This window comes from Lepus europaeus, unplaced genomic scaffold (genome assembly GCF_033115175.1).
Source record: "Lepus europaeus isolate LE1 unplaced genomic scaffold, mLepTim1.pri SCAFFOLD_578, whole genome shotgun sequence".
Taxonomy (NCBI): Eukaryota; Metazoa; Chordata; class Mammalia; order Lagomorpha; family Leporidae; genus Lepus; species Lepus europaeus.
In genome coordinates this window covers 1-50,945 of record NW_026909458.1, presented here as the reverse complement: position 1 = coordinate 50,945, position 50,945 = coordinate 1, and the positions used below count along the sequence as shown (strand labels likewise).

At 68.4% G+C, this 50,945-nt stretch overlaps 1 protein-coding gene across 1 annotated transcript; it reads right to left on the bottom strand.

Annotated features, from left to right (window-relative positions):
• Nucleotides 1-19,241: 19,241 nt before the first annotated feature.
• On the bottom strand, nt 19,242-47,189 carry LOC133755585 (two pore channel protein 2-like). The gene is given in 28 exon segments (XM_062185669.1): nt 19,242-20,457; nt 21,209-21,303; nt 21,442-21,523; nt 21,846-21,928; nt 22,017-22,098; nt 22,213-22,289; nt 23,206-23,277; nt 26,929-27,028; nt 28,047-28,096; nt 28,474-28,602; nt 30,187-30,246; nt 30,331-30,450; nt 33,626-33,712; nt 33,809-33,890; nt 34,162-34,262; nt 34,633-34,697; nt 34,999-35,064; nt 35,667-35,766; nt 38,263-38,335; nt 38,837-38,909; nt 38,912-38,942; nt 40,642-40,664; nt 40,667-40,757; nt 41,486-41,663; nt 41,894-41,942; nt 41,945-41,969; nt 43,218-43,282; nt 47,117-47,189. Coding segments are annotated over 28 exon segments (2,202 nt in total). The 5' UTR covers nt 47,181-47,189; the 3' UTR covers nt 19,242-20,378.
• Nucleotides 47,190-50,945: the final 3,756 nt, after the last annotated feature.

Genomic DNA, 50,945 nt, shown 5'->3' with positions numbered 1-50,945 from the left:
CCTTCCCTAGCCCCCACTCGCAAATAAAAAACAAATTTTAAAATTTGAAAAGTGACTGCCGTCAATTCTGGTGACAATCACGGTGACACCCTCCAAGCGTTGTAACGCTCCACGTGACCCACACGCACACACGTGAGCACGTGTGCACACCTCACAGCGCCCACGCTCACACCTGCCCTGAACCGGGGCGTCCCCTGCTAACTCCGAGGACGCCGGGCTGCTGAGGGGGCGGGGTTCCGCCCACCGCCGCCGGCGAGGCCCAGTGCCCGCGGAGATGGCCCCAAAGCGGAGTCTGCGGCGGCAACAGGAGCAAAGGGCCACGGCACGCCGCGGCCCAACGCCAGGGACGGCTGCGCCCGCGGCTTCTCCCCAGGGGCCTGGAATGCGCTCTGAGCTGTGTGTGCTGCGGTCCCAGCCCCGGCACCCCAGCTGCCACGGGATCCACACACCGGCCTTTCAGGGGTGATGAGGGTGGAGTGAGCTCACCGGGCCCTCCCCCCAGTGGCCTGGCCTGGAGGAGCAGGGGGGGGGGCACCTGGAGGAGACACAGAGGCCTCCGAGCAGCCGGGGCCGCACACCTGGGTCTGGTGGACAGAATGGATGGACAGGTGGTAGATGGGTGGGTGGGTGGGTGGGTGGGTGGAGGGATGTGTGGGTGCATGGGTGGTGGGGGTTAGGTGGGTGGACGGATGTGTGGGTGCACGGGTGGTGGGGGGTTAGGTGGGTGGAGGGATGTGTGGGTGCACGGGTGGTGGGGGGTTAGGTGGGTGGAGGGATGTGTGGGTGCACGGGTGGTGGGGGGTTAGGTGGATGGACGGATGTGTGGGTGCATGGGTGGTGGGTTAGGTGGGTGGATGGATGTGTGGGTGCACGGGTGGTGGGGGGTTAGGTGGATGGACGGATGTGTGGGTGCACGGGTGGTGGGGGGTTAGGTGGATGGAGGGATGTGTGGGTGCACGGGTGGTGGGGGGTTAGGTGGATGGAGGGATGTGTGGGTGCACGGGTGGTGGGGGGTTAGGTGGGTGGAGGGATGTGTGGGTGCACGGGTGGTGGGGGGTTAGGTGGGTGGACGGATGTGTGGGTGCATGGGTGGATGGGGGTTAGGTGGGTGGAGGGATGTGTGGGTGCACGGGTGGTGGGGGGTTAGGTGGGTGGATGGATGTGTAGGTGCACGGGTGGTGGGGGTTAGGTGGGTGGAGGGATGTGTGGGTGCACGGGTGGTGGGTTAGGTGGGTGCATGGATGTGTGGGTGCACGGGTGGTGGGTTAGGTGGGTGGACGGATGTGTGGGTGCACGGGTGGGTGAGTGGGTGCATGGGTGTGCAGGTGGGTGGGTGGGTTCAGTGGCCCTAGACCAGGTGCCTAAACCTGCATGCAGGCTGAGGGCTCTTTGCCAGCTCCCTGAGGTCCTGCTCTGTGGGTTTGAGTCCCAGTCCTCCTGCTGGCCGCACGACCTTGTACAAGTGGCCCCTGGCTCCCTGAAATACCAGCAGGGCGGCTGCGGCGGCGGCTGTGGTGGGGCCCGAGCGGGGACGCCAGTCTGGGCAGCACAGGGCTGGTGGCCATGCTTCCCCCCAGGCCCCAGGCCCCAATGCCAGGCTCCCCAAATCTCCCTTGTGCCCTGGTCCCCGAGGTGCCCCCTGAGCGCCCTCCCTGAGGCTCAGGGCCAGTTCTTCTGGCCCGGCTACAGGATGTGGGAGCTGCTGGCCGGCTCCCCGGGGATGGCTGGGCCCTCTGGGCTTTCCCGGGGGAGAAACGGAAATGCGAACATCTTTGAGAAACCCGGGCAGGGCGGTGGCCAGGCCTGACCCGGAAGCTGTGAGGGACTGGAAGGCAGGTCCCCACAGACGTGACCGAGGAGCATCCTGGAGGACCTGCCTGGACAAACGGGGAAAGGGGACACGCACAGGGCCGGCACCGTGGCATCGTGGGTAGAGCCACCACCTGCAGTGTCAGCATCCCATGTGAGCACCGGTTCGAGCCCCAGCTGCTCCACTTCTGATCCAGCTCTCTGCTGTGGCCTGGGAAAGCAGTAGAAGATGGCCCAAGTGCTTGGGCCCCTGCACCTGTGTGGGAGACCCAGAGGAAGCTCCTGGCTCCTGGCTTCAGATCGGCACAGCTCTATTTGGCGAGTGAACCAGTGGATAGAAGACCTCTCTCTCTCTCTCTCTCTCTCTCTCTCTCTCTCTCTCTCTGCCTCTCTGTAACTCTGCCTTTCAAATAAATAAGTAAATCTTTAAGAGAGAGAGAGACGCACAAGGGGGGCGGCCACAAGAAGACAGAGGCAGAGATGTCGGCTCTGTGGCCACGGCCGTGGAACCTGGAGCCACAGAAGCCAGAAGGGGCAGGAGGTGCCCCCAACCTCGGAGACGGCGCGGCCCCGCCCCACACCTGGGTCAGGGGTTTCTCTGCTCCCCGGAGCTGTGAGCGAGTGCACCCCTGCTGCTGAGACCACCAGGTGAGGGACCCTGTGTTACGGCAGCCCCGGGGGCCCACACACTGCCGGGGACGTCACAGCCTCGGTCCCCAGGACACCACCCAGACCTCACACCCGCCTGGATGGCGTCACACCCACCTGGATGACGTCGTCACACCCCACCTGGTGGCGTCATACCTCGCACCCACCTGGACGACGTCACAAAGCTCCACCCACCTGGGTGACATCACACCCCACCTGGATGACATCACACCCCACCTGGATGACATCATACCCCACCTGATGATGTCACAGACCTCGCGCCTACCTGGATAGCGTCACACCCACCTGGATGACATCACACCCGCCTGGATGACGTCACACCCCACCTGGATGACATCACACCCCACCTGGATGACATCACACCCCGCCTGGATGGCGTCACGCCCCGCCTGGATGGTGTCACACCCCACCTGGATGACGTCACACCCCACCTGGATGGCGTCACACCCCACCTGGATGACATCACACCCCACCTGGATGACATCACACCCCGCCTGGATGACATCACACCCCGCCTGGATGGCGTCACACCCCACCTGGATGACATCACACCCACCTGGATGACGTCACACCCCACCTGGATAACGTCACACCCCACCTGGTGGCGTCAGACCTCGCACCCACCTGGATGACATCACACCCACCTGGATGGTGTCACACCCCACCTGGATGACATCACAAAGCTCACACCCACCTGGATGACGTCACAAAGCTCACACCCCACCTGGATGACATCACACCCCACCTGGATGACGTCGCACCCCGCCTGGTGGCGTCAGACCTCGCACCCACCTGGATGACATCACACCCCGCCTGGATGGCGTCACACCCACCTGGATGACGTCATACCCCACCTGGATGACGTCACGAAACTCACGCCCACCTGGATGACATCACGAAGCTCACGCCCACCTGGATGACATCACGAAGCTCACACCCACCTGGGTGACATCACACCCCACCTGGATGACGTCGCACCCTGCCTGGATGACGTCACAGGCTTCACACTGCCCTGTGATGTCACAAAAATCCAGAGTGTTCATGGGAAATGGAATGAAAAGACAAGTTTATTGGCGGGAGTAAAGAACTCGAAGTGCATGGCGTCTCTCCACGAACCGCTGCAGGGCCCTCGGCTCCGCCGGCCCATTTCATCACGCTCAGGAGGGACCCACACCGGCGGCAGCGCCTGGCCCTGTGCATGGGCACTGGGGGAAGACGCCCTGGAGAGGCCCAGCCGGGCGCCCCAGGCTGCGGTGCAGGGGAGAGGTGGTGCCTCCTCCGGGGCTCTGCGGGGACCAGGGCTGCGCGGGGTAGGGTGGGGGCTGTCCAGAGCCATACATGCTCCCCCTCTCCTGCACCGAGGGGCTCAAGGGCTCCACGCTGGGCCGCCCAGGAGGCCGCAGGTGCATGGGCACGGAGGCCCGGGCGAGGGGCAGGGCCCAAAGGTGCCCCTCGGGCCGCACCACCTGCTCTCCTGGTGAAAGGCCGCCCTCCCTCCCCTGGCACAGCCATCTGCTGCAAACGCCCGGCTGGAGTGGGTGCCAGCGCTCTCGGGGCCGTCACGTGCCCGGCCGTGGGCAGCCGGAGGGCCAAGGGCTGCCCTCCCCACCCGACACACCCCTGGTTCCTAGGAATGCGTGCGTGTGCTTCCGAGCCCTTGAAGGGGAAAAAGCTCAAATCGGCAGAATTCTTCCCGGGACCCGGCTGCTGGCCCCGACCAGGGCCTAGGAAGGCCGGCTTCTGCAGGGACCCCCTGCCCCGCCCCAAGCCCCCGCCTCCGCCCGGCGCCTCCAGGCCTGCCCTCGCCGGGGGAAGATTCCACCCCCCACCCCCGGGAAGCCCGCTCCATCTCCTAACCGTGGCCCGCCAGCCTCTGTTGTCTGATCAGAGAATGGGGGCAGCCCACAGGCAGCGGGTACACGGGGCGGGGGGGGGAGCAGCCGGGGTCTTCTCAGAGCGCCCCGTTCCAGGGGGTCGGTCATGCTGACGCCAGGGTCATGCGTGGGCGGGTGCTGATTAAATACGCTGGTGCACAGCGCGCGATGACAAACACGAGGCCGGACACGCCCGCTCCCCGGCCGAGCCCTGCTCCTGTCGCCGGCCGCTCCGAGCTTCAGTCTCTGCCAGCCGGAGCCGGCCCCACTGTCTCCCAATGTCACCTGGAGGGGACCTCGGTGACGGCGCAGACGGGGTACTGAGAATCAGCCCTGCTCCGGGCCCCGGCACAGAGCGGCCCTGCAGGCTAAGCCTCCGCTACTGGCGCGTTCTGTCCTCACCAAATTCCAGTGCCCACAGGGCCGTCTCGCACCGGGACCCCTGGCTGGAGACCACAATTCCGGTTAGGGAGGCTTCCGCGGAGAGGCTGTGGCTGCCCCAGGAGCTGGCGGCCGGTGTAACGGCACAGAGTGGCCCTGGCGCAGGGCTCCCCGTGACCACCCGGACTGGCCCAGGAAGGCCCCAAGAGCGTGGAGGCAGCCCCAGGGGTCCAGCCTGTCCCAGGTTCCCCGGCAAGAGCGTGCCCAAGGTGGTCTTGAAGCTGGGCATGGCCCGGATCCTACTGCGAGGTCCCACAGAGGCCTGGGCTCTTCGCTGGAGACAGATGGGGACATCCAAGCTCCTTCCCGGACCCCTGGGTCCCTGTCTCCAGGGCCATCCTCAAACAGAGCAGGGAGGGGGACCCCACTCCCCATGCCCCCCGCAGCAGCCACGGCCATTCCCTGAGCCCAGAGGTGCGGGCCGGGGGAGGCGGGCGAGCCGCTGGAGGCCACCCAGAGGCCTGGGCCGGGCTGACTGGCTCCCTCGCCCTGCCCTCTGCCGAGCCGCGCCGAAGAGAGGGGGCCTGGGAGGAGCTGTGGATGCCGGAGAGGGCAGCGTGGTGAGCACGGGCGGGCACGTGGGTGCCGGGATCGGGCCGGGGAGGGCACCCAGCACAGGTTTCCTGGAGAGGAAGCTTCGGGCCGGGCACGCCGACTCCCCCGGCCCACAGGACGAGGGCACAGCAGAGGGAGCGCACAGCGTCCGGGGCGGGGGCCGGAGACGTGCCGGATGTCCCCGAGCCGGCTGGGCACAGGTGCTCACACTGGGAGCTGCGACTTTTGCCTGCGACACCATCCAGGGGGCCATGGGAGCTCCCAGCCGGGGACCGGCAGTGAGAGCAGAGTTCAGGGAGGAGGGGCGGGGTGGGGGGAGACCACGGCTCCGTTCCTCACAGGGCAGGGGCTGAGGGCGGGACAGGGAGCACGCGCGGCACAGGAGCCACCGTTGCCTTTGGATCCGGCACCAACAGGATGCTTCTAGAAGCATGGTGGGACGCTACAGAGGCCCCAGACCGTAGCCGGGAGCGCGCCGGCTTCCCCAACTCCCGGGCAGCCCACCTGCCAGGCCTGCGTGTGCCAGGCGGATTGGCACCGTCTCCAACCCGCTGCAGACGGAGGACCTGGAGACCATGGAGCCCAGTGACGGAGCAGGGACGCCCAAGCCCCTGTTGCCCGGGCTCCTGCCAAGGGTGGGTGCCCGAGGGCGTGGGAAGACCACTGGGGTGGGGAGGGGCCACACAGGAGACTCAGCACCTGTGCCGGAGCCTGGGGAGCCGGGGGGCGGGGACGGCACAGGGGAATTCGGCCCGCCGGCCATGGCCCAGTGGCTGGGCAGAGTCGGCAGGCTGCACGGCTCTCTGCGGCCAGAATTCGCAATGCAGCTGCCAGCCAGCAGTTAATGATCGACCGTGCCCCTCTCCAGCAGCCGAGAGCTAACAGGACTCGGAAATGAGTCCGCTCCCCGCCCCCGCCCACGGCCGCCCTGCGCCCGCCGTCCCAGGCGCTCCTGCGGCCCTGCCCCGTCGGACGCACACGCCCGCCCGCAGCGCACACCTGGGGAGGAATCCTGGGGTTTCCCACGCAGAGCGGGTCTCACCCCTCGAAGGCAGAGGGTGGCCAGGCCCCCCCCCAGGGCCCGCCCCATTCCTGTGCTAATTCCACACCAGCCCTGGCACACAGCTCAGGAATGTCCCACAGGTCTGGACACACTGTACCGGCAGGGGCCGGCCGCACGGGACCGCCGCAGGGGCACGGGGCGTGTGAGCCGGCCCCCTGCTCGCCCTCGCCGGCGCTGGCCCCTGGGCTCTGAGGCCTGTCCGACTTTTCAGGACCTAGAGGGTTACCCCCCCCATGCTGAGCCACCGCCAGGGGGCGTCTGGCAGCTGCCCCCCCACTCAGTGCCTGGGCCCCAGCGCCCCCTTACCCCCACGCGGTGTCCCTTCTCCGTTGCTGCCTCACTCTGTTGCCCAGCGGGCTCGCTCGTCCGGGCACCCGGGCCCCAGCCAGCGCCACTCCTCCTCCCCGTCCTCCCCGGCCATCGCCGCTCAGACGACGTGTGCATGTCGCACAGCACCCAGGATGAATCTCCCAGGAGCAGGGAGACGGTCCATCCCGGGCCCAGCACCCGGAAGAACGCCCGCCATAGACTACAGCGAGGGAGGGGCTTGGATGGACAGATGGACAGATCCACAGATGGACAGACGGACGGACGGATGGATGGACAGACATGGATAGATGACAGGTGGATAGATCAACACAGAAGGATAGATGAATGGCTGGACGGATGGATGGACGGGTGGACAGACAGGTCATGGATGGATGGACAGAGGGATGGATGGACAGGTGGGCAGGCGGGTGGATGGAGACTCTGAGAGGAGCCACTGCTCTACAGAGGAGCCAGGTCCGAGACACTACAGGGCCCGGCAGATCCGGAGTCCTGTGGGCGGGGCTGCCCTGCCCGTCTCCATCGGCACACCTCAGCCTGCCCTGGACGGCAGCAGGGCGAGAGCTCGGGCACCCTCACCAGGCCGCCACCTCCATGGCCGGCACCCGACCAAGGGGCTGCCCTGTGGACTCAGAGCATCCTGGCACAGCCCAGGGGCTCCTCACCCCTGGACGGCCCAGCTCGCAGGCCACAGGCGTCCGGCATCAGAGCGGCCCATCCCGCCTCGCTCTGCTCAGACCACCTGAGCTCCCCACCCCTGCCAGGCCCAGCAAGACCACGGGGCCGGTGTCTGTCACCAGCCCAGCCCAAAGCCCCACGGTGCCCCCCACTGATGGGTCAGGTGCCTCCCTGGGCCTCTCCCCCCACAAAGCCGCAGACCCCAGCCGTGGGCTCTGAGGCCCATCTCCCTTGCAGCCAAGGCCCAGCCCCTGCACCCAGGGGCACGCAGTGAGTGCGTGCGTACGTGAGTGAGAAGACGCGGGGTCGCTCCGCCAACAGCAGCAGCAAGGCTGAACATCCTAGCAGAGCCGGCCGGTGCCGGCTGTGCTCCAGCCTGGGACACACCGTGAGGCAGACGCCGCCCCGGCCTCGAGAAGCGACTGCACAGGACAGTAAGTGCTCAATGCACGCATCACCGGGGTCGGGGGACGCTGGGGGTCTCCCCGGGGCGGGAGCGGGGGTGGGGGCGGAGGTGGCCCAGGAGGCTCCCTTGTTCGGGGGCTGCGGTACCAGTGGAAGCTGGCAGCTTCAGACAACAGGAACTTGGGGCCGGCGCTGTGGCGTGGTGGGTAAAGCCGCCCCCTGCAGTGCCGGCATCTCATATGGGCGTCAGTTTGAGTCCTGGCTGCTCCATTTCCGACTCAACGCTCTGCTATGGCCTGGGAAAGCAGCAGAAGATGGCCCATGTGCTTGGGCCCCTGCACCTGCGTGGGAGACCCAGAAGAAGCTCCTGGCTCCTGGCTTCGAATCAGCGCAGCTCTGGCCGTTGCAGCCATTTGGGGAGGAACCATCGGATGGAAGACCTCTCTCTCTCTCTCTCTCTCTCTGCCTCTCCTTCTCTCTCTGTGTAACTGTGACTTTCAAATAAATAAACAAATCTTTAAAAAAGAAAAAAAACAGGAACTCATGCTCTGTCCCCCCTCCCCCCTCCTCTGCCCAGGCCTCAAGTCCAAAATCAGGGTGGGCGTGGAGCCAGGCTCCCCAAAGGCACAGGGGAACCTGCCCGCCCCTGGCCAGCCCCCTCTGCCTGTCCAGGACCTGTCCTGGTCTGGTTCCCCCAGGACACTTGTCGGCGGTTGGGGTCCACACGGGCGCAGTCAGCCTGAGACCTCCGACCACCGCCACTCTCACCACCCACAGCTTCAGGGAGTCAGGACAAGCGCCCCGGGCCCCGGAGCTGAGCCGCACCAGGATCTGAGGCCCGGGGCATCGGGGCTGTGGGCAGGGGCTCAGCCACGGGGCCTTGGGGCCTGAGAGGCGGGGTAGTGGACAGCCAGGGTGGGGTTTCCCTGGCCGGGAGCTGATGGGCGGGCGGCACAGGGGGCGGCCACAGTCCCAGGGGTATTTCAGAGCCCTCCCCCAGCCCCGGAGGGGCAGAGCCAAAGCATTCTCGGAGGCTGGAATGGACACTATTTGCTGAGGGCCACAGGCCGGGGCCACCAACGCTGTGCCTGCCGTCCGGCACCAGCAGGCAGGTAGGCAGCGGTGCCTTCTGCCGAGGCCTGGAGGGCGAGGTGACCGAGGAGCGGGCGCCCCAGCTCACGATGCAGCGTCGGGGCAGGGCCATGCCAGCCACACCTGCTGCGCGCCCTGGAGCTGGCCCGGTGCTCAGCGTGGCTGTGCTGACGCCGAGCGCTGGGCCCCGCAGGGCATGCCGGGAGGGACCTGGCAGGTGCTGCCTCCCTGCCCCGCCGAGCCTTGGCCCCCATGCGCCCTTCCTGCTCCAGAGCACCCCAATTCCCGAACTCTCTGAAAAGCTGTTCCCCGGACAGCCTCGGCCGCCCGCGGGCCGCTTCCTGGGACACCCACGGCCCGCGGACAGGGGCAGGTCTGTCTCCGCCTGGACAGCAGTCCATCTTCCCCACCCCACCCCCTTCTCCATCATTCTCTCTTGGGACCCTCCACGCCCCCAGCTGTGGCCAGGGGCCGCCCGCGTGCCAGACGCCTCCACCGTCCCCGACCCTGACCTCTCGGCAGGCAAGGGCTGGGCCTTGGAGCCTGGGACGCTGGCCTGTCCCCCGCTGGGGCCAGCGCGGAGGCCAGGGGATGCTGAAGCTCCCTCGCCAGCCCCCACCGTGGCCCGCAGGCACAGACGCCCCGCCCCACAGCGCTTCCGGGGACGACACCCTGGCGCTGGCTGCCCCGTGGGTCTGGACAAACTGGAAACGCAAAGGAACCCCGGGCGGCTGGAGCTGGGCAAACTGGTCGTGCTCCGGAGAGCCGGGAGCGGGCGGGGCGGCCGGTTCACACGGCCACAGCCAAGGGCGGCCCCAGCCCTGCAGCCGCCCGCCCGCAAAACCCTGGGCCTCCTTCCATCCCCGGGGACATTAATCAAAGGCGGCCCGGTGCCGATGGGCCTGGCCGGCCTCCAGCTCACCTTCCCCCGCCAGCAGCCAGAGGACAGCAGCTGCGGTCCCTGGCCAGGGATGGCACCTCGTCCACTGGCTGCGTAGGCCTCCCCCCAGCACGGCCGCGGGCAGGTGCCCACCACCGACCAGGGCTGAAATGGGGGACGCCCCCGTGGGACCCTCAGAGTCCTTCCCGGCTTGAGGAAGTCCCAGGTTGGCAGGGACTGGGGCCCCTCCCTCCCACCACAGCAGGGCTGTGAGCGCCGTGGGGGGGCCTCCCGGGGCGGCCACGCAGGAATGTCAGGGCCCGGCTCGACTTCTCCACCTGCCATATGGCCTGGGGGCCGGGCCAGCACGCCGCCTCCAGGCCGGCTGCGAGGAGCCATTTGTCAAGGGTGTTTCCCAACAGCCTCTCTGGAAGGCACCGCCCTGAGCGGAGCCGCCTTGGGCCGGAGCCAGGCGAGATGTCGGGGGTACTTGGCAGAAGCGCCAGCCCCCGCAGATCAAAAGCCTCCCCCCGACCCCCCCAGCTCGGCCACTCGCTGCCTCTGTGCCCAGTGAATGGGCAGAGAGATGGGCAGGGGGCCGGCCACAGGTGCACCCCCGGCCGTGGAAGCCCACTCAGCACCAAGGACACGTGGAGCCAGAGGGCTTTCCGGGCCCTGCCAGCTGGCACAGCCCAGCCGGCGCGGGCACCAGGACTCCAGGAGCCCTGCTCGGCGCCTCCTGTGGGGCACAGCGGGTCCGGGTGCCAGGGAGGGCACGCTGCCGACCGGCGGGCTGGGCCTCCACAGCCTGGCTGCCGCGCCTGTCCACACGGCTTCTCACTGCTCAGGTGTGGCCAGGCAGGTGCCGGGGCGGTGTGGCAGCAGTGTGGGGCTCACAGCCAGCTCCGCACTAATGGCCCCGTGAGGACCCACGCCGACACCCGGGGGGAAAGAGCGAGACCCCAAGTTCTGAGTACCCCCAAACCGCCAAGCCCCCGGGGCCCCCACGGGCAGCACCTGCCAGCCCCGGGTGGACCTCCCGTTTGTCTCCTACCTGTCCTCACGAGCCGACCACGGGAGACTGTCCTGACCCCCTCTACAGAAGAGGCCACCAAGGAGCTGGCACAGTGGGCGCCAGGCAGTGCCAGGACGGAGCCTCGGCTGCTTCCACACAAACCACCTCCGTGGCCTCTACTTGGAGGGAAATAGCAGACCCATTTCACAGACAGCGAGACTGAGGCCCCACAGGTTCAACATCTCACTCAAAAGCCAAACAGCCAGAGTGGCCAGGACATCAGTAGCGGGGGATCCCTGGAGATGGGAACAGACAGGCAGGGGAGCGCGCCAGGGACGACACCCACAGCCACAGACTAAGCGGCTCGAGCCCAGGAGCGTGGGAGCAGTGGCAGAAGGTGGCCGTCCTCGGGCCCGCGCACCTGCTGGGGACACCCCCTGCACCCTGCATTTCGGGAGAGGGGGCCCTGGGGCCCAGCGCCCGCCGGCCGTGGGGACTCCTTGCTCCTGCCACGTTATCATCAGTGGGTTGAACTCCGCTCTGGAAAGAGGCACAATCGAGGCCACCACTCCCCTCGAGGCGCAGCCTGTCCCCAGGGCTCCCAGGACGCCTCCCGCCCGCAGCCCCCCGAGCGCGGCTCCCCTCTCCCCTCGCTGGCCTCTCCCAGGGAGGAGCTCTCAGCAGGGCGCCTGCCCAGGGTCCCGCGGGGTCCCTGCCTTGTGGGCACGCAGCGCACCGGCCTGGCAGGTGGGAGGCGAGGGCGCCCGGTCCCCAGAGCCCCCGGACACATTCTTGGCATTGCAGACGCATGCCGGAGGCTTCTGGCCAGGCTCAGTCTGCGCCCGGGCACTAGGCCGGGCCTGGGAGCGCTCGTCCAGCTGCCAGGAGCCCAGGGCTCGTCCACAGGGACCTGGGGGCAACACCCACTTCCGGCGTGAGCCGCGCGGGCCCCCTCTCCAGCCGGGACCTGTCTCTCAGCCGCTGCCCTCCCTGCCGGCCTGTGAGGGCCTCCCCACCGGCACGCCCACCCCTCCTGCTTCAAGCCAGGCCGAGCACCCGGGCTGCTTCCTTGCCCCTCCCCGGCCTGTCCCGTCCCCGCAGCCACAGGGCCACCGCTGCCTGCAGACACCCTGGCGGTGCCCCCCCCCCCCGGCTGACCCCTAACCTTGGACAGTCCCTGACATAACCTTTAGTCCATGACAAAGCAGCCAGCCCAGGCGTCAGGGGGCGGAGCTTCCGGAATGTTCCGAGCCTCTGCCTCCACCGTAAGAGAGGAGAGCTTGCAGGGCGCACCACGGCAGCCACTGCCCCAGGTCCAGGGTCCTCCGGGCCGGCCTGGATGCTGGCGCCGTGCCCAGACCGTTCCCTGGCCGTTGTCCCGGGGCGGAGGGTGGACGCCTATTTTGTGCCCTTCTCCGCGGCGTCCCCAGGGCTGGGGTGCGGGGAGGGAAGGGCTCCCGGGCCGCACTGGCTGCCAGATGCGCCGGGTGCTGGGGTGGGCACAGGCGGGGGTGCAGGAGCTCACCCGGCCGCCTGCCGGCTCCCTGAGCACCTACTACGTGCCGGGGCCCGGGGACTCGGTCCAGTCCCTGCGAGAGGGGTCCAGTGACAGACACCCCTGACGCACACCCCCCACCCAGGCGAGGGGGTGGGACCTGGGGGTCGCACACCAACCTCAGCCGCTGCCCTGTGTGTCTGGGCCTGTCTCACCCCGGTTCCAGGAAGACGAGGGCACGGGGCTGTCCAGCATGGCCCTGCCCCCAGATGTCCTCCCCCCGTCCCGGGACCGCGGTCCTGTTGGCAAAGTGCGGTCCCCTCACAGGCCCTGGCCGCCTGCTGAGCCCCAGGTGCGCGACCCCCTCCCGGAGCACGCACCTGCCGCTGGGTACCTGTGCAGCCCACCTGAGACCCAGGCTTCGAGGACCCGAGAGTCCACACCAGGACTGGCCCCTCAGGTCACGGCAGGCCCAGGAGCCCCCAGGACCCCTGCTCGGACGAGGCAGAGTGAGCACCATACCCACCCCGGGTCCCACCCGGGGAGGGGGCCAGGCCCCCAGTTCCAGGAGGCTACAGGAATTCAGCCCATCAGTGGTGGCCCACAGCCAGCCCTGGGGACACTTCCCTGCCACCCCAGCTGTCCCCAGGGTCTCCTGGGCTAGGAGACACAGTAGCTAGGGCGCCCCTGGCTGGGTCACGGAAGGCTGCCTGGGGGAGGCGTCTCAGTGGAGCAGAGAGGGAAGGGAGTTCCACAAGGGGCTGCTGCCTCTCGGGGCCCCTGGAACAGCGGAGGCCGCGGGGAGGGTCCCGGGGGGGCCCCCTGTGCTGGAGCTCTGCTGCCCTCCGCTGGCCTCTCCAAGTACTGCGTGTGCCCCGCTCAGCGTCTCTCCAGGTGCCTCAGCCGACCTGGCCCTGCCCAGGTGCTGGGCCTCAGGCCCTCACCTGTATGCAAATCACTTCTGCGCCCAGCCCACTGCCAGCGGGAAGAGCCACACTGGTCACCGAGCTGGCTCCGCGGGCATCTCGGGGTCCCCAGGTCCACCCTAGGCCACAGGCTCTGCCCCACCGGCGCTGCCTCCCAGGGACACGCCTGTCCCGGGTATGGAGGTCTGTCTCGGGGCTCCCCCAAAAGCTGGCGCGCTGGACAGGCGTGTGGCTCAGCAGACCACCTGGGAGGCAAGGCTGACTGCTCGGGGCGGCAGGGCTGCGCCCCCCTTGGGGCCTCCGGGGGGCCCTCCCCGCTCTGGGGGGCCCCAGGGGAGCACCGCAGACCTCCCCCTCTCCCTCCTGCCAGCCGCCCTGAGTCAGCCAGGTCCTGGGGTTGTCTTTCTGGGGGGGAGGGGGTTGCTCACTGTCCAGACCACTCCAGGGGGCTGGGCCTGGGGCAGGCGAGCCCTCCAGGCCAGCAGTGACAGCCCCTGGGCATGGGAGGCCCCGGCCCCAGCGCACAGGCGGGCTCTCGGGCGTCCCAGGAACTCGGGCCTTGGCAGGCCCGTGGAAAGCTGTTCCGTGGGCAGTGATGGGAGTGGCAGGGGACAGGGGACGCGTAGGGAGGGCAGCAGGGGGGAGGGGGTGGCTGTGCTGGGGACAGCCGGGAAGTCCCCCTCTGGTCACAGCCAAGGGACTGTCCACGGCACCGGGGGCGGGCAAGAGGCCAGCTGGGAAACCAGGGAGGTCCACGGCGGGTTGGGCAGCCACGCCACGGCAGGTGGGGGACCCGGGCACCACGCGGGGTGGGGGGGCTGGCACGGCCACGGCCCCACATGCTGGCCCTTGGCAGGTGGCATTGCACGCTGGGGTCTGAGCCACCATTGTGTCCCCCACAGCGCTGGGAACCTGACCATCCTGAGGGGTCACACGGACAGCAGAGACCACCCCGGCGCTGTCCCCCCCCCGCCTGTCCCCCTCCCCATCTCTGCTCCCCTCTTGGGGCGGCTCCCTGCCTTGGGCCAGGAGGCAGAGCGGCAGTGAGCGGGCGTCACCAGGAACAGGGGCTCTGCTGTCCCCACACCCACCGCCCTCCCCTCCCCCTCACGTGCGTGGCGGACACGTTATAAACGCCCCCAGAAGCCCACGGAAGGCCGTGTACCTGGGTGGGCCCGGGGCTGGGGTAGAGAGGAGCCCTCGCCCCTCGCACAGATGAGCCCAGAGCCGTCCCATCAGGGCCACACAGCAGCGACGCGGCGGCCTCCCCACCTGCACACAGGGGTGCCGGGCCGGCCCACCGCCGAGACGCCCCACACCCACGCCCCTCGGAGACCCCACGGCCACAGCCGCTTTCTCCAGAGACACCCTGAAGTCCTCCGGCAAAGCCCAGACCGTGGGTGGACGGGGCTCTGCAGATGTGCCCAGACACCAGCGACAGGGGAGCAGTGAGGGCGAGGGACCCCAACGGAGGGCACAGCGGCCTCGTCAGCGCCCCGCCCGCCCCAGTGCGTGCTCCCCCGCGGCCACCTGAGCGCCAAGCACACGCGTGCAGGGAAAGCCGTGCTCTCGCGGCCACTGTGGCTGAGCCGTGGCCCGGAGGCCCATGGTGCCGGGTGGGGCACGGGCTCCCCCGCCACAGGCCGCCCTGGGTCTCCTTTTCCTGGAAGACGGGGACCGCACCCCCGAGGACCGAGCCTCACGTCTGAAGCACACATCTGGCACGGGGGGTGGCCTCGCCCGGCTCCCACCCCTCGGCCACCCGCTGTCCACGAGGACGGGCACCAGAAAGTTCGCCGCGTGGCCAAGGCCCAGGTCTCGGACTCGGGGCAGTGGCTGCAGTGTGTGTGGGGGGGGGGTCGCAGCAGCCCAGCCCGCCCTCTGCGGCGACACTCGGAGCCCGCGGGGACGGCTGACAACGCTGTGGCTAGCCAGGCACGTGGGCTCCGGTCTCGGGCCCGTGAGCCAGCAAGGATGCACACAGAGCAAGCCGGGGCCGGGCCGGCGGGGCACGGCCACACCGCCCGCCTTGGTCTCACAGCCAGCGACTTCGGCCCCGTTACAGGAGCCTGACACAGGCAGTGGGCGCTCCGCCACGCAGCCACGTCCACGCCGCCTTCCGGGCGCTGCTTCTCCGCCCCCCAGCCCACTCCTCCCACCTCGAGACAAAGCAAAAGGAGGCTCCGTGTGTGTCCCCTCGCTGCCTGCCTGTGGTCAGGGGCTGGGGCTGGGGCTCCCAAACCCAGCCCGGACGCTCCTGGCCGGCCTGGGGTACGGTGGGACTTCAGCTTCCAGGCTGTGGGGCCTCGGGGTGAGGATGGAGCCCCAGGCCCCGCTGGCAGCCCCCGACAGACATCTGGGGAGCGAAGGCTCCGGCATCGGGCCTGAGGTCCCTGCGTCCCGGGCGACCACCGGGCACCAGCAGCACGCAAAACACTTGGGGCAGGGCAGGTGAGAGACGGAGCCCCCAGGAGCTGGGGCCCCACCTCCGCCGAGGCTGCATCCCAAGAGGGCAACACCTTGCCCCCACCGCTCCGCCGAGGGGACCACCAGGGAGGGGGCTTTCTGGGACTGCCCCTCCCACCGAGCTGCTCTGAAGAGGGGGCAGGGGGCTGCCGCGGGGGTCTCCTGCTAGAATGCAGGTTCTCAGGCCGCGCCCCAGGCCATACATCGGGACCTGGGGGCCGGGCCCCAGGAAGCGCTGGTCAGACGCCCGCCGAGACCCCCGCCCTGCCAGGGGCGGGCAGGCAGGTGTAGCCACCTGACGACAGGTGTGGCTCCCAGCGCCCGTGTCCAGTTACCCAGGAGAATGGCCCGGAGCCCCCAAAGGTGCCCAGGGGGCGGGGCGCTGCTGCCCACGGTGCCCCTTGAACAGAAGGGGCTGTTCCGAGCTTTTCACGGGAAACCGGATCCAGCCGCTCTGGGGACACAGGAGGCTCCTCCCGCTGTGGGGTGCAGGGACCACATGAAAGGCCCCAGGCCGCCTGCAGAGACCCCACTCGGGGGCCCAGGGACCAACTGTGCGCCGGTCCTGGAACCCGTCCAGCCTCAGGGACTGTGGCCAGGGGCACGACCCCGCCACGGCCCCCGCCTGACCCCACCCTCGCCCACAGGGCCCGGCAACGCGCCCCTCACAGCCAAGCCCCCACCTCCAGCTCCTGCCCCGGGGAGCTGCCCACTGCACCATCCTCCCTGACAAGCCCCACCAGTGAACAACCACGGCGAAACCCCCGACCTCCGACCCCCGAGAGCCTGCAGCCACTTCCCCCCCTCCGTCTTCCCTGTTGGATGTTGCCAGAGCACACACACGTGTCACACACAGAACACACGCACGTCACACATGGAGCACACGCACACAGGCTGGGGTGCTGGCCCCGTCTCTGCGGCCAGAGACCAGCGACAGCACCCCGCGAATGCCGGAATCGCGGCCTCACAGAGCTGGGGGCAGGACCCGGCTCCCAGCCCTGGCAGCTGCGGGCCATCGGGGAGGAGCCAGCAGGCGGGAGCTCACCGTGTGCCCAGCCCTCACACGCCTACATGAGTGAGCGGGCAGGCACGGGGCAGTGCTGCAGGCCTGTCTGGCCAGGCACTGATGGGCACCGAGCTACTGCCGGGGGCGGGGGGTGGGCACTGGGGCGCAGGCTGGGCCCCGGACAGGGACGCCCACATCCCACGTGGGCGCCAGGTCCACTCCCGGCTGCTGCACCTCGGATCCAGCGCCCTGCTCGCGGCCTGGGAAGAAGCAGTGGGAGGCCCAGGTGGAGCTCCGGGCTCCCGGCCTCAGCCTGGCCCAGCCTGGCCGTGCGGCCACAGGGAGCGAACCAGCAGAAGGAAGCCCCCGCCCCGCGCCTCCCTCCCTCCCTCGCTCTGCCTTTCAGACAGACAAACAAATCAATCTTTTAGAAAAAAGGAAGTTTACTTTGTGCACGAAACATTTTTGAAATCCACAGAGAAGGAGTCTTCACAGGTTCACGGGAAACACACAGCGCGAGGAGCCGCGCGTGGGTCCTACGGGAAACACACAGCGCGAGGAGCCGCGCGTGGGTCCTACAGAAAACACAGCGCGAGGAGCCGCGCGTGGGTCCTACAGGAAACGCACAGCGCGAGGAGCCGCGCGTGGGTCCTACGGGAAACACAGCGCGAGGAGCCGCGCGTGGGTCCTACGGGAAAACACAGCGCGAGGAGCCGCGTGTGGGTCCTACGGAAAACACAGCGCGAGGAGCCGCGCGTGGGTCCTACGGAAAACACAGCGCCAGGAGCCGCGCGTGGGTCCTACGGAAAACACAGCGCCAGGAGCCGCGCGTGGGTCCTACGGAAAACACAGCGCCAGGAGCCGCGCGTGGGTCCTACGGAAAACACAGCGCGAGGAGCCGCGCGTGGGTCCTAAGGAAAACACAGTGCGAGGAGCCGCGCGTGGGTCCTACGAGCCTCTGCACCAGGTCCACACCCTGACTTCTGTTCCAGGAGCTGCCGGCAGGGCCCCAACCCAGGGCGCGCACGGCCCAGCACAGCCTCGACACAGCGAGGAGACAGGAGCAGCCGGCGGGGCAGGGAGGCCGGAGCCTGAGCCAGGGGCCGCCCACGGAATCACGGCCGGGCCTCACCAGGGAGGCCGACAGGCGCCCACGGCGCTGAACCCACAGCTGCCACCACGGCCCGGGGCCTGGGCCTCCTACAGCCGCTCCAGCTGGTCCCGGCCCGGGGGCGGGGAGGGTCCTGGGCAGGGGTGCTGGACAGGGGTCCCTGCCTGCTGGGAACCAGACCAGCCCAGGCCCTGAGGGTGGAGGGGGCAGGGCGTCCAGGAGAGGCCATTTTCACTGCCCTGGGCATTCCCCAAGGGGCGATCCCAGACAGCGGCCGCCATCCCAGACCCGCGCTCTCCCCTGTCCCGGGTGACTCCTTGGGGTCCCTCCCCCTAACCAGGCAGGAGCCATGGGGGGGGGCACCGGCACCTCCATGGGAGGAGGGGACACAGAACCCCCACCTCCAGGGAGGCCGCCCGGCCGGCACTGGTGAGAATGGCACAGGCCAGGCCCTGGGCTGAGAGAGGCGGCAGCAGGGAGGGGCCATGACCCAGGCGACCTGGGAGACCCTCCCCCCCGGGGCCGAGAAGGCCTCCCAGGCAGCTGGGGGCGCTGGTGCCCACCTGGGTACCCCTGCTGGCCACTTGAACACACACCCCCACCTCCAGGCCCAGCAGCGGACCAGGCTCCGATCCTCTGGTTTGTGGAGCTCTGAGCTCCAGGCCCAGGCCCTGAGCCCCACCCCACCCATGGGCCCTGAGCGGGACCAACACAGCTGCCCTTTTCCCCCACCTCTGGGCCCGCCCCCCACACCACTCAACCGGAGGCCCCACCCACACACCCCAGACACCAGGCCTGGCTTCCCTGCCCATGGACACCCAGGGTCCCTCCTGGGACCGGGACCACCTGCACCACCACCCCCTCCTCCACCAGGGCCAAGGCCAGGGCCACCCCACACTGGGTGACACAGGGGCCGCCCAGGGGCACCCCCCACACCCCCTCAGGGCCAGGTCCGCCCCGCGCTGGGTGACGCAGGGGCCGGCCAGGGGCACCCCCCACACCCCCTCAGGGCCAGGTCCGCCCCGCGCTGGGTGACGCAGGGGCCGGCCAGGGGCACCCCCCACAACCCCCCAAGGGCCAGGTCCACCCAGCACTGGGTGATGCAGGGGCCGGCCAGGGGCACCCCCCACACCCCCCTCCCAGGGCCAGGTCCACCCCGCGCTGGGTGACGCAGGGGCCGCCCAGGGGCACCCCCCACACCCCCTCAGGACCAGGTCCACCCCGCGCTGGGTGACGCAGGGGCCGGCCAGGGGGAGCCTGGCAGAGCAGGGGAGGGACCAGCACGGCCATCGCCAGCGCTGGAGCCAAGGGCTCAGGTGGAAGCAGCAGGCACGCGCTAGCCACCAGCACTGCACCAGGACGGCCTGAGGAGAGCACCCCCACCCCCCAACCCCCACCCAGCCGTCTGGGGCTGAGGGAAGGGACGCGGGCCTGGGCACCAGCACAGCCCTCCACACGCACCCCCAGGAGGCTCCCAGGGCACAGCCACACATCCAGCTCCCTAGCACAGAGGCAGGGCCGACGGCACAGCCAGACGCAGCCCCGGCATCAGGCCAGGCTCCAGGCTCGGCCTCGGCCTTGGGCGCTGTGGACAGAGGAAGTGGCCCGGGCTGCCTCTGGGGTCCTCAGGAGAAAAGGTCCATGGACCCCAACCCGCCACTAGGTGGCGCCCAAGCCCTAGCAGGAAGGGGTGCACAGGGCAGCGGGCGCTCTCGGGGAAGGGGGCTGGCGCAGGGGCCCATCCAGGTGTCCTGGCGAACCGCCCTGCGCTGGCCACACATGACCCAGAGCGGGAGACTTCCTTCTCCAGTTAACTTTCCTGCAACAAAGCTGGGGAGGACCGGGAGGTCACCCCCACACCAGGCTCAGCACCCCTCAGTGCCCACAGCAGACATTGCTAACCGAGCCCAGCACCGTCTTCCACGAGGATTCCCATCCTCATCGCAGAGCTTGGGAACTGGACAGGCCCTGCAGTGAGAAACCCAGATGCCACCCCGAGCCGGGCTGGCCCTCTGACAGTACAACGCCCGCCCCGGCCCTCGGCCACACCCCCAGGACACACACTGGCTTCCCTCCACCCCGGCAGCCGGCCCAGGCCGACACAGCCTTGCAGCTGAGTGACCTCGGGCACTGCACAACCCACGCACCCGCACCCGCACCTAGCAGCCCTATCCCAGAGGGGCAGGGCCACGGTCACGTCGACGGCAAAGCGACAGGCCATTCTCTGTAAGACTCAGCGGTGCAAAGTATTGGCCTTCCGACCCACCCACACGAGCCGCACGGCAAACAGCAGCACCGTCTCCGGTGAAAACACCGGGGCTCCGCGGGTCCCCCTGAGCAGGCCCTGCCCCGCCTCCGTCCCCAAGGCCACCGGCAGCAAAGGCACCACAGGAGGGCCCCGTGAGGTCCCGTCCCCTGGTTCAGGGTGGCAAGAGCTTCCCGAGGGAGCCACGGGTCTCCAGCCGAGTGGTCGGTCAAAGGCACGGGCTCTCCTGCCTGGCCGCGCCGGCGTCCGTCCCGGCCAGCGTCGCCTTCCTGGCGCCTCCACCAGGAAGGCCTCCTGCCGTCACCTGCACAGTGGCAGGTGCGGGTGGTGGCGCAGCCACTCCAGCAGTTCCTCCTCCTTCGGCTCCTCCAACACGTCCCTGTGGCATAGGGGTACAGGGGTCAGGGGTCACAAGGCCCTGCGGCACGGGGGGGGGGGGGTCAGGAGACACAGGGCCCTGCAGATCGGGGGAGGGTGGATGGGGGGTCGGGGTCACCAGGGCCCTGCAGCACTGGGGGGATCAGGGGTCACAGAAAACACAGCGTGACCTGTGGCATCAGGGGTCAGGGGTCACAGGGCCCTGTGGCATTGGGGGGACAGGGGTCAGAGGGCCCTGCGACATCAGGGGACAAGGAATAGAGGTCACAGGGCCCTGTGGCATTGGGGGGACAGGGGCCACCAGGGCCCTGCAGATCGGGGGAGGGTGGACGGGGGGCAGGGGTCACCAGGGCCCTGCAGATCAGGGGAGGGTGGATGGGGGGCAGGGGTCACCAGGGCCCTGCAGATCGGGGGAGGGTGGACGGGGGTCACAGGGGCCACCAGGGCCCTGCAGATCGGGGGAGGGTGGACGGGGGTCACAGGGCCGAGCGTGGACACAGGGTGCAGACACAGGGACCCAGGTCCAGCGTAAAGCCACACGGGGGCAAGTAAGCCAGGCAGCCGGTCCATGGGGAACCGGGCACAGCCGTCTCAGGGCGACAACGCTTCCTGTCCCGGCACAGGGACAGCCCCAGAGGTGCCCTGGGGACCCCGGCTAACATCCCACAGGACGGCCTGGAGGCCCAGGGGAGCCCAGCCGGGACGGACGGGGCGGGGCCGTCAGGGCGAGCTCAGCCTCCCCGGCCACGCACCTGAACATGAGCTCCACGGATGCCAGGCAGGCGGCCTCCTGGGTCCCAGCCAAGGGCTGCTGGTGGCTGCGGGGGTCCCAGCGGTGAAGGAAGTTCTGGCGGGGGCGGGGGAGGGGGAGTGAGTGCAGACCCCAGCCCACCGCGCCCGAGGGGTCCAGGCAGCCTGCCCCCGCCCGTCGAGCACCCAGACGCGGCCAAGTTCGGAGCCACCCCCCTCATGGGGCTCCCAATACCTCCAGCAGCAGGGCCAGGAACAGGTTGACCCAGATGACCGAGGACACCAGCCACCAGGACACAAAGTAGACCTCCGACCACCTGCCACACACACGGAGCCCTGAGCTCGGCGGGCCGGCGCCCCAGCCACACTCAGGGTCTGGGACAGCTGCAGGGGAGACAAGGCTCCGCCCAGCAGGGCCTGCGTCCACCGAGCTGCCCCAGGGAGCTTGGCCAGCAAGGTGAGGCCGGGCTGACGCCTTCAAGCTCTGACCGTGGACCCCTCCCCCAGCGCCCCCACCCCCACCCCGGGGCTCCCCAGCAGCACAGGCCAAGACCCAGAGTCAGGGCCACTGCCCAGGCCTTCCTGGGAGCTGGGCGCACGGTGCCAGCAAGGATGGGCCCGGCCCGGCTGGGGACTCACGGGCCCGCGTGGCGCCGGAACGCGTCCAGGAACACCTGCCAGTTGTTGACCACCATCAGGTCCCACAGCGTGATCAGCGCGGCCTGCGGAACACGGCCGGTTACCCAGGGTCGCCCCGGGAAGGGGGCGTGGGGGAGGGGCTCATGGGCGGGGCCTGGGCCCAGAACTCACGGCAAAGTCGTCGAAGTTGTTGGCCCAGTACTCCAGCTGCTCGAAGCTGCCACAAGGGGCTGAGCCATTGCCAGGCGCCAGGCTGGGGGACATGGCACGTGTGGGCCCCACGGCCCGGGGCCTGGCAGACCGCACCCAGCCTGGACCCGAGAGGGACCTCCCCTGCACAGTGGCCGCCGGCCGCAGAGCCCCTCACCTGCTGTTTCCAGAAGGGGCCACGATGACGCCGCGGAACAAGCTGATCCCGACAATGGCGAACACGTAGTACGCCACCTGGGGAGGCAGGGCCGGGCTGGGCCACCCCTCCTCCACCCTCGGGCCCAACCCGCAAGGGCGCCCGGGAGGCCGGACCCCTGTGCCCGGGGCAGGGGTGCTCAGCCGGCTGCTGCCCGCAGAGGGTGCTGCGGCTCCACCAGGACCGCCTGGCTCACAAGGCAGGAAGGGAGAGACAGGCTGGGAGGTGTAGGAGGGAGGAGTGGTGAGGGAGCCGGGCAGTCACCCAGGATGGGCAACTGGCCAGGAGGGACCTGGCCACATCACCCAGGGAGCCCCTGGGGCAGGCACAGGGTAGCGGGGTGGCCAGAGGGTGAGCTGCCCCAGGGGGTGGCAGCGGGCAGCGGGCAGTGCCCACAATGGCACAGGCCAGGGCATGCAGTGGGGTCCCAATCCCAGGATGAAAGTGCCAGAGACGGCCCTGGTGCTGCACCTGGCCAAAGGCCCCCTGCTCTGCCGGAGCCCGGCCACCAGGCAGAGCCGGAGAGCCCCAGTGGGGGGGGGGGGCTGTCCTCGGAAACGCGGCTGTGGGTCCCTGGAACCCCTCTAGGCAGAAGCACCACCTTCGCCCTCACCCTAGGGTGACACGGGCCGGGGGTCCCGGGAGGCAAGATCCTGGGCCTCTTACACGGCCTCCACCATCTCCCGGGGGTCTGTGGCCCAGAGCCCAGCAAACCTGAGGGGCTTACGAGTCACCAGAGGACGCCTGGCACGGAGGGGGCCACCGGGCAGGGCCCCACAGACCCCAGGGTCCTCCTGCTGGCCTCCGGCCCCGCCCTGGGCTCCCCTGGCCTCAGCAACCTGCAGCCGCCCTGGCCAGGCCTCTCCCCAACAGCAGCCGCTGGCCCCGCCCCCACCGGCCCCGCCCCCCCACCCAGGGGCTCTCCCCGCACAGTGCTCTCCCGCCCCCCCTCACCAGCAGGATCCCGCCAAAGGCCCGCAGGTTCTGGATCAGGCCCAGGATGGTGCTGGCCACCACGGCCATCGGCTAGGGACGGGAAGGAAACAGCCCCTTACTCCTCCTGCCCCCGGAGGACACCAGCCAGGTGAGTCGCCAGCCCCCCACACCTGCGCACAGCCTGCACACGCCCAGCACCTCCCCTCCCCGGCTGGAGCCGGGTCTCTACCACATCTCCCTCCTGAGCCACCGCGGCCGCGCCGGCTCCTGGGTCTGAGAGGAACGCAGGCCCGGGGGGCGGCTCTGCCCGGGCTGGGGGCAGCCTGAGGAAGGGGCCTCAGACCCCAGCCAGGACCCAGCACACGGGCTGCTCTGCCCACGTCACGGAGGGAGAGAGGCTCTCCAGGGCCCACGGGACCCAAGTGCAGGGAGACAGGGCTGTCACTGCAATGCCACAGGGGACACAGGGGAGTGACAGGTGGGCAGGGGGAGTGACAGGTGGGCAGGGGGAGTGACAGGTGAGCAGAGGGAGTGACAGGTGGGCAGGGGAGTGACAGCGGGGGAGGGACAGGTAGGCAGGGGGAGTGACAGGTAAGAGGGGGAGTGACAGGTGAGCAGAGGGAGTGACAGGTGAGCAGGGAGTGACAGGTGGGCAGGGGGGGTGACAGCGGGGGAGGGACAGGTGGGCAGGGGGAGTGACAGGTGGGCAGGGGGAGGGACAGCGGGGGGAGTGACAGGTGAGCAGGGAGTGACAGGTAAGAGGGGGAGTGACAGCGGGGGAGGGACAGGTGAGCAGGGGGAGTGACAGCGGGGGAGGGACAGGTGAACAGGGAGTGACAGGTAAGAGGGGGAGTGACAGGTGGGCAGGGGGAGGGACAGGTGGGCAGGGGGAGTGACAGGTGGGCAGGGGGAGTGACAGGTGGGCAGGGGGAGTGACAGGTGAGCAGAGGGAGTGACAGGTGGGCAGGGGAGTGACAGCGGGGGAGGGACAGGTAGGCAGGGGGAGTGACAGGTAAGAGGGGGAGTGACAGGTGAGCAGAGGGAGTGACAGGTGAGCAGGGAGTGACAGGTGGGCAGGGGGGGTGACAGCGGGGGAGGGACAGGTGGGCAGGGGGAGTGACAGGTGGGCAGGGGGAGGGACAGCGGGGGAGTGACAGGTGAGCAGGGAGTGACAGGTAAGAGGGGGAGTGACAGCGGGGGAGGGACAGGTGAGCAGGGGGAGTGACAGCGGGGGAGGGACAGGTGAACAGGGAGTGACAGGTAAGAGGGGGAGTGACAGGTGGGCAGGGGGAGGGACAGGTGGGCAGGGGGAGTGACAGCGGGGGAGGGACAGGTGGGCAGGGGGAGTGACAGGTAAGAGGGGGAGTGACAGGTGAGCAGGGGGAGGGACAGGTGAGCAGAGGGAGTGACAGGTGGGCAGGGGGAGGGACAGGTGGGCAGGGGGAGTGACAGGTAAGAGGGGGAGGGACAGGTGGGCAGGGGGAGTGACAGGTGAGCTGGGGGAGTGACAGGTGGGCAGGGGGAGTGACAGGTGAGCAGGGGGAGTGACAGCGGGGGAGGGACAGGTGAGCAGGGGGAGTGACAGCGGGGGAGGGACAGGTGAACAGGGAGTGACAGGTAAGAGGGGGAGTGACAGGTGGGCAGGGGGAGTGACAGGTGGGCAGGGGGAGGGACAGGTGGGCAGGGGGAGTGACAGGTGAGCAGGGGAGTGACAGGTGGGTAGGGGGAGGGACAGGTGAGCAGGGGGAGTGACAGGTGGGCAGGGGGAGGGACAGGTGGGCAGGGGGAGTGACAGGTAAGAGGGGGAGGGACAGGTGAGCAGGGAATGACAGGTGGGCAGGAGGAGTGACAGGTGAGCTGGGGGAGTGACAGCTGATCAGGGGGAGTGACAGGTGAGCTGGGAGTGACAGGTGGGCAGGGGGAGTGACAGGTGAGCAGGGGGGAGTGACAGGTGGTCAGGGGAAGTGACAGGTGGGCAGGGGAGTGACAGGTGAGCTGGGGGAGTGACAGGTAAGAGGGGGAGTGACAGGTGAGCAGAGGGAGTGACAGGTGAGCAGGGAGTGACAGGTGGGCAGGGGGGGTGACAGCGGGGGAGGGACAGGTGGGCAGGGGGAGTGACAGGTGGGCAGGGGGAGGGACAGCGGGGGAGTGACAGGTGAGCAGGGAGTGACAGGTAAGAGGGGGAGTGACAGGTGGGCAGGGGGAGTGACAGGTGAGCAGGGGGAGTGACAGCGGGGGAGGGACAGGTGAGCAGGGGGAGTGACAGCAGGGGAGGGACAGGTGAACAGGAGTGACAGGTAAGAGGGGGAGTGACAGGCGGGCAGGGGGAAGGACAGGTGAGCAGGGAGTGACAGGTGAGCAAGGAGTGACAGGTGGGCAGGGGGAGTGACATGTGATCAGAGGGAGGGACAGGTGGGCAGGGGGAGTGACAGCGGGGGAGGGACAGGTGGGCAGGGGGAGTGACAGGTAAGAGGGGGAGTGACAGGTGAGCAGGGGGAGTGACAGGTGGGCAGGGGAAGTGACAGGTGGGCAAGGAGTGACAGGTGGCAGGGGGAGTGACATGTGATCAGAGGGAGGGACAGGTGGGCAGGGGGAGTGACAGCGGGGGAGGGACAGGTGGGCAGGGGGTAGTGACAGGTAAGAGGGGGAGTGACAGGTGAGCAGGGGAGTGACAGGTGGGCAGGGAAGTGACAGGTGGGCAGGGGGGAAGTGACAGGTGAGCTGGGGAGTGACAGGTGGGCAGGGGGAGTGACAGGTGGGCAGGGGGAGTGACAGCTGATCAGGGGAGTGACAGGTGGGCAGGGGAGTGACATGTGGGCAGGGGGAAGTGACAGGTAAGAGGGGGAGAGACAGGTGGCACTGGCAGGTTAGGGTTAGGGACGCATTAAGTGCTGTGGGCGTGTCCTGCGATCCTGTGCTCTCTGGGTACACACGCATGTGTCTGCACACGGGAACGCGTGATGAAGTCTTGCATGAGTGCCTGTGTGTGATGATTTGTTCATACGTACACATGCGTGTGAGGGCACGCAAGTGCTGTGTACGGATGGTGACATGCATGTGTGACAATGTGTGCATCACGTGACGTGCCTGTGTGAGCACGCTGTGTATGCACATGTGTGCAACTGTGTCACGTAAGCTGGGTGCCACAGGTGTCTGCGTTGAGGCCACGTAGGACCGTGTGCAGGAGAACCATGTGTGGGGCACGTGTGTCTGACATGGTGCCCCCTGGCCGCCCTCACACGGGAAGTGGCCCGGGGCTGACAGCGACCCACGCCCCAGTGCACCGGGGAAGCCCTGGGCTCAGCGGCCGCCCCGATGACCTCGCTTCTCCTCTCCCACATGGAGCCCAGGAAAACGGAGACGGGCCGGGGCCCCACGGGCCAGGCAGGGCTGCGCCCACGCCTGACCACGCTCCGTGTGTCACTCCTCAGAAGCGAGGCTGACAGTCCTGAGCCAGCCCCACACCGCAGCAGGGGGTCCCGGGAACGAGTCCCAGCGAGCACCTCTGCCCCCGCCCCGGCAGCCCGGGCCACAGCCCTCTCCAGAGGACTCCAGACCTGGGACTTCCTGCCCGCGGCGGCGCCGGGCCAGCGAGCACACAGCCGCCCCGTGCGGGGCCTCGGGGCCTGCACCTGCTACGCCCCGGCCGCCCGCTCCCTCGCGCCTCCCTGGCTGCACAGGCCCCGGCACAGGCGCGAGGGGCGCGTGCTGGCACCAGTCTGGCCACGGCGATGGGCACACCTTCGTGCTGGGGATGATGCGAAGAAAGCGGAAGACGATGAGCACGTTCACCAGCCGGGCCATGTCCCACAGCGACAGCAGCCCCCGCCTCTCCGGCTTCCTGGCGGGACAACAGCACACGGTGGGCAGGGGCCGGGAAGAGGCCAGCGCGAGCGACAGGAGGGGACCCCGTGGCCATGGCAGGAGCACAGCCTCACCGTGGAGAGGGGCTGGGAGACCCTCCAGGCACAAAGGGGCTGCTGGGGCTCCGGATGCTGGGATGTCCCCTGCCCAGGACCTGGCCCTGGACCCTGACCCCAGCCCTGGCCGCATCCCCTGCCTGACTTCTGACCCCAGCACCAGCCCGGGATGCTGACCCCACCCCATGCCCTGAGACCCAGTTCGTCCTCTGACCTGGCCCCGCCCCCAGGCGTGCCCGTCCAGCACCTGGCACAATCGCAGCCGTGCTGTGTACCCCCTTCTGTCTAACCTTTCACCATTGCCCCCCAGAACAGCACCACCCCACTCCCCAAGGCTGTCGCCAGACAAAGCTGCCACGGTGCAGGCCCCACCGACGCCGGGCTGTCACTGCTCAGAGGCACGCGTGCACCCTGGGCCTGGCTCAGCCACCAAGGGCCGCCTGCCCCCTGCCTGGTGCACCAGCCCTGCCCGAGCCCCCAAACCCTGGGGCTTCCCAGGAGGCGACTCTGCAGCCCACCTCCACATCTCAGGGCTCCACCAGGAAAGGCAAGAGCAACACAGGCTCACTGGGGCACCAGGCACACTGGGTACCAGGCACACCAGGCTCACTGGGGCAACAGGCACACCAGCACACCGGGGCACCAGGCACACCAGGCTCACTGGGGCACCAGGCACACTGGGCACCAGGCACACCAGGCTCACCAGGGCACCAGGCACACTGGGCACCAGGCACACCAGGCTCACTGGGGGCAACAGGCACACCAGGCACACCGGGGCACCAGGCACACCAGGCTCACCGGGGCACCAGGCACACTGGGCACCAGGCACGCCAGGCTCACGTGAGCCCTTCTCCCGGGACAGCACCTGCCACCCAGAGGAGACCCAGCCGAGTAGGGAGGCCCGGCTGGCTGCGGCGCCCGCCTCCCCCAGTCACGCACCAGCCTGGATGTGGGAATCCGTATGCAGCCACGGTCAAGATCTCCAACACCTGGGTCACAGAAGGGGCGGAGGCAGTGAGGCCACGCGGCCACGCCCCCAGAGCCCAGGGCCCGCCCTGCCTTCCCTGGGGAGGCCTGAAGGCCTCAGGCGGCCACGGGGGGGGGGGGGGGGGCAGACAGGCCTTCTCGCTCCCCATCGCACTCCCAGGGCCCAGTGGTCCTAATGCCCTGCCCCTGCGGCGTCTGGGGAAGCAAGTGCAGCAGCGTTCCCCAGAACAGCCCGGCCCCCCACTCTGCCCACATCAAGTGGCACTGACCCCGAGGGCTGCGGGCCGTGGTCCTCACCCACGCCCGGCCTCCTGCAGCCCCCCGCCCAGGGACAAGCAAGGGCAGCACCGCGGGGCTCCCAGCACCTCTCGGGGTTTACCAGCAGGACCCCGGTGAGCACGCCGTCACACACGTTGCTGGCGTAGGACAGGTACCCGCGCGGGCCCAGGGCGAACACCTTGAGCAGGGTCTCCAGGACGTAGTAGAGGATGAAGACACAGTTGAGGACCTGAGAGGGGCGGGGCGGCGTCAGGTGCTGGCCACACCCAGGCCGGGTCTCAGCAGCTGCCGGGGCCCTCCTCCCCCTGCCCGTCCCCTCCTCTCCTCCTCTCCCTTCCTGCCCCTCCCCACCCACCCTCCCCTCTCTCTTCCTGGACCCCTGTCCCTCAAACCACTCCCTCCCCTCTTCCCCCTCTCCCCCCCTCCCCCCCTCCTCCCCTCCTGCCCCTCCCTTCCTTCCCCCCCTCTCCCCCCCCCTCGCCCCTCCCCTCCTTCCCTGTCCCCTCCCTCTCCTCCTCCTCATCGTCCCCTCTCTTCCCGGACCCCTGTCCCTCAAACCGCCCCCTCCCGCTTCTTGCCACACACTCCCCCCTCCCCAGGAAGCCCACTATTTTAAGCATAAAAATGGAAGAAAATGTAAAAAAAAATGTCAAACATCAGGCCACAAAAGCTATTTCTGCATTTTTGATGTTATGATAAATTCCAGGGGCCAGCGCTGTGGCGCAGCGGGTTAACGCCCTGGCCTGTAGTGCTGGCATCCCATATGGGTGCCGGTTCTAGTCCCGGCTGCTCCTCTTCCAATCCAGCTCTCTGCTATGGCCTTGGGAAGCAGTAGAAGATGGCCCAAGTCCCTGGGCCCCTGCACCCACGTGGGAGACCCGGAAGAAGCTCCTGGCTCCTGGCTTCGGATTGGCACAGCTCCGGCCATTGCGGCCAACTGGGGAGTGAACCAGCAGATGGAAGACCTCTCTCTCTCTCTCTGCCTCTCCTCTCCCTAACTCTTTGAAATAAATAAATCTTTTTAAAAAACGATAAATTCCACTCGGTATCTGATACTCACGATGTTCCGTGCTGTTTTCTAACTTGGTAAATCAGGATTTTCTCACGTGATTATGGAAAACTTCACTTCCATGAACTCGGCATCACCTACCCCGTGTCCCACTAAAATCGACTCTCAGACATCGCGGAGCTGGCGCTGGGCGCCGCGGCTTAAAGCCCTGTGACGCCAGCCCTGCTCGGGCTCCGGCTGGGAGTGCCGGCTGCTCCACTTCCCATGCAGCTCCTGCTAACACACCTGGGAAAGCAGTGAGAATGGCCCAGATGCTTGGGCCCTACACCCACGTGGGAGACCCGGATGGAGCTCCGGGCTCCTGACTGCAGCCTGGCCTAGCCCCAGCTGCTGGGGCCACTGGGGAGTGAACCGCAGATGGAGGCTCGCGCACTTGCGCTCTCTCTCTGTCTCTGTCTCTGTCTCTCTGTCTCTCTCTGTCTCTCTCCCACTCGCTCACTCTGCAATCCAAATAAACCAATCTTAAAGAAACACCTCCTTTGCTGGCATGGACCAACATGGGGCGTCTGCTCAGCCTACAACCTGCAGCACAGTCTAGAATGCTGGGAGCCTGGCCTTCCGACAGAAGGGCAGGAAGCCACACATTTGGGAAGGCTGGGAAACGGCCAGGGAGCCCTGTGGCCACCCCGCTGTCTGCCAGGGTCCCCTCCCCAGGACTGGCTGCCTGCCCCCAGCAGGCCCGGGCCTGTGCCAGCCTCTCCCAGCACCGCCCGGACCCCTTGTCCCTGCGACCCAGAACCACACCCCCAGGACGAAGTCGTCGCGGTTCCGAGGCAGCACGTCGGCGTCCAGCACCAGGAACACCTGCGAGGCCAGAGCGGGCGGCTCAGCCGGGGCGGGCGGGGGCGGAGGAGCAGGCCCGGTGGGCTGGGGCGCAGCCGCACTCACGCAGATGGACGCGAGGTTCCCCAGGACGACGAGGTTCCCCAGGACGTCGAAGCAGCGGTGGCAGCAGGCCAGCTGGGCGCGCTGCAGGACCGGAGACCGGTAGCGGGGCCGCGGCGGGTGCTGGCCAGGGAACACACGCTCAGAGCCGCGCCCCGCACGCCGGGGCCCGCTCTTCCTAACTCACCCCATCCAACACAGAAACAGTCTGGCACACGAAGGCGTTCGTCCCAGTGGTGGAAATAACCCAGACGTCACTGAGCCCGTATGTGTCCATGTCGCGACAAGACGTCGGCCAGCACCAGAGCTGTGTGCACAGACAAGCGGCACGCGGGTGGCTCGGAAAGTCGGCACACAGCAGAACCAATCCACAGCGTGAACCAACACCCCACCTGCTGACACTCCCGAAACCAGAGAGCTGCACAGGGACAGCCACACAGAAACAGCCACAGGGGGACAGCCATGGAATGGGGACAGCCCCATGGAGACAGCCCCTTGTAGACAACTCCATGGAGAGAGCCCCATGGGGACAGCCCCCACGGAGACAGCCGCACGGGGACAGCCACACAGGGGCAGCCGCACAGAGACAGCCACACAGGGACAGCCCCACAGGGACAGCCCCATGGAGACAGCCACACAGACAGCCGCACAGGGACAGCCCCATGGAGACAGCCACACAGACAGCCGCACAGGGACAGCCCCATGGAGACAGCCACACAGACAGCCGCACAGGGACAGCCCCATGGAGACAGCCACACAGACAGCCGCACAGGGACAGCCCCATGGAGACAGCCGCACAGGGATAGCTGCACAGGGCAGCCCCATGGAGACAGCCACACAGAGACGGCCGCACAGGGACAGCCGCACAGGGACAGCCGCACAGGGACAGCCCCATGGAGACAGCCGCACAGGGATAGCTGCACAGGGGCAGCCCCATGGAGACAGCCACACAGAGACGGCCGCACAGGGACAGCCCCATGGAGACAGCCGCACAGGGATAGCTGCACAGGGGCAGCCCCATGGAGACAGCCACACAGAGACGGCCGCACAGGGACAGCCCCATGGAGACAGCCGCACAGGGACAGCCGCACAGGGGCAGCCCCACAGGGACAGGCGTGGATCGGGGACTGCAGCGGCAAGGGGGCCAGCACACAGCGGGAAACCCCCCAACACGAGCGGACAGCAGGGTTCCATGCAGGAGCCCCTGGCCGTCTAAGTCACATTTCAATGTAACGGAGCGAAGCGCTCAGCTCACAGGGACCACGGCACCCACGTGGCTCAGACAGCCGCCAGCGAAGACCGGGGCCACGCCGGCGCCACCCGACCACAGGCGCTCCGCAATGCCGGGGACAAAGAGGGGCGCGGGGCGGGGCGCGCGCCGGGAAAGCACAACCCAGACCGGCGCCCCTGGAAGTGCCCATGGCTGCAGCCTGGAGACGCGGGAACGCCGGGGCGGGGGGGGGGGGGGCTCCTCACAGAGGACCCAGCACGCTGCTTTCCCGGAGCCCCGACGGCAGGCAGCCCCTGCCAGCTCTCAGTCCCCAGTGAGTACGGGGGTGCTCTGTGGGGGCCCGGGTGTGGCCTGAGGAGGAATGGTAGCGCAGCTCAGCCACAGGCTGACCCAGGGTTCCCCCAGCCCTGCCGCCACGAGCTGACCCGCCCACATGGAGACCGGTGCCCAAGGCCACCTGCCCACCCCGGACCCAGATCCTCTGTGTGCCCGGGCCCTGGCTGCTGATGGGCCTGCTGCCTCCCGCCCACCGCTCGCCGCAGACTCACGGGCTACAGCCCACAGTTATCAGCCAGGCTCCAGCTCCCAGGACACCCCGCCCGCCCCAGCACCCTCTGGAGGAGGTCTCAAAACCAGGGAGCAGCACGGAGGGTGCCGCCCCCATCCCCGCCCCCAGCCAGCACGGGAGGGGACGGGGTGTCACGGAACCAGGTTCCCAAAGCCTCTGGAACCAACTCCCTCTCCACCCCCAGCTCTGGACTTTACACCGCAGGGCGAGACAGGCCCACCAGGTGAAGGCGGGGCTGGGAGGCGTGGCCAGAGCAGGGGCGTGGCTTACACACGGGCCTTTGCCAGCCTTTGCGCCAGTGGGATCCACACAACCCCTCTTCCTCACAGCACACAGGAGGCCACGCCTCCCGTGGACATCACGAGAGGGCAGAGTCGGCTCCCCAGGCGTCAGCAGCAACTGTCCGGGAAGAGCCCCGGCAGCCACCGAGCCAAACCCTCGACACCGACGGACTTGGGCCCTGCTCTGCCTGCACGTGGCAAACGGCTGAGCCACAGCGACCGAGCCCAGCACGGCTCTGAGAGCTGCCACCCAGGCCACCGTGGCCTGACCCCAGGCCCAGTGTCGTCACCCTGGACAGCGCACGCTACTCCCTGCAACGCCTGCACCTGACACCTGTCACTCATCTCCCAGACAGCTCAGCTGACTCCTGAGAGCCACGCCTCCCCGTGGTGGGGAGGGCCACGTCCCAAATGCCAAGGCAGAGGCGGGCCTGGCTCCAGAAGGCGGAGAAAGACCTGAAGAAACAGCTGTTTACGGACACGCGCCACGGGGCCGAGGCTGTCACGGCCACAGTCCCCGCAGCGCTCCCAGACCCGGGATGAGGCCACCAGGGCGGGCCCTGGCCCCATCAGACTGCGTCCTTGTAAGAGCAGCCATCGGACTGCGTCCTGGTGAGAGCAGCCGCCATCGGACTAGGTCCTCGTGAGAGCAGCCACCATCAGACTGTGTCCTCATGAGAACAGCCGGGACACACGTGCAGAGGGCCGACCGCAGGAGCCCGCAGCGGGGAGATGCCGTGTGCAAGCCTGGAGCGAGGCCTCGGGAGCAGCCCCCAGGACCAGGTGATGCATCTGTTGCCTCTCTGCCCCTAGCAGGGCTCCATCCTCTCCACACAGGGGTGGGGAGGCAGCCCCCGAGCTGCCCCCACTGCCTGGGAGTCGCCTCTCTGCCCACCTGACGGAAACCCTCGAGGTTCAACGCGGGCAGCCAGGGCCCTCGGGCCGAGCTGAGCTGGAGGACAAGGCCCACGCGGCGACTGTGCCGACCAGCGTCACGGGCACAAGACGAAGGCCTTGGAGAGGCCGGGATCCGGATGTCCCAGGAGGAACAGGCAGCAGGAGGAGATTCAACAAGGGAACAGAGGAACCACCCACAGGCCCTGCGTCCGAGAGAGCAGACCGGCACCCCCAGGCCCAGAGGCCCTGCGCAGGCGAGCCCCAGGCGACCCAGGACTGCTGACCTGGGAGGCCGGGCAGGGGCGTAGGCGGCCCCCTTACCTCTTTTACCACGCTCCTGTCAACCTCATCGAAGACTTTCTGAAACTCCTCGGCCGACAGCAGGGCACCCTCATAGGCGCACACCCTCTGCAGAGGGAAGAGGCACACGTGAGGGCCCCGGAACAGCCCGAGCCCGGCCTCCCCACCCCGTCCCGGAAGCGCGCGGGCCGGGGCGGCGCCTACCTCCTCGATGGCCTGTCTGTGCGAGGCGTCCAGCTGGGCCTTGCGAAGCGCCTGCAGGAAGTCCTGGGGCTTCACCCCCCGTCTGCGGGGAGAACCGTGGCCCAGTGAGCAGTGGCCAGCCCCCGGGCGCCTGCCGGTCCCCGGCCCTGCTTCCAGCCCGGTCATCTCGTCCAAGGCCCTGGGAGACCCCACTGCCCCCCGTGAACAGCGGCGACAGCCTCCATGGCTGGCATCCCACCTGCTGTGCAAAACCGGCCTCGGAGTGGCCACCTGCCCCGGCACGGGCCACACTCGGGGACCCGGCCAGCGCGGCAGCAGCCCCCTCCCCAGGGAGAAGCGGGCCCGGCACGCACGCCTGAACAGAGGTCTCCCCGGCTCCCAGCATGGAGGCCAGCACCTCGAAGGCGGCCCGCGTCCCCAGCCGTCTTCGGAACAGCGAGGTCTGGAGGGACTTCTGCAAGGAACACACAGGCGGTGGCTCGGCCAGCCGCTCCCGCCCTCCACCACTGGAAAGAGGCAGGCGTCAGGGAAACAGGAGGCCGGGTCCCTGCTGGGCTGAGCCACGGCGGCCGGCTGTGTGGGTTAGAGGCAGGCGCGGCCTCCCTGCGCTGGGGGTCCCTGGCCCCCCACACCAGGCTCCGGGGACGGCTGCCCTCGAGGGTGGGGGTGGGGAGGGAAGCTCCAGGTGGCCATGTCCACCTCACCGACACACAGCCACGCACAGGTGCCCCCGGAGGTGACCCCACCCCTCAGCTCAGGTCAGGCCCCAGGGAGCTCTGGGGGACAGCTCCGGGCACAGCCAGGAGGGGCGGCCGCGGCCTTACCATGAGGTAGCCCCGGAACTGATTGTACACGATGGCCGTCAGCAGGTTCATGAGAAACAGGCTTCCTGGGGGGGGGGGGGGCACCTCGGTCACAGGGACACCACAGGTGGACAGAGGGCGGAGCCCCGACTCCAAACCAGCCCCACGGCCCCCAGTGCTGGGGCAGCGGGAGGGCACAGGGCCTGGGGACACCCTCAACCTCCCCGTCACCTCCCCGTCAGCGGGACGATGTGGGGACATCAGTGGCTGCAGACCACAAACCGTGGGTGACGTTATGGGTGGGGGTCGCACTGGGGCAAGGAACAGGGTGGGGGAGGGGCGCACTGGGGCCCTGGGGGGGGGGGGCGGCACGAGCACCGCACTCACCGATGAGGGTGAACAGGATGAAGAAGAGGGCGTAGGCCCGGTTCCTGGAATACGCGGGGATCATCACTGGGAGAGGGAATCCGAGAACCTGAGAATGGGCCCCCAGCCCCGGCCCCGCGTCCCGGGCCACCTCACGCTGCCCACACTCCCCAGCCCCGGCCCCGCGTCCAGGGCCACCTCACGCCGCCCACACTCCCCAGTGTCCTCAGCCCCCGCGTCCCAGGGCCACCTCACGCCGCCCACACTCCCCAGTGTCCACACTCCCCAGAGTCCTTGGTCCCCGCGTCCCGGGCCACCTCACGCCGCCCACACTCCCCAGCGTCCTCTGGCGGGGGGGGGGGGGCTCCCAGCTGCCCTCCTGGGGAGGTGTCTGTGGCCACAGCTGCTCTGAGCCCAAGACAGAAAGCCCCGGCACTGCGGCCTCCCATGCCGGCCTCGCCCTGGCTCATGGCGCCCGCACAGGGGCAACATATCGCTCACCCACAGCCTCCCGGGCCCTCAGAGGAAGGAGGTGCAGGGACCCGGGTGAGAGGGGGAGGGAGAGGCGGAGGAGCAGTAGAGGAAGGGGGAAGTGGGGCAGAGAGGGGAGAGGAACAGAACGGGACGAGGGCCAGCACCCCCGGCTCCGCCTCCCCACTGCTGAGGCCCCACCCTCGCTGCCCACGCACCGTCGGGGTTGTTGGCTGTGGTCAGCAGCACCAGGAGGGAAGTCAGAGCCTCGGGGAGGTTCCGGAAGTAGGTCAGCCGTTCTCTGGCCTGCCCTTCGTCCTGCTCAGGGCAGAGGGGGCAGCTCCAGGCCCACAGCCCCCAGCCTGCAGCTCCCCAGGATTGCCCAGCAGGGCCCTGGCCTGAGGCCCCTGCATGGCCACCACCCTGCGAGCCACAGAGAAAGCCCAGCCTAACAGTGTGTCCTGGCATGGCCACCAACAGGCCCCCCGCGGGGCTCCCACCGGTGGGCCCGGCCCCAGCTTGCTGCCAGATAAGGGAGGGGCTGAGAGTCGGGCAGGACCCCAAGGCCCTCAGAGGTGGTCCCCTCCCGGCTGGGGTCCCTCACAGCAGTCAGGGAGCCCACCCGTGCCCGGGCTCCCCCTCCCTCCCAGGCGGAGTGAAGGCCGCGGGCTGGGGTCTCCCGGGCACCCTCCACCAACCCTGCAGCCCCAGCCAGGCGCGGCAGGGCGTGGCACTCGGACATCACAGCCCTGGCACTAGGGAGCTGCCACCAAGCCGGGTGCCAGCCCAAAGCAGCCCCTGCAGGGAGCCACCTCTGTGGCCTCACCCCTGCACAGCCGCAGCTGCACTACTCATGGCCATCGTCTACTCCCCCAGTTCATCTGCTCGATGCCACGGGACCCGGCTGCCGAGTGTGGGGCCCCAAGCAGACACGCTCCCCACCAGGGGTCACTAAGGAAGTTACAGGGCCAGGGACGGCCAGGCAGAGCCACGTGTGGGGCAGGCTGCGGCTGGACTAGTCCTCGAGCAGGGGGCTGGGAGAGGGTGGACGGACGCCAAGCGCCTGCAGAGCGGCTCTGGGGGACCCGGAGGGTGGGCTTTCCCCATAGATACAGCCGGGGTGGCAGGACCACGAGGCTGAGCTGGCCCCAGCCATCCCACCGCCCCCCGAGCCATGTCAGGGCCAGCCTCGTGCCCACCGAGGACGGTCCCAGCGGCTGTGTCAGTCCACAAACAAGGTCACTGAGGGCCACAGAGGGCAGGCGCCCACCCAGCCCTCCCCCAACCCACCCCGGGGCCTCCAAAGGGCTTCTCGCTGCTCCGCTGAAAACCAGCTGTTCCCCCAGTGCCAGCAGGCAGGCCTGACCTCCTGGGAGGGGAGGCAGAGGGCCCTGGGCTCAGGGGACCGGGCCCCACAAGCCAGCCACGCAAGAGACCGTCTGCTAGAGGGGCTGACGCCGCTGCTGCTGCTGGGGCCGCACCCCAGACGGCAGCCCTGGGTCTCGGGCGCCTCCCAGAGAACAGGACGGCGGGGGCTGGGCAGCACACAGCAAACATGATGAAGCGAGGCTGGGCACGGGAGCCAGGCCACGCAAGGCAAGGCCACGCAGGCACACGCCAGCTCCCACGCAGGCACACGCCCTCCCTGCCTCGCTGGAGGCAGCGCCTGGCCGAGACGGAGGAACCCAGGCCAGGCCAGCCATTGACGGGCAGCCGTCTTCCCCAGTGTGGACACGGTGGCCACCCGGCCACTTCCCCCCCAGGAGGACACCTGGGCCTGGAGAGGGAGCCACTCCTTCCGGGCACCTCGGGGCACTCAGCACTTGCCGGGCAAACGGCCACACCCTCGTCTCGGGGCTGCGGCTGCTGCCACCCCCAGCCCACACGCCAGTGCTGCACCCACGCTGGACGCCGGGAGCGGCCGTGAGCAGCTCTCACCGATCAATCGCACAGGGGCCTTGGGGTCCCACCAGCTGGCCCAGGCCGCAGCTCCACAGCCGCCCACACACGTGGGAACAGACACACGCACAGAAACACAAGCAGGACACACACACACACACACACACGTGGGAACAGACACATGCACAGACACACACACACACGTGGGAACAGACACACGCACAGACACACAAGCAGGACACACACACACACACACACATGGAAACAGAGATAGCACACACACACAGCACACAGACACACACACTCGTGGAAACAGACAACACACATACACACACAGACAGCACAGACACACACACTCGTGGAAAAAGAGACCGCACACACACACAGACAGCACACAGACACACATGTGGAAACAGACACACACACACACCGGGGTCTCAGGCTGACTCCTCCCACCGGGGTTGGAAGGCACAGCCTCAGCCACCCCTCCTGCGCACAAGCTCACCCCCAAAGGCAGCCACGAGCGCCGAGCCATCCCCAGCCAAGCGCCAGCCACGACCCGGGGGAGCAGAGTGGCAGGACGGCCTAGCCTGAGGATGACGGCGACCTGGCCAGGAGCTGGGGACAGGTGCACGGCATCGCAGGCGGCAGCAGGGCTGGGGGAACGGCAGATGGGGCCGTGGTAGCAGAGGCCGGGCCAGCACGAGGGGCCTCAGGACAGGAGGGGCCCGGAGAAAGCCACGTGTCAGGAGCAGGGCTGGGGGCGCGGGTCGGGGGGCAACAGGCCCCGGGAGCTTGGGGCCGAGGCAGGAAGCAGGCTACGTAGCCAAGGCCCAGGAGACGGGGGACAGACGGGCGGGGGCAGCTGCTGCGCGCCTGGGGCGGGGCCGAGCTGAGCCAAGGGCAGCCCCTTACCGTCTCGCCAGCAAACAGCAACATGCCGAACACAGTGAAGAGGCACAGGTGGATGGCCAGCAGCAGCCCGACGCTGCGTTAAAGCAGGCGCTTAGCACCAGGGGCGCGGCGTCCCCAGGCCCAGGGACGCCGACCTGCCCGCCGGGCTGGGGTACAGGGGCCCCCAAGGGCCCGGGCACCGCCCACCCCTTCCGCCCCCTGCCACGAGCTCCACCTTGGGGCCTGCAGGACAGGCCCTCACTTGGGCAGGAAAAGCTACCTACCACAGAGGCACGGGGGGCACACACCGGGGGTGCTGCCAGGGAGGGGCCTCGGGGCACAGGGAGAGGCAGCTGGGCAGAGGGGGTCCTGCAGAGCCCTGTGGCCACCAGGGCTTCCCTGCCTTTACCAGGCCCAAGCTAGCGGCACAAAAGCGTGGAGCCAGGTGGGGGGGAGGGGTGAGAGGCCACAGCAGCACGGAGGTGGACAAGCAAAGACCCCAAGCCAGCACCAGCCATGCCCCAAGCAGGGAGGTCCCAGAGCTGGGCGTGTCGAGCGGGCCCCACGGACCCCACCCTGGGCGCAGGGGCCTCACCTGGCCATATCCGGCAGCGACCACCGGAGGCACTTCAGGGTCTTCTTCATCATGGACGAGTTCTGCAGCAGGAGAAGGGGCGCAGGAGCCGGCGGATCCGCAGGGGCTGGGGGGGGACCGAGCACCAAGGCCTGGCTGAGCCACGCAGGGGATGGGGGGACCGGGCACCAAGGCCTGGCTGAGCCACGCAGGGGCTGGGCGGACCGGGCACCAAGGCCTGGCTGAGCCACGCAGGGGCTGGGCGGACCGGGCACCAAGGCCTGGCTGAGCCACGCAGGGGCTGGGCGGACCGGGCACCAAGGCCTGGCTGAGCCACGCAGGGGCTGGGCGGACCGGGCACCAAGGCCTGGCTGAGCCACGCAGGGGCTGGGCGGACCCGGACCACCAAGGCCTGAGCCACGCAGGGGCAGCCCAGTCCCATACAGCCCCTGGGGTCAGTTGACTGCCTGGGCCCTCCCCACGCCAGACACTGATCTGTCGCTGGACCTGCCCGCCCCACCCACCACACCTCCCCCAGCCCCACCCTCCGAGGCCTTGGGGCGTGGCCTGGAGAGGCAGCATGGCCCCCACTCCACAGTGGCCTGCAGGAGGGTCCTAGGGAGGCAGTGGGCTGGGGCTAGGTCTCCCCAGCCAGCAGTTCCTGGGGCCCCCGCATTCCTGCTCCCACCCCTACCACACTGGGTCTCCCTGCTCTGCAAGAAGGGTGTCCCCCCAGGGCCTCCACGGTCCCACCGGGTTGGGCACCAGGTATTCACGGCAGGAGCTGGCCCTGCGGCCAAGACCAGGCTGGGGCCTCTCCACCCAGTGCACAGTGAGGTCTGCGTCTCCTGGAGCCCAGCCCCGCCCCCGGCCAGCAGCGAAAGCATTGGGAAACTCCAGCGGTCAAACACAGCAGGCCCCCGAGGTCCAGGCCGCACAGCAGGCGACGAACCCAGACCCCTGGGTGGTGGCTGCGGTCGGCCAGGCCGGACCCATCGGCACCCACACCTAGCTCCTCGCCCGCTCGGCCAACACACATGTTTGTTGGCAGATCCTTTCCCGTGTTTCCCAGGAGGACCCGCGGGCTGCAGAACGGTGGCCCCCGAGACGGCCCCACGGCCGCCCTTCAGACGTGGCCCTGCCTCTCTGGGAACAAATCCTTCCTTTTGGTGGAGGAGGGCATGTCTGATCAGGGGTGGGAGCTGCACGCTGTTACCAGGGGAAGCCACGGATGGATGCCGGGGCGCTGGGCGTGGGCTACTCCATCCACCCCCACTGCTCCCCAGCAGGCCAGCCAGCAAGACAGGGCCCTGGAGGGCTGTGGGCAGGAGGTGGGCGATGGGCCGCGCTGCCTGCCCTGCATCGGCTGTGCCCAGGCAGCGCTGGGGCTTCTGGCATGAGTTGGGGGGCTCCCTGCTCTGTGGGCCCTGACCCAGCTCTCTCGACTCTCACTACTGAACAACCCCAAGCCAGCCTGGCCGGCACTGCCCACCCAGAGAGCAGGGGTGCTTCTGGGTGCGGGGGAGACAAAGACACCGCAGAGAGGGTGCGGGCAGGCAGCCGGCCGGGCCTACGGAGCCCTGACCCGGGACTGCCGGCAGCAACAGGCCCTGAGGTGGCTCTGGCAGGAGGGACTGGGCTGCTGGGTGGTCACACGTCCTCCACCCACCAGAGAAGGACCCAAGGGAGACCTTGGGACCCTGCCAGGCCTCCACTTCCCCATCTGCGGGGCAGGGACAAGGCTCCGGGCAGCAGGAAGGGGGCAGCCCGGTTGTGGGCCTCGGGACCCTGCCCCCCACCCCCCAGGCAGCCGCCGGGTCACCTACCTCCTGACACACGAGGCTCAGGACACCGCCCAGTCCACCAGAGACACGAGCAGCACCACGAGGTAGGCCAGCAGCCAGAGGCTGTTCCGGAACTCGGCCCACCCGACCAGGTAACCCTGCAAGAGAGAAACGGTGAGCCAGGAGCCACACAGAAAGAGCTGAGGGCCTCGGTGCCGGGGAGCAGGGAGCCAGCGGCTGGGGCAGAAACAGCTCCGTCCAGCAAGCTCGCCCCAGCCACGTGGAGGCGGCCACAGAGGTCAGGCTGCAGGACAAACACCGCTCTCCACTTCCTGCGACTCCAGGTGCACGGGGCTGTTCTGGTCAAAACCCGCCAGCCCGCTGACCGCACCATGGGCTCCACAGCACAGCCTAGCGCCACAGCCCGCTCAGCCCTCCCTCGCCCGCAAGGAACCCCTCCCCACCGGGCCACGGGCAGGCACTGGGCAAGCCACCAGGGGACAGGGGCCGCGGCACGGCATGGCCGAGCCTGCACAAGGTGCAGCCTGGGTGCCTCCTAACGCAGTGTGCAAGGACGTGGGGGCTGCGGCACGGGGGGAGCCGGAACTGCTACTGGACAGAAGCCAGGGACACGGGGCCCAGGGGGGGTCCCGCCCTTCGGGCTCCGTCCGCAGAGAAAACGCGGTCAGCCCTGTGGCCGCCTCTTTCGGTGCCCACCCCCTCCCCTCCTCTTCTACGGGGCATGCGGGTGAGGACAGACCCAGGGCCATGCCCCCGGGGCCGCACAGCCTGCCCCTGTCCCAGGAGCCTGGGCCTCGCTCAGCAGCGCCCTAAGGCACCGGGCTCCCCAGGAGGGCCGCGGTGGGGGCCGTTGGCGCCTGCTCACCTTCACACAGACGTCAGCCACGAAGACGAACAGGCAGAGCGCCTCGAGGCTCTCGGTCAGGCCGCAGGGCGGCTCCCAGGGCGGGAGGCGGAAGCGCACGTCGGCCGTCCTGGTGAGGGAGGAAGGGGTCTCCACAAAGGCCAGAGCCAGGGTCAGGAAGATGGTGAAGCCCAGAGCCCTGGGGAGGGGCAAAGCCCGGTTAGGATTCGAGAAGCAGCCGCCCTCCGGGGCCAAGAGGCCGACGGGCAGCAGGACGCCGGGGGCCGAGGGCCGTGGCCACTCACGCCTGGCCAGGCCGCAGTGACCTGGCCAAGACCGCTGCCCTGGTCCCCCCCAACGCCCTCCTGCCAGGCCGAGCTTCTCTCCGGGAGCGGCCCCTGCAGCGAGCCCAGGCCCCCACGTTCTCACCGTTGGCACGTGTTCGAGTAATACCGTCGGTAAAGCCACATTGAGCTGCATCCATGCGGTGGTTGATGGAGCGGTACTAGAAGCAAAAGGCCCCGCGGAGCAGGGTGAGCAGGGTGCCCTGGGTGCCGCACGCCTGTGCGCCCTGACCCATGCCCCAGAGCACTCACAGCCACACACCATGCACCCGTCTCACCCCGAGACGGGCCCAAGTGGGAGGACAGCCATGGGCGGCAGGGTGTGCGTCAGCATGGGGACAAGGAGCCCCCAAAAGGCTCAGACCTTCCCCGGCTGCCAGGTGTGCCCAGCAGAACAAGGGCTCCCTGAGGGCCAGACAGCAGGGCTGGCAGGTGCACGGGGCAGGCAGGTGTGTGAGGCAGACACCAGGTACACGGAGCAGGCACCCAGGGCTGGCAAGTGTGTGAGGCTGACACCCAGGGCTGGCAGGTGTGTGAGGCTGACACCCAGGGCTGGCAGGTGCACGGGGGCAGGCAGGTGTGTGAGGCAGACACCAGGTACATGGAGCAGGCACCCAGGGCTGGCAGGTGCACGGGGCAGGCGCCCAGGGCTGGCAGGTGTGTGAGGCAGACACCAGGTACATGGAGCAGGCACCCAGGGCTGGCAGGTGCACGGGGCAGGCGCCCAGGGCTGGCAGGTGTGTGAGGCAGACACCAGGTACATGGAGCAGACACCCAGGGCTGGCAGGTGCACGGGGCAGGCGCCCAGGACTGGCAGGTGCATGGGGCAGGCGCCCAGGGCTTGCAGGTGCACGGGGCAGGCGCCCAGGGCTGGCAGGTGTGTGAGGCAGACACCAGGTACATGGAGCAGGCACCCAGGGCTGGCAAGTGCACGGGGCAGGCACCCAGGGCTGGCAGGTGCACGGGGCAGGCGCCCAGGGCTGGCAGGTGTGTGAGGCTGACACCCAGGGCTTGCAGGTGCACGGGGCAGGCACCTAGAGCTACCAGATGTGTGAGGCTGACACCAGGTACACGGAGCAGACACTCCAGGTAGAGGTGTACCCTCTACCTGCCTGTGAGGCTCCCTCTCCAACGGAGTTCAAGGCCCATGCCAGCCGCAGGGTGCCCTCCTCCCCACCACCCAGCGCCCAGAACAGCTGGCCCACACCAGGCCCTGGTGACACAAAGGGTCCTGGGCTGGGAGATGGCCTGGTTCAGCCGCCCCGGGCACAGCACTGCTCACACACACACAGCGGCGGCGGCCTCCGAGGACAGCAAGGAGTGAAGGGGCAAGGGGACGCTCTCGGCCCCAGGGCAGCCAAACCCCGCCCCGCAGAGCCGCAGGCAGGCCAGGCCCAGCCATCACCCACCTGGATGGCGTCTTCGATGAAGACCACGGCCTGGTCGATGCGGAGGTCCTGCCTGGCTGAGGCACCTGCAAACGGGACACACGGGTGACCAGGGGGCCACCTGGCCGCATCCTACAGGGCCACCTCCCCAGGGAAAGGCACTCTTCCCGAGACCCCGACGGCAGGGAGAAGCCTCCGGCCAGCAGCCTGGCAGCCCAGCACCGGCCCAGGCAGGACCCGACCGGTTAAGGAGCCGCTGCATTCCGCGCCCAGGGCACCAAGCCCAGAGCACCACAGCACCCAGGCAGAGCACGGTCAGATCCCCCTCCTGCTGGCGCACTCTGTGGTGCCTCCTCCCGTGTCAAACCGTGGTATTGAGAAAGGCGCCGCAGGGTGCCAGCCAGGCCCGGAGCAGGTGTGTGCTCAGGAAAGCGGCTGCCATCACGGCCCTGCTGCCGGCCTGGCCCCACCACAGGCCTCCCAGGCAAGGGCAGCCATCGCCCCCCAACCTGGCGATCTGGTTCTCACGGCACAGCGGGCAGGGAGCCGGCAAGGGTGGAGGTTGGGTCCTGGCTGGGAGGGAGGGGCCTGCAGGGGAAGCTAAGTCAGCATGCAGCTGACCCCCCCCCCCCCCGCAGCAGGTGCAGGAGCCACCCAGGGGCACGGCTGCAGGACCAGCCGCCCAGTAGGCCAGGCCCAGGGCAACCAGGAACTGGGAGGCCCAAGCCCCTGCGGCTGGGTGAGCGCAAGTGGCCAAACCCAGACTTGTACAAACCAGCAACCAGACAGCCAGGCCACGAGGACCAGGGGCGCCCGGCACCCAGCCTGTGAGCTCAGCCCGGCTCAGAAGACAGGGCACATGCTGGCGCCGTGGCTTAACAAGCTAACCCTCCGCCTAGCGGCACCGGCACACCAGGTTCTAGTCCAGTCAAGGTGCCAGATTCTGTCCCGGTTGCCCCTCTTCCAGGCCAGCTCTCTGCTGTGGCCAGGGAGTGCAGTGGAGGATGGCCCAAGTGCTTGGGCCCTGCACCCCATGGGAGACCAGGAGAAGCACCTGGCTCCTGCCTTCAGATCAGCGCGGTGCACCAGCCGCAGCGTACCAACCGCGGCAGCCATTGGAGGGTGAACCAACGGCAAAGGAAGACCTTTCTCTCTGTCTCTCTCTCACTGTCCACTCTGCCTGTCAAATTTTTAAAAATAAATAAAAAATTTAAAAATTAAAAAAAAAGAAGACAGGGCACAGGCCAGGTAGATCACAGACCAGAGCCGGGCGCAGGCAGCGGGCAGTGGGCCCGTCCCCTCATCGGTTCACAGTTCTGCTGTCCCAGGGCACAGCTCCAAAGCAGAACTGACAGCCGAGAGGCAGGGAGGGGCGGCCTGGGCCCCTGTGCAGAGCTCAGGCCGCTGCCCACCAGGGTGCCCACCGATCAGAGACACGAGGGCCCATCCTGGCGCTGCTGCAGCCTTGAAAGATGACCGGAGCGAGTGTCCTCCTGGTCGGGGCCTCAGTGTCCCCACAGGTACCACCACAGGCTCACCCAGAGGGCCCTAACCCTTGCCCAGGGAGTCTCTGACGGCGGTAGCTGTTTCTTGCACACACACAGCACCAAAGCAGATTCATCTGGCGAATGTGTGCAAAGCCCCAAGGGGTCCGGGAGAGAGGGCAGGAGCTCTGCAGCCCCCATGTGACCAACTTCCCCAGCAAGACCCGAATCTCGACCTGGAGAGGACCACACGATACAGCCGTGCAGACCACAGACGAGGGGTCGAGGCCCCGGCACCAGCTCCAGCCCTGGGACGTGGGAGGGGCTGCATCCCCCCAGACAAGCAGAACTGACCCCACGGGCCCAGGGGGTCCGCCACGGAGGCGTCCGGGGCTCGGCTGGTTGGCTGCAGGCTTGTGGATTTACAGCTCAGGCCGGCAAACCTCAGGAAGGCCATCCCAGGGCGTGGCGGCCCCAGGGACCTTGTCACAGCCCTCAAAGTGCACCACAGCTTCCACAGGTCCCACAGGTCCCCTGGGGTAGACCTGCTCCACCCCAGCCCGGCACCCTGGAGACCCCTGGCCACACCTCCCGTCTCCTGCTGCTTCTCACCCCGCCCCAGCCACGGCCACGCCCTCACTCTGACTCAGGCATGCTCTCCAAAGCCTCCAAGCCTTCGCCCAGGCTGCCCCCGGACAGCAGTGGCCTGGGCTGCCAGGCACACGGGTCAGGACGTCACCACACAGCACCCACTCATCAGCCCTGGCCCCCTCACCCCCCCCCCCCCCGCTCTCCCGTGTGTTAGGATCCACCCTGTGAGCCTGGGCAAGCCTCAGTGCCTCCCGGTCCCCGCTCACCGGGACGCAGGCTGCCGGGATGGGTGGCTGGGGCGGGCGAGTGCCTCACCCACAGCCACCCAGCGGGTGACTTTCTCACCCAGGAACAAGAGATATCGGCTGTCCTCGGGCGGGGCTGAGTTGGAACTGGGGCGCAGGGGTCCGCTGGGGGGTCCTGCGGCAGCCCCGCCCCACGGCCGAGTCCAGCTGCAGGACACGCGAACCAGAGCCACAGGGGCCACCGCAGTGCCCGGCAAGGCCGCCAGATCCGAGACCGAACGAGCCAACCTCAGCGTCGCCGGCCCCTGCTCAGCAAACCTCACCACCGCCCGGCTGCGATCTGGACCTGGAGCTCCGGCCTGGTTCTCACGCCCTGCCACGGGCCGCGATGGAGGGACAAGCAGCCCCCTCGCCAGCCACGCTGCCTAGCTCTGGCCCCTGCCTCAACCGGCAGGTGTGGGGACAGCAGGCCACATCCCATGTGGGCGCCGGCTCGAGTCCCGGCTGCTCCACTTCCCATCCAGCTCTCTGCTATGGCCTGGGGAAGCAGTGGAGGATGGCCCAAGTCCTTGGGCCCCTGCACCACGTGGGAGACCTGGAAGAAGCTCCTGGCTCCCAGCTTCAGATCGGCACAGCTCCGGCCGCTCTGCAGCCATTTGGGGAGTGAACCCGCGGATGGAAGACCTCTCTCTCTCTCTCTCTCTCTCTGCCTCTGCCTCTCAAATAAATAAATATTTCAAACAACAACAACAGAGCAGGTGTCAGCACCCAGGTGTCTACTCAGCCAGGGCCAGGACACACAGCAATCACGACCCTCAGACCCGGACGGCCATCAGCCCGACGCCGCCCCCTGGAGTCTGGACACCAGACACCCCTCTGGGCACCCTACTAGTGCGCCCCTCACTGACCCTCCCCGGAAAGTTAAGCAACGTGCCAAGGTCACACAGCGGGGAAGAGGCAGCCCCGGAGAGGCCCCCAGGCCCCCAAACACAGCCCTGTGTCCCCGGGCCCCCTCCTAGCTCCCTCACCCAGAGAGCTGCAGGGCCTGGGCCAGGCTAGAATGACCCGGGCTCCCAGGAAGCAGCTGGGTGCCTTCTCCGGTGGCGGCCTCGTCTCCGGGGAGCCACCCCCTGCGCCCCTCCAGCCCACAGACCGGCGCTAGAGGCCAGCGGGGGCGGGGAGCGCTGGTCCCAGCCCGGCCCCAGGGGACAGAGGAAGTCCTGCGGCCACTGAGGGCAGTGGTCAGCAGGGCACACACGCCCCCGCTTCCTCATCGGCGACCCAGCACCGAATTCCCCTGGTGCCGGCCACTCCACCCGCCGTCCCCGGGGTCACCGCCGAGGTCAGCAGGAAGGGCCGGCGGGAGCCGGACAGGCGCGCGCGGGGCTGACAGCTGCGGAGTCCAGGCGAGGAAGCGGCCCCAGGCCGCGCGGCAAGGGCCGGGCTGGGCCCCCCTCGGGCCCCAGCGCTGGGCAGCGGCCCGGGACCCGCGGACCCCACGCGCGACCCCCGCCCCCGCCCGGGCCCCTTCTCCAGGCTCTGTCGGCTCCCAGCGCTGACGTGGACCTGCGGCACCTGGGCCGCCCCGCGGGGCACTCACGGTCGCCGCCGCCGCCGCGGGCCCGACCCAGAAGGGGCTCCGACTCCGCCTGGGGCTCCGCCATCCCGGTCCGGCTCCGGAGGACCTCCGCGCGCCCGCGCGCCCCGCCACTGCGCATGCGCGGGGCCCGGGAGGCGGTGCGCCCGCGCCGAGTCGCCGGGGATGCCCTTCCCCGCAGCCAATGAGAACGGAGAGCTCTGCGCGGGGCGGGGCCTCCTGGATCCCGCCCCCCGGGGGGTGGAGCCCGGTTTCTGGCCGCTCCGGCGCCCCGAGCAGGTTCCTGTCTTGGCACTGGGAGCTCACATGTGGCTGCTTAGGGACGCAGGCCCTCGGGGTGCCCCCAGGAACGCAACCCCTGGAGCCTCCGAGACCTCCTGTTACTCTGGGGGCGGGGCCCGGGCGCACAGGGCGGGGCCCAAATGGAGCTTGAGCCTACCCCTCTGATAAGGAAGGCAGAGAACCGCCTATAACCAAGGGGAAAGTCTGCAACGCCCAGGACATCGGGCGGGCTCCCAGCGGGAACAGGTGAGGGGTCTTCCAGCAGCCCGGAACGCTGACACGGTGCCAGACGGGCTGACAGCTCAAGGTAGGGCACGCTGTGAAGACGTGCACGCTCTGTACACTGTCTACACCGGGATCAAAGGGATTCGTGTCTTTATTTGAAAGCAGAGTTACAGAGAGAGAGAGAGGTCTTCCATCCACTAGTTCACTCCAAACGGCCACAACGGCCAGGGCTGGGCCAGCAGAAGCCAGGAGCCAGGAGCTTCTTCCGGGTCTCCCACGCGGGTGCAGGGGCCCAAGCACTTGGTCCATCTTCCGCTGCTTTCCCAGCCACAGCAGAGAGCTGGATCGGAAGAGGAGCAGCCGGGACTAGAAAGGGAAGCCGGCATCGCAGGCGGAGGCTTTACCCGCTGCACCACAGCGCTGGCCCCAAACCTCGTTTTTAATTAGAGTTTTGCAGAGCTGTTTGAAGCCCCCGCGTGCCTACAGTGCCTGCATCTGTGTTCCCCTGCTGCAGGTCAGGATGACCGAAACTCCCACACACTCCCTGCCTCGCCCCTGGAGGTCAGAAGTCCAGCGGCTCCCCTGGGCTGCAGTCCAGGGGCCTAAGTCTAAAGTGCCGGCTGCTCTGAGCTCCTGGACGGGGACGGCAAATCTGCTGTGAGACTCCTTCGGGATGCTTGGGCGAGGGCAGAGGTCCAGGGGCTGTGGAGGCGTCCTCGGCGCCCAGAGACCCCGCACTCCTCCCCTGGGCCCCTCACCAGCGCCAGCGAACGGGTGGACTCCCGCCAGCGCCTCGCAGGGGAAGCCTACGCTGCCTGTCTCTCGGGCCCCTCCTGCCACGTCGCTGCGTTGTCTCCCTGTGGCGGGGGGAGCCCAGGGCGGCACAGCACTGACCGTCCTCACCGTCTTTCTTCATTTTCATTTGTATTCAAAGGGCAGAGATGCTGCACCGGCTGCTTCACCCCCAGATGTCTGCAGCAACTGAGCCGGGAGCCAGGCGCTCCGGCCCAGTCTCCCGTGGGCGGCAGGGGCCCAGCCACTTGAGCCGGCGCCTGCAGCTCGCAGGTGTGCGCGAGCAGGAAGCTGGACTGGGACCGTGGACAGCTGGACCAGACGTGCTTGTCTTCCTCTAAGAGAAGAACTTCCGACGTGAGACAGACAGGGGTGTGAGCGAGCCAGGTGGGCCGACGGACGGGCCGATGGATGGGCTGACAGATGGGCTGACGGACGGGCCGACAGGCGTCAGAGAGCCTGAGCACAGACTGGACGTGTAATCGTGTGGGCGCACGGCTTCGGCCCCCCTCCCCTAATGGGGCTGTTGCTGGGCGAGGGTCTTCTGGGCTTGGGTGTGTGTGAGATCCTCCGGGGCTTCACCCAAGCGGCACACTGGACCCAACAGCCCCTGGGTACCGGGCTGGGAGGATTCTCCCAGAATGCCCCGGGGCTGGACTCACCCAGGAGGCTATCAGGCCAGGGCAAGACTTCGGATGCCAAGGCCAGCTTCGAGGCCTCGTCCCCCGCTCAGCGTCAGCCCGGCTCACGCACACAGGCTAACGCCACCCTGCCACCTAACACAGCCGGGTGCAGACTCAGGCCCCTGTGCCGGGTGCACCAAACGGCACCCCAACACCATTGTTCAGGAGTGAATTCTGCACCGGGTCCCCGCTAGGCCACACTGAAAATCAAAGCGGAGTCCCAGGAACAACATTGGCCTTGCAGGTAGGACACTCGCGCCCGGATCCGAGGGCTGGAGTCGTACCCGGCCCTGCTCCTGGCTCCTGGCTCTGGCCTGGCCCCGCCGCAGCTACTGCAGGCATTTGGGGAATGAAGTCTGCCTCTCCAAGGAAAACTAAGTAAGTGGAATCACTCATACTCAAGTCCGTTCACCTGAAACTTATGGGGCCTTTGGAAATCAGGAGAGGGAGAGGGAGGAGGGAGAGGGGGAGGGGAGGGGGGAGGGGGGAGGAGAGGGGGAGGGAGGGAGGGAGAGAGAGAGAGGGAGAGGGGGGGGAGAAGGAGGGAGAGAGGGGGAGGGAGTGAGAGGAGGGAGAGAGAGAGAGAGGGAGGGAAGGAGAGGGAGGAGGGAGGGAGAGGGAGAGGGAGGGAGGGAGGGGAGAGGGAGGGAGGGAGAAAGAGAGAGGAGGGAGGGAGGGAGAGAGAGGGAGGGAGAGAGAGGGAGGAGGGAGAGAGAGGGAGGGAGGGAGGGAGAGAGAGGGAGGAGGGGAGAGAGAGGGAGGGAGGGAGGGAGGGAGAGGGGGGAACAAGCGAGCAGCCGGAGCTCCCAGGCGGGAAGTCCCCCTCTTTAATCCTTGCAAAAGGAAGCGGATGTCCTCCAAGCCGCCGCCTGTCTGTCCTGTCTCCCGTCCCCAACCTGCATGACCTCTGGCGCTGCCTGTGCTGCTCTCTCCAGGCCTCCCTCAGCTCCCCGGGACCTGCCGTTGTTGGGGTGAGCACACCCAGCTCCGGAACAGGAAGGAAACCAGCCCAGACCTTGAACCAGACTCGGTGTGAACCTGTGCTCTGGCGGGGAGAGGGGACACCCGCCCCGCCCCGGCTCCGCCCCCGGCCCCACGCCAGCCCCGCCCCCGGCCCAGCACTGCCCTCGGTAAGCCAGTCCTCTGGCCTTCGTCCGTCTGTGTCCGGATCATTGCGCTCAGCTCAATGTCCTCCTGCTCCATCCGCGTCTCGGCAGGCGTCAGAATCTCCTGCCTGCGGCCAGCCCTGAGGCGTGGTGGGTAGAGCTGCTGCCTGCAGTGCCGGCATCCCACATGGGCGCTGGTTCGAGTCCCGGCTGCTCCACTTCCCATCCAGCTCTCTGCTGTGGCCTGGGACAGCAGCAGAGAATGACCCAAGTCCTTGGGCCCCTGCACCCACGTGGGAGACCTGGGAGAAGCTCCTGGCTCCTGGCTTGGGATCGGCCCAGCTCCAGCCGTTGAGGCCATTTGGGGATTGAACCAGTGGAGGGAAGACCTCTCTCTCTGAATCTACCTCTCTCTGTAACTCTGTCTTTCAAATAAATAGATCTTTAAAACAAAAGAGAGAGAGAGATCTATCCCCTGATTCACTCCCCAAATGGCTACAAGGGCCAGGGCTGGGCGGGGCCAAAGCCAGGAGCCAGGAGCTTCTTCCGGGTCTCCCACGTGGGTGCAGGGGCCCAAGGACTTGGGCCATCTTCTACTGCTTCCCCAGGCCACAGCAGCGAGCCAGATCAGAAGAGGAGCAGCCGGGATTGGAATTGGCACCCGTATGGGATGTCGGCGCTGCAGGCGGCGGCTTAACCCGCTGTGCAAGGCCCTCCATTTTTTATTTCCATTTTCGTGAGTCC